This window comes from Sciurus vulgaris, assembly GCF_902686455.1.
Source record: "Sciurus vulgaris genome assembly, chromosome: 1".
Classification (NCBI taxonomy): domain Eukaryota; kingdom Metazoa; phylum Chordata; class Mammalia; order Rodentia; family Sciuridae; genus Sciurus; species Sciurus vulgaris.
In genome coordinates this window covers 193786952-193859040 of record NC_136461.1, presented here as the reverse complement: position 1 = coordinate 193859040, position 72089 = coordinate 193786952, and the positions used below count along the sequence as shown (strand labels likewise).

The window sequence follows — 72089 nt, the reverse complement described above, 5'->3', positions numbered from 1 at the left end:
ACATATGACCAGGGAATAATCTAGTTTCTGTTCATTGATGCTAATATTGTATATTTTTCAAAGCTCTATGTGTTAAAGGGTGGTACTACTGAGAGATGCTGTAGAAATTTAGAAAGTGGGGACTTATGTGCAGTTCTTAGGTCAGACAGGACATGACAAATGGGATGTGGGACCCTGGTCCCTTTCTCTCTCTCTCTCTTGCTTCCTGACCATTAGGTGAGCAGTTTGATCCACCACATGCTCCCTGCTCTTACCATCTGGCATGTCTACCAGAGACCCAAAGCAATGGATACACCTGCTCTTAAACTAGAACTTCCAAAAAAGCAAGAATGAATAACTTCTCTTTATAAATAAATTATCTCAGGTATTTTGTTATAGTAAAGTGAAGTTGACTAACTTAATATAATAGGGACTACTCTAGCATAAGTTTAAATTGTTGTTAGGTTATTTGTTCCCCTATAGGACTATTAAAAATAATCGAAACATAAACACAAAAGACCTAAAATTAGAAAAAAAAAAAAAAAACACAAGTTAAATGAATAGATCATTTAATTAGGAAAAAAATATCTTCTGGTATATTACCTCCAATTAATTTCAGTCTACTATTTATTAATGGCCTATCATTTCTGGCCAAGGCTCATGAGACTATTTATAATGGCACTGAGAGGTATGCATTCTTAATTTTATTTAACAAAATGAGGGAACTGAGACTAAGAAGGGGTTTGCTAGGTTACTTATTTATTCATTGGGTAAATATTTATTGAGTACCTAGCTCATGTGCATCACTGAGAAGATAACTTTGAAAAAGTCAGAGGTAGATGATCTCTGCCTCCACGGAGTTTTTAAATTAACATAGATGGGAAGTGATATTTCAATGGCATACAGCCAACAAGAGGTAGAGGCAGAAATTAGAACTACTCTGGGTTCATTCTACTACTAATGAAAATGTTGAGGTAGGACTAATCAAGATCCTAACAAGACTTTGGCTTTATTGTGGCTTTATTCTCACTTCTTTTTCTCTTTCCCAGAATGTTTTTGTTTTATTGAGGGTGTTTTCCAGAATATTCCCTTCCCATCCCCCCTGGCAAGTTGTTGTCATGAGTCACAGGCAAAACTCAGGAGCATCTGCCAATGGCTGATGGCTCCACCCTAGCTCATCTGATTGACAGATTCCCTCTAGTCCCTGAAGACCAGCAAAGGGGAACAGTGCCTTGGGGGAAACACCCAGAACATTCTGAAAATCTTAGCTTCATGAAGAATCTGGTCAAGCTTCAGAAGGGTGTGGAAACATTGCACAGAGGCCTGACATCCCTCCTGTATCTCTTTGCTTTTGTTGTCCATGGCTGTGGAAAGGAGAGAAAGTCATTTGGCCACTTGAGGAGAAGGTGGGTCCATATGCAGATAATAAACTTTCAGTCCAAAATGACACCTTTCCCATATAGCAATAGATGCACTAATAGCATTTTTCCCATGTAGTGGTTACAATGCCAAAGTTTTTTCCACATCCTTTATGTAATTATTCTTCAAAAGACTCTATAAGGTAAGCAATAAACACTGTTCAAGGAACTCAGCTCAAGGCTAGAAAGGCTTAGCAGTCTTCCAGAGAATGAAGAAATTATAAAAATCCAAATAGAATGATTTCTCAAATTCTGGCCTTCTCACTCTAAGGCCAGTTATCATTTTACTAGTGATTCTCATAGTGTGGTCTCTGGACTCAGCAGTATTACCATCGCTGGGGCATATGTTAGAAATGCAGAGTCTTCAACTCCAGAGAAGACCCAATGAACCAGAGATTCTGAGGGTGTTCCCAGAAATCTTTCTCCAGGTGACCACTGAAAATTGACAACCAGTGTGCTAATGGTAGAACCACTGAGATTTCCTACCCAGTACAGTTTATAAACCTGAAAGGACCAATATAAATGTTGGACTGTCAATTATACCTGACTTGCCTACTATTGGTATCTGAAAAAACCCATCTATTAATCTCTTAATCAAAAAGTTTGATATAAAGTGACCAGCTCTTGATGTAGTCAGAGTCAAGTGGCAGCATTTTCCAACAATGGGAGAGATGACAGATTTGGTCCCAAGATTGATATCTGACCTTTAGTTTGTAGCTGTCTGGAGTGTTTGCTGGGAAGAACTTCTGAGGTCACATGAAGGAGGAGATCTGTGATTAATTAGCGATATCTGCACAGTCAGATGTTGTGGGAGTGGGGCCCACATATTGGTCACACTTTGACTAAGGAAAAAGAATATCAGTAGTGATATTTCATTGTCAGGTCCAACTTGACTTTTCTGGGTGACCATAGTCAAATCAAAAATAATAACAGTTGGCAATGCTTTGTACTTTCAGGTGCATCTTCCAAATTGATCCATCCAAGCCCCTTGTGTGAGGAAAGAACTGAGATTTTACTCTCATTCGATAGATAAGGAACACAGATTGAGAAATTCAACATTTTTTAATATCTGCTAATGAGTTTGCAGGTAAAAATCAGATCCTCGTCTGTGTTTTGAGTTCTTTCTGAGACACTTGATGCTGCCTTTCAATTACTTGTATTTTAATGTCCTTTGATGATAAAATGGGATTTAAAATACTCTTCCTGTAGACTTCATACTAGGTACTCATTTAAGTATCATAAAAAGTTAGAAGTGTCTATGAAATGCATATAAAATTAATACCATTTCACTTAGCTATCTATTTCAGTATTTCCTGCATCAAATGAGGTTTAGAAGCAAAACAAATGCTTGGATTATATTTTAGCAATGGTTCTTCAAAGAGAGGATTTTGCCCCCAGGGAGAAATGTCTGGAGACATGTTGGGCTGTCACATCTTGGGGGAGGTTTTGCCACTGGCATCAACTGGTACAGGCAAGGGCTGCTCCTAAATATCCTACCATGCACAGGACATACCCCACATGACAAGGAATTATCTGGTCCCAAATGCCAATTACACTGAGGTTGAGCAACCTGGATCCAAGTAAATGAGAAACATGCTGTTTAATAGAGTTCCCTGGTTATTAAAGGGAGATGGTCCATGCCTTTTCTATGAGCAAAGATTTGTATGTTTTGGTATTCCAAAAAATATCATTGTCCCTGTTCCTAGTCAATAATGTCCTCTCCAGTGCTCTTTTTACTAAAACCCTGTCAACTTATTGCCTGAAGGGCTTGTGTCTCTGTTGGTCAAATAGGGAATCTACCACACACACTAATGTGCAGGTTAAGTGAGATGCATATAAATCACTTTTAAAAGTCTCTCTTTCTCTCTTTCTCTTTTTATAGTCCTGAGGACTGAACCCAGAGGCCCTTTAATACTGAGCTACATCCCCAACCCTTTTTTTATTTTTTGTTTTGAGAAAGATCCTCACTAAGTTGCTGAGACTGGCCTCAAACTTGAACTCCTCTTGCGGCAGTCCCCCAAATCCTTGGGATTAAAGGTGAGCCCCACCATGTTTGGTTTCAATGTATTTTAACAAGTACTATAAACTTTTTTTTAATAACAAGTTTTGGAATAGAAAACTCTCCCTACACCTTCCTATGCTCATATGGTTTCTCTTCATTAATGTGAATTGACAATTTGAATTTAATTTATTAAAGTCCAAATATTAATTTGGAAAATATAACATAATGGTAGCATAGAATGATTAATCACATTCAATAACTATTAATGTGTGTCCAATTTAACAGAATTAATATCATGTAAAATTTCACCTATTTAGAAATGTCAAAGTACAGGGTATATTTTCACATTCATACCCCTACTTCTCTTTCCTATAAGAAAAGAACTAATAAATTTTCCATGAGGCACTAATAAGGATGAGAGGGAGAGAAGGAATCATCTTTCATGATCATACTTCTTTCCTCTCACCATTGCCTCCATTCCCCAAATGAGGAGGAACTAGAGGAAGCCAAGGTGATTGCCATTGATTGTACTATGAAACCTGTGTCTGTTTTCCCTAATTCTTTCTTTTATCCTGGATTTCCTTGTCATGTGGCTGTGAAAAATGGGTGCACTCACGTCAGGAAGTGGGGACAGGTGCAGCGCTTCTACACTAACTTATGGTGGAAGCAGATGAAAATGTGATTTTTAAATGGTGAACTTGTATGAATTTGCATTTACCACTATCTGATTCGAACATAAAATTCTTTTGTCTTTGATCATTCATTACCTCATTATAATAATCCTTTATCTACCCCATCTACAGTAGAGACAAGAAGATTTGCCTCCATTCTGTTAGCTGTTACAGAATACTTTTGGATAAACATTAGAAAATATCAAACATCAGTAGGGATTGAATGGTATGAGGTAGAGGGGAGGAGACAGGAACCTCAGAGCATCATGCAACATTACAAGTCCTATTTTACACGTGAGCAGACTAAGGCCTAGTAAGATTGAAAGACAAAGGCAGCATCACACAGTGGCAGATCCCAGCCTGATACCCAAGTCTCATACCTTCTAATGTAAAGCTTGTTCTCCTTCCTAGGCTTCCCTGGCTGGCTGATGACTGGTCATTTCTGTTCTTAAGTTCACAATCAATATGATTTAGACTTTCACATTTTCTTTGTTTATTCCCACAGGCAGAGGAATTTGCCACCTTTCACTATTATTGTTTCTGTATACCTGTTTGGAAGTCCAGAGACACTGCTATTTGGGTGAACTTCAGAGACCCAATAGGAAATTCAGACAAAATGGAACTAGAGATAGAAGATACAGGAAGAATTTGAAAATTTTCATACTTTTACACTTATACACTTAAATACCTGTGTAGGTATGTGTGCACATGCACATGACTTGGGATTGCTTTATTGGACTCTGTCATATTTGAAGGGCATGTAGCATGAATTGATTGAGTCTTTTTTTTTTTTTTTTTTTTTTTTTGTCAAAAAGTAGAGATTTATGTTCTGTGTTTCTCACATGTTGATGTCTGATTGTCTGGGTTTTGGAATTTTATAGGTGGGAAATTTTAGTAAGGACTGGAAAAGATAGTGTTTAATCTATTTTTAGAGGAAAAAAAGCCCACCCCCTACTCCCCCTGCCATTCCCCTGTCTTTAAGTTTCTTCAAGTTTTGCTAAGTTCCTTTCCCGATAGCTTTGGGCAGAGATCAAACTGCCAAATTCCCTTGACAAGGATCAGAAGGCCATCACCACCTTCAAGCAGCCCAAACATCTGACTAATTGTATAAAACATGAATACGCTTAACCATTAGACCTCAACAGAAGGCCCTTAGATGAAAACAACACTGATTTCACATGTGGACACTTACTTTCCAGGAAGCTGATGGCTTGGGTTCAAATTAGGTAATAGAACCACCCTGCGTTATGACATCTGCCAAGGAAAGGAGCAGCCAGCAGTGGGTCTGCTCTTCCCTGAACTTTGTTACTGAGGACAACAATGCTTGATTAGTCAAAACTCTGCTTCCCTAGTCATAGCAACGGTCAAAATCAAATACATAGTAAATTTGTCTGGATTATTTAGATAATTAGTTGAAGAGTCTACGTCAGAAGGAAGTAAGAACACACATCTCCACCTGCCCCATCCTCAGCCCATTAAAACTTTCTGATTATGGCCCCATCTAAGAATTTCACAAATTTAACTTGTTAATATAGTTGTACTTTTAAATGATAGCTTTGTCACCCCATCTTAGGAATGAGGGAATCAAGACTGAAGGCAGTCAATTGACTTGGATGTCATGTTGTGACTGATTGTACAACAGGGTTGTTCCACCCAGTATCTTCACGTGAGATCCTCAAAGGATCAGGTCAAATGTAATTAGCTCCAAGATTTTACAAACGATGTTGTGTTCTATAGTGAAACCCTCTTTTCGTTCTTACATTTTATTTGATTCACATAATTTTTGTGTTTTAGCAACTTATCTCTAATTACATAACCTCCCAATAATAACATTCAGTGCAAGCTCATCATAATCCCATCCCTGAGTTTCCTACTCTTCCTTCCAATGTGTCATCAAAATGCCTGTGTTAGTAATACCACCTTTCTAACAGATCCTCACCCTGGAAATGGAAATGCCTTTTCTTTCATCACCCTATTCAACTAATTTCCAGTCCTTGTTTCTGTCCAGGTTTATTCTACCCTGCTTTCTACCACCTGAATCAAGACTTGCATTATCTTGCACTGCGTTTGACAACAGCCCTCCTCTGGCCTGTTGAACACCAATCTCCCTTTCCACTTACCTAGGTTCTTTGGAGGGCATTTTCCTTAACATAAAACATTAAATGATTCCTGAAAGTGTTTTACAGAAAACTGTCATCTATGTTTTGTGCTATGAGCTTCTTCTGAACAAATACCTATAACAGTTCCTTTTCCTATCTAAACCCAAGAAAATTTATTCCAATTTTTAATTGGAATTTTAGTGTACCACAATTCAAACTCTGACAAACTGGTATCCAAGGCTGCACTTTTACCTAGTATAGTATATATGTACATGGCAAGAAGGTTTGAACAGAACAGGAAAAATATAAAGCATAAAGGAAACAAATATGGCATAAGGGAAACAATTATTATGGTTTAGATATGAAGTGTTCTCCAAAATTTCATGTCTGAGGCAATGCAAGAAATTTAGAGGTGAAGTGATTGGGTTATGAGAGCCTTAATCCATGCATTAATCCTCTAATAGGGATTAACTAGAGGGTAACTATAGGAAGGTAGGGTGAGGCTGGAGGACATGGGTTGTTGAGGGCTTTCCTTTGGGGTGTGCATTTTGTCCCTGACAATCAGAACTCCTGTTCTGCTTCCGGATTGTCATGTCCAGAGCTCTTTTCCTCCTGCACACTCCTTTGTCATGATGTTCTGCCTCTTTCCGGCCTGCAGCAATGGAACTGTCCATCTACGGACTGAGACCTCTAAAACTGTGAGCATCAAATAAACTTTTCCTCCTCTAAAATTGTTCTTGTCAGGTCATTCTGTCACAGCAGTGAAAAAAAACTTTCTAAAAACAGTCTTCCTTCCCCCTAGAGTCTCAAACTTCTCAAAGGAAGTTGCTATTGATCATTTCTTATAAGTATTTCCAGAGAAAGTGCCAGTTTCAATTTATAAATAATTTATTATAGTTATTGCTTGAAATGGATCACCTCCCTGCATCTTAGTTTGTCATATAATAATGTATTTTGTAAATATTTTCATTGCATCATTTATTTTAAATGCTGGTGAGTACTTTGTGTGTCTATACTAGAATGTGTTGAACTAGCCTTCCATCAGTGGGTCTTCCAGAATCCTTGTTTTGCTATTATTAATAAAAGTAGAGTGAACACTTTTAATTATAAAGGCAGTCATGTTTTTACTGGTAAGACTGTTTAAAAGAGTGGAGCTATTTGACCAAATACTATGATGCATTTTTGATAGGTACTGCCAAATAATACTCCCCAAAGATGTCACAAACACTCTCAAAATAATCTGAAGAGAAAGTCTATTTTTCATATTCTCATATCCCACCCAGCCCTAGATTTTATCAGATGTAATTTTCCCCTGATGTGCCAGTTTAAAATTCTACTAACCTTTGGAATCTTTCATAATCTCTAATTGATAATCCCATTGATCTCTTGCCTTTCTTTTCTTCCACTGATACCTTTATAACTTTGTGTTTTGGATTCCTGGGATGGTTCCTGATGGAACACTGAATATTGTTCCCTGAAGAGATCTATGTTACAGTCCTTGGGAACCGTGAATATTCCTTTATATGGTGAAAGGAATTTTGTGAATGCAATTAGGTTAAAGATCTTGAGATGGAGAGTTTATTCTGGATGAGCCTGGGTCCTGAATGTAATCACAAATGTCCTTATAAGAGGGCAGCAGAGATTTGACCCCAGAAATCAGAATATAATGATGGAAGCAAGAGGTTGGAGAGACGTGCCTGCCAAGGAATGTGGAGAGCTCTTACAAGTTAGAAAAGGTAAAGAGGCTGATAGATTCTTCTGCAGACCTTCCATGAGGAGTGAGCCCTGCCAACACCTAGATTTCAAAACTGGCAAAACTGATCTTGACTCCTGGTCTCCAGAACTACAACAGGACTACCTATATTGTTTTAAGCCACCAAAATCCTGATGGTTTGTTTCAACAATCATACATCTAGCCATTGTTGAACTAATGAAAGTCCTTAAAGTTCAAATGTCATGTCTTTCTTAAAATTATTCCTAAATGGAGTAGTAGAATCCTAGGAAGTGGAGACCTCAAATAGCTTTACTGAAGTTCAAATTCCATTGTTTTATAGGCGTGGGAATGGCGTCCACTCTTGGATATGACTCAGCACAGTCTAGATTAGAATTTATTTCTCCTAATTCCAGCACAAAGATTTTTCTGCTTCCACAGTCCCTGCTTATTCTTTTCTATTCCATAAAATTCAGTGACGATTATAGTAAAGTCTTCTCAAGCACAGGAGTTAAGTAATGAAATTCTCAATAAAAAGATAATTTATAAATTTCTTAGAATAATAGTAGGACCAATCTGAGGTCAGATACAATCTCCCAAAAAATACTATGAATATTTGTACTTCATTAAAAGAAGATAAAGACAGGATCTAAAAACATAACTCTCCTATGGTGTTCAGTCTTTCTTGACCCTAGATAGGACTTGATTAGTTACTCTCAATTAACTATTTTTATTCTCTGTAACTTTTTATAATTATGTGCTTTCTCCTTTCTCAGTTCCTTAAAATGTCTATAAATTATTTTTTTGTTATTAAAATCAAGATTATAAGACAGATGTGTAATCAGAAAACTAATGTATTGTATATAAGCAGATTTGGTTGGGAAGACAAATCAAAATTCATTTTTAATAAATTTAAAAATTACTTTGTCCAGTATTTTCTATTTGATAGATACTCACCTGGTTACTAAAACCCATAAAAATACCATTCTTACATCCTGATCCTCATTTTAAGGTTACCTAGTGACATGGGAATATCCCATGCAAAAAGAATATGCCAGGACATTAAATGCATAGTTTTAATAACAAAAAGTTCAGTTTAAACTAACATTTATTGATAAATTACTCAATGTTGGATACTGTGCAAATTGCTTAATCCCAGCAATGATTCTATATGGTAAATATTTTGACCAATGCCATTTTTCATATAGGAAAATTGAGTTGTAAATGGGTTAATCATCTGACACATCATTCTGCTAAAGTAATTACTGCTGGATTCATATTTCACTAAGGAAGGTTGGCTCTATTTCCAACACTGCTGATCACTGTGCATGTTATCCCAATATGACTATGACTTAGGGTATATTTGCTATAGGGCTTGGGGAAGTCAAGCCTAAAGGTCAGGGCCTTTTTCCTTTATATAGTGCTGGACAGACATTGTCACAGATTTGTCTTTGATGTGTCTTTTTTCAATATTCCAGTTGACATGAACTGGTTGACACATTTTTTTTAATTATGTTGAAATCAGTTTTAATTAATAGTTATTGTTTCTTATGAATAATCTTTTTTATATGTCTTTTAAACATATGATCTCATTGAATACATTTTTTTTTCCCCCAATGCTGAGCTTTGGAGATATCTTTCTTTTACCCTTTAAAATAACTACTGATTATCCTGTTCTATTCTACAATGATGCACCATGATAGAATAAGTGATCCATTCTGGGAATTCCATAAAAAGTTCATGTACACATTGTTGCCACTTTATTATACAGCCTGGAATGCACTTATTCTGGAAACCATAGTGTTCATGAACTGCTCCTTTTTAAAGAACAGAAAAAATATTGAGGTCATATAATCCTCAATTTTCAAAGATCTAAAGACCATAAAATAGAACAAAAGATTAAACATATTTGACATAACTTAGGAGGACAAAATTAATAAAATAAATCATAATTTTAGTGAGATTATGCTCAGTGCCTAAGAGCCATAGGCATTAAATAAATGTTTGCCAAATGAATCGTGAATAGTGTGAGGGTTAATTTTATGTGCCACCTTGTCTGGATCAAGGTGCTCATAAAGGTGGTAAAGCTGGTACTCTGTGAAAGTGGTTTTGGATGCAATTAACATTTAAATTGGTGGATTTTGAGTAAAGTAGATTGCACTCCATAATGTGAGTTGGCCTCATCTAATCAAATGAAGACCTGAATAGAACCAGAAGCCTGACCTCACCTGAGGAAGAGCAGATGGACTTTGGGTTTTATCCCTGGGTCTCCAGGTTGCTCACCTACCCTGTTGATGTTGGACTTACATTCTTTATATTATATGAGCCAAATTCTTAAAATTCTCGATATACATAGTCCATTGGTTCTGTTTCTCTGGGGAACCCTAACACATATAGGTGTAAATAGCACTATTTCCATATACAATTAATTAATTCCACACATATTTATTAAATACTTGCTAAGTGCTTGTTGGCATTACTGTTCTCTTCACTGTGGGATACATCATTTTATAAGCCAGCACAAGATCACAGTTCTCATGGGGATTACAATCTAACGAGAGGTGACATTATCAATAATCATTGTTAGTTTGTGACAAGATAATGAAAACCATGGAGACATTTAAAATAGAAAAGGAAAGAGAATTGGAAGAACAAGGGTTGTTAGTATAGGTAATAGTTTCTTTTAATTAGACTGTATTTTAGAGTAGTTTTAGCAAAATTGAGCAGAAAGTACAGAGTTCCCATAATGCCTCTCACCCCTACAACCTTCCTACTACCAAAATCTTGCTCTCCAACGGTACATTTGTTAAAATCAATGAAACTACATTAATACATCATTAATATCTAAAATTCATAGTTTACATTAGTTTATTATTGGTGTTATACCTTCTATGTGTTTTAATAAATGTATAATGAAGTAGATCCTTCTGTACATTATCACACATAAGAATTTTCCCTAAACAGACTCTCTGGTTCTCCTATTCATCCCTCCTGGCCCTTTAATCCTTGGCAACCACTGACCTGTTTGCTGTTTCACAGCTTTGCCTTTTCCAGAACAACACGTGGTTGGAATCATACAGAATGCAACCATTTCAGACTGGTATCATTCCCTTTGTATTATGTATTTAAAGATTCTCTCTCTTTTCATGGTGTGGGAGTTCATTCATTCTACTGTTGGGAGGTCCTATAGTTTGGTCATCCGATCGTTTACTGAAGGACATCTTAGTTGTTCTCAAGTTTTGTCAGTTATAAATAAATCAGCAATCAGCATCTATGTGCAGGTATTTTGTGGATATAATTTTTCAACTCCTTTGGGTAAACACTAAGGAGCATGATGGTATGTTTAATTTTGTAAGAAACTGCCAAACTGTCTTCCAGAATGATTGTGAGGTTTTGCAATGAATGACGGTTCTTGTAGCTCCAAATCCTTATCGGCATTTGGTGTTGGTCAGTGTTTTAGAATTTAACCTTTGTAATAGGTGTGCAGGGGTATCTCATTGCTGTTTTAATATTCATTTTTCTTATAATGGATAAGCAAAACTTGTTTTTCATAAGATTTTTTGTCATTTGTAAATCTTTGGTTATATGTCCATTCAGTTCTTTTTTTCTTAATTTTGATAGGATTATTCATTTCCTCCTTGTTGAGTTTTAAGAGGTTATTTTTTGTTTTTGTATAGTTTGAATAATTGTTCCTTATCAGACATGCATTTTTTTTTCCCAGTCTGTGGCTTGTTTTCTCATTCTCTTGACACTGGCTTTTGTGAAGCAGACGTTTTATATTTTAATGAACTCTAACATTATTTCTTTCATGGATCATACCTTTGGTGTTTCTGAAGAGGCGTTGGCAAATCCAAGGTCAGCTATGCATCTATTACCATCTTAGTTTTGTGTTTTATGTTTAATCTGCAAAAACTGTGTGAGGGACAAAGCTGTCAAGGTGGCTGTGGGTAGCTTGGAAGGGGTGCAGAGTATCCCTTCAGAAATAAAGAAGCTCTAAGGCTGAAGGCTGCTGAAATACGCAGTGACTAGAACATACCAACCAAATCTGTAATAGCAACACAGTCACTGGTTAATTAGTTAGAGATAGTCATGTTAATGATATTGATAGAGTCTGGGGACCTTAAGTGATGAGGGCACAACCTTGAAATGGCAGTAACACACCATGAGGTTCAGTTTCTTTTTTTCAGATTTAGGAATAGGCAAAATTAGGCTTTGGAGAAGCAGTGGTGATAATTATTCATTTATTAATTAGGTTTTATATAAGTTTTGACCCTTGAAGTCTATTTTAACTTACACTGGCTATATTAACTATTTAAATTGGGGGGTCTACAGAGTCTCATTTTATTAAGATAATTTGTAAGTGTGCCAAATTTATTTTTCATTGCGTTAGAGTATCTATGTTAAATATGGGATATTTTAGTCAATGGGTATTATGACAAAAATTTATGTAAGGCTATAGTTAAAGCAAAGCATACTTATTTTTCTTCTATTTTATATTGCTTTGAATCATTATAATGAGAAGGGCACTTATTATAATGGGAACACCTGATATAACTATAATTGGACCCTCGGTATTTAGGAAGTCTATGAAGCTTTGTCAATTGACACATTTTAAGAAAAGTCAAAGTTATTTCAGAATCGACTTTGTATAACCAATGTAGACATTCCCTTTTTATCTGTATACAAATTCTTTTGTCTGTATGTAAATTCTTTCGTCTGTATGTAAATTTTTATCTGCATGTAAATTCTTTTAGTATATAAATGCTGCTATGTGTGATATATATATATATAATTTAATAAAAATAAAAATGTTAGAATATAAATTTTGGATTTTCACTGGAGTCAAATTGTTTGTTTTAATTTAATGTTATGTTTATATTAAGATATTAACACATTACTTATAGTATCAGTAATAAATTTGTTTATATATACATATATATAATTTGTTCATGTGCCTTTTCTTTTCTCTCTTTTCCTTTTTCTTTCCACTACTATTCCCCCCTTTTTTTTCTACTTTAGGCTTTTAGCCACATTAAACAGGGATGTTTTAAGCTTCTGTTTCTGGGTGATAACTCACAGGGTAAGCCAACTAGGTCATTACAGGAAAAGTGAAGGAGGCCAATGGCTTGCTTTGCAGGCAACCTTTTTTTGTTTCCAAGTTCTCCAATCTAATCCTTTGCCCTTATTGTTTTTCTTAAACAATTTTTTTGGGGGAATGGCTCGTATGTTTAGCTGCATATAAATATTTTCTTTTTCTTTTTCAAAGCCTCTTGTCTGCCTCCAACCATTTATTTTCCTTTGGTATTTACTTGATAAACTGCTAATGGTCTTGAGTGACCTGCGCTATGGGCAGCAGCCTCCCTCTCGGGGTACCTCTTGAGTCTCAGATGGCTGCAGTCTGCATCCAAGACAGCAATGGGGACACCAGCTTCATCTTTTGAGTTAAGTGTGAGCCCATGTTAGCAGATGGAACTTTTTAAAACCAACTGAATTTGTACAGAGATGGAACCAGTTGTTCCTTTCCTTTACTCCCTTTTATTAAAGATTGAGTCACTATTGTACAAGGATAGGACACCTACATTCCACTGCTTCCTTCGGAGACAAATTGGGACAGTAGCAAGGGGACAACAGCTGAGAAGATTACAACATAAACAACAGTGTTTGTGGGTGTCACCATCTCACGGTGACCGTCACACTGGTCCATGAATAGCCTAGACACTCGAGCTAGTAATCAGGCACAGCAATCTCACTCCTCTGTGGAATGGCAGAAATTTGACTGAGCAAAGATCAGAAGGAGAAGGGAGAATGGCTATCAAGTGGCTCAGCAGAATGCGACATACTGGACACCAGACATGTTCAGTTAAATAATGTAGTTGACCACACTGCCTTTAGTGCTATGATTTGTTGATGGGTCAGTGAGTTAAACTTGCCCCATGGAACTAGGAGGGTAGTCATTCCTCCTGTCTTTGGGGGGGACCTTTTTGAGAAGGTGATATAGTCAGAGTACTTAGGTGTTCTGTTCTGGACTCTTGGATCTCTATCAATGTGAAGAACTAAGCTGAGTTCCCAGGCACTTTTTCCCAGATTCCTTCTACTCTAGCCCTTGCAGCATCCCAGGGAGGACTTCTCAATCTTGGTTTGAGAACTCATGACAGCACCTGATAAAGACAGCACAGTGCAATAGTCATCAACCACCAAGTATGCTAACAACAAGTGAGATTTTCCAGGGAGCAGCCATGGTCTTTGGACACAGCCAGCAAGTAAAGAGTACTCTGAAGACATATTGTCTCCACCTGGTGTCAAACTGCCCTATGACAATTATTTCAAAATGTCCCTGAGGTTTATTTGTATTGAATATGGTTAAAGAAATTCAGACATGAAAATGACCATCATAAAAGAAGTTTTATACAGATTCCTAGAAATGAGGCCAAACACTAGGATTCATAGACACAAAGGGAGAGAAAAGAGGAAAAGTGGACACAAGTCTTCATTGTATTTTTGAGGGGGAGTTAGCTGGGGCAGGATGGGCAGGTTTAGGATTGGCTAGACTGATTAGTGTCAGTAGTTTCAGTGAGAAAAGGGACTGCCCAAGTTGTCCTTTATTGAGTATTTCAAATCACCTTCTGTATACCAGGGCTGGTACCAGATGATTTCCATGCATCTTATACAACAAATCAGAAACCAGAAGTCTCACATAGCAACAAAAAGAAGGGTGAGGAGGTAGATCTCACTTTAACAGGCCAAGGAGAACAGCAGTGTGCATGAGGATATTGGAGTGAAGAGTGCTAGTGTTAAGAAAAGAGGCCCTGCACAAAGACCCTGAGGAAGAAGGCCTTCCTGACATGTTCAAAGCTGTGAGGAAGCCAGGACAACTGGAGCACAACAAACAAGGGAGAGTTCTGAGAGATGAAGTAGCCAAAGTGGCAGGGGCTAACTCCTACACAGCACTGTGGCGACTGTAGGGGCTTTGGCTTTTTCTTTGAATGAGATGGAAAGTGGTTAAAGGGTATTGAGCGATGAGTGGTTGAATGGTTTTGACCCAATGGGCTGGCTGCCATGTTGAGGACAGATCATGGGGGAGCAGGGGAGAGGCAGGGAGAACCATCAGGAGGCCACTGCAGCTATCCAGGCCACAGGGATAGTGGTGCACACCAACATGTTGGTAGTCAGAGGTGAACAGATTTGGGGCATGTTTTAGAGAAAGAACCAACAGAATATTTGAGTCAACCATATTCCAAGAATTTTAGAGAGAGTTACTGGGTAGGTAACCACTGAGAAGGAGCAGATGTAGAGATGGGGAAAAGGTAAAGAGTTCTCTTTGGGGTATGGAAAAACCTATTAGTATTACTGAATTCTCAGTCACTAAAGACCTGAAATATTTCACGCAATGAGAGGGAGAAAGTAAGAGCAAAAGTCAGATAGTCATACAGGTAGACAGGCAGATAAACGAGAGAGAAAGGAAAGTAGTGCTTAGATATTGTTTCTTTAGAATTTCATGAGAAGACTGATGCATATGGTAGAGAAATGAACCAGATCTAAGAAACCATGTGGCTCTAAACCTAAGTTTAAAACTCAGTGATAACTGATATTTCAATCTGTGCATCACTTTAGATTGCCAAAAGATGTCACAAATCCAGTCCCACATCAATAGTTTCATAATTGTAGGATAAGTTGATGACCAAAGAATAAACTAAGGAATAGTAACAGTGCAATTCTTCTCTAAACGAATTTGTATTTATATAAATGTATCTCTATTCACTGATAAAATGTGCTTTATATTTAGGAAATTTCTTCCCATATAATCATAATGTTTGATACCCTCGTAAGTTTATCAACTCCTTCAACATGTCTCCCAACATTTAGGTGTTTTCAATCTACAGACTTTTAATTTGCTTTATGATAAATGAAAGTTTGTAACAAAAAACTTTTAAAATAAAAGGAGTTCTAGAGGAAATTTAATTATAAATTAGCCAAAGCAAACACCTTCTGTACAGCTACATCAACAGATATAAGGCAAGTGTGTGTGGCTAGATAGGTTTTAGAAAACATATTCTGTTCTCCAAAGATAAGTTCTCACTTGATTTGGCCAAAATATTTATTTGCCATTGTGAAATGCAATGTTTAAATGGAAGTCCTACAGATCAAGTCTTGATTAGGATCCTGGGATCTGTCCTTGTGCAATGGGAAAGCAGAAAAAAACTGTAAAGAACATTGTGTCATGGGCTTGTAGGTTAGATAACTATATCCTGATTCCTTTGGTTCTCCAAAAGACTTGTCTGTTCCTCTGAATAAGATGTAGGTCATCCCTCCATGCTCATATTTTCATTTGCCTCCAGGTTGGCATTTACCTTCTTCAGAAAACATTCCTTTTTCAGTTTACCTCTTCCTATTCTTAACATTCAACATTTTCTCAGCATGCTTTTCTAAAGACCGTAATATTGACACAAACTGTACTAGACAAAAGGTATAGAAAATGAATAGGACATCATCCTAACAAGGTTCTCAAAATTAGTGATCAATTTCATTTATTCACTTACTTACTTGCAGTGAACACCTACCATACCTAACAGTACTAGAGACACAGGTACAATGAACACACTCCCATCAAGAAGTTCACAGCCTATCCTGGGACAGATACATACACACAGTCATGCACATGGTTCGTGGACATAGGAAGGAGCAACGGTTTCTTTCTACCTGGAATGCTGAGGTCTGGGAGGGTTTCCTGCAGAATTCCTGGGTTGCATCTCTAAGCAAAGGAGGTCATTGGCAAGGGACTGAAACAAACACTATTCCAAACACTATTATGTCATTAACCAAAGTAGGGAGCTTAGGGGCTCATACAAATTTTCACAAGAAAGATGATAGTTCATGCTAGGTAAGTACTTTTAAAATAAGCATTATAGAGTTTAGTGCCACTGATTGACCAGACACTCTATTCAGCAGTAGCTATCTGCTCCATAACAGCAGGTGTCAGGGAGACAGAAAATAAATGACCAAGAAATACTTACACAGGATCTTGTTCAGAAAACTGCAAGTGAACCATCCATGTAGATGGAGGAGTCTGCGTAAGGCAGACAGGCAAACGTGACATCTTGGCTAGATCACATGCCTATGAGTCAGCCTCACTTTGTCAGGGACCTTTTGACACCAGAGGGGAGAATTCCCAGGAAGAAGACAGAATGAGAGCATAGAGTTTTGGGGAACAGCAACATGTAAACAAATGATCATAATATACTGTGGAAATGCCAGCATTGATAGCCATGCTGATATTGCTACAGCGACTTTGAGCAAAGGTTACCGATGAGTCCTCATTAGTCAGCCAAGGCTTCACCAGAGAGGAAATGAATGCACAGATGAGTCAAAGTCTTCTGGGGACAGAAGAAGTCAAGGGAAACTCAGGATCACACCTCCCATGAGGAAGAGGGGAGGATCTGGCAGGGAGGGACACACAGGTGGTTTGACATGATGAACATGGGTAGTGTGTGAGCAGGTGCCTTGGGAACCTTTCTAGAGATGGATGGACAAGCTTCTGCCACTGAATAGTCTTCGTGTCTAAGTTTTTATGACTCTGTGTTTTTTTTTTTCTCATTTTCTTGCCTCCTTGCTGATCTTCAGGGACCCTGTGGGCAATGATCTTTGCTTTCTGCTTTAGTCCCCATTCCCCTTTCCCTCTAGTCTTACATCAACCACTTGCTCAGTTTGAATTCAGAGACTGATTTGAAAAATAATTTAAACAAATAATATTTCTCAGATCTGAGGATACTCATAGACTTGGCATTCCCCGAACAAATGACCAAAGATGAGTAACTGATTTTTATGGGATTTGGGTGGGATTTCCTAGATAAAGACCTTTTTGTTTGAGTAAGTAGTCAGGCCAATTGTTGACCATAAAGTCTTGGCTTAAATGTTCTTCTAAACTGGAACAAGACAACCAGCATATGTAGAGACAGTTGAAGGCAGTGATAGTTAAGGGTTTAGTTTGACTAGAAAGCTGAGCTAGAATGTGTGTGTGTGTGTGTGTCTGTCTGTCTATCTGTCTGTGTGTCTGTGTGTGTGCGCACATGCATACACCTGTACAAGAGACACACTAGCCTCTCTATGAATCTGACATGTCCAGGGTGATGCAGATGGTGATACTATAGCCAAAGAAATACAGGGCACATTTTTCACATTTAAAGTTTTAATCACTAATACAAAAGAAGGCCAAACAGGATAAGTTTTACCCAATAAAGCATTTATTGTATTTTTGGCATAGAGAGTTCAGAATAGTTTAAAACAAGGATTGTGAAGCTGGAATTGTGAGTCTTACAGAGAAACCCTGATGCTTCCCCAGCAGCAACTTCTGCTTCCCAATACTGTTCTCCCTGCAGACATTTATCAGTCACCAAAGTTTGCCATGCTCTTAGGTGAGGAAAAAGACCCTGGGTGAATTTGTTCCATTTTGTAGTTTTGTGCCAAAGACACTGTGACCCCTCTATCACTCTGTTAAACAAGTAGAACATGTCACAGCTGTTCAATGGCTCAATACCCACACCTTACTGTCAACTCCTGTTTCCCCTTTTCCCACCACAAACATTTACCTTAAATTTGCAACATTCAGGAGATTATCTAGTACCAGGCAACCTTTTACGGATAAAGAAATGGATCTAGACAGACAGATGAAAGGAATTACTCAAGATCGGAATCAGTTGATGGCAGACAGGATAGAACCAGGTAACCTTATCCCAAGGCATTTCTCCATTTTTTTCTTAAATTTTATATTAATTATAAAATTATATTAATTGACACATAGTAACTGTGTGTATTATGGGATACCACATGATGATTTGATATATGTGTATATTGTGCAATGATTAGGTCAGACTAACAAATACATGCCTTCATAGACTTTTCTGTGTGTGGTGAAAAACTTTGAAAACACTGGGCAGCACATATTCTGAAATTGGAGCAATACAGAGGACATTAGTAGGGCCCCTGTGCAGGGATAACATGAAGGGGCTCCCTATTTTTGAGATCCTATCGAGCGTTAAAAACATTCTCATTTAGTAATTTAAAAACATCCTCCACATTAGTTTCTTATTGTAGTCTCCATACTGTACACGACATTACCAAAGCTTATTCTTTCTATTGAATGGAGTCTTTGTCCTCCTTTATCCATGTCCCCTGCCCCTGCCCACCTTCCTGCTTCAACCTCTGGTAACCACCATCCTTCTCTCCTTTATGAGTTTAACTTTTTAAATCCCATGCACTAGTGAGATAATCCAAAGTATTTCTCATTCTGTAGCTTCATTTCTTCTTGGGTGTGAGTATGAATTTAAGGCTCTACGTATCACTATTTGCAAAATAAGAGTAAAGGTATTTTTTCTTGATATCCAATTCTCCTTCATTGTACCATTCTTCCATGCGTTTTTCCTCCATTTAAAACTGCATTACCAATCTCCCTAGGGCTGTGCATTTTTTATGGAACCTAAAACAAGTTCAATTCAAGGTGTGTAAGTATGGTGGAGAATTCAGAAGAGGGAATAAATTTGAATATAGCCCCACCCATAAGTTAGTATTAAAGAAGGAGAATTCTCTTCTGAGACAGAAAATGACCTTAGAATTGAAGGGCAGGGAAGAGGTGTCCAGTTTCCTTTACCTAGGAAGAAGTTTGGTCTTACAAAGTACTAGTAGTTAGCATTATCTGGGTGCTCACAGTATATTTCCCTTTCACTCTGGCATAAGATAAGCCAAAGGTATGTGAACGTACACTGGAAAAGGCATGTCCCTTGTTGGTTCAAACATCTATCTCTGGATTTTCTCTTTGCAACTAGAGGAAGATGCCAAATGTATGCTCTGCATGCCAAGAAGGAACAATTCGCACACAATGTTTCCCCTATGTTAAAATGATCTACTCTGTGCTATAAATAGTGAAGAGAAAATATCCTAGATATTAGTGGCAATCCATGAGAGAATGACCTGTCTCCTGGGATCACTTTTCTTATTATGGGCAAATCGCAAGATCTCTGCAATCAACCAGAAATAGGTGCCTGCAATTCCACCCCTGCAACATTGCAACATTATTGAACTCAGCCATGATTTAGATGAAGATCTCCACAGAACAGGAATGTCTTCTGCTCTGAGCTCCCTTCAGAACCATCCTCCCGTCATTGTTCCTCTGCCATGTTATCTCGCTGAATGTGGCTTATCCCAAGTGGCTCCAATGACTGGAAATTCATGCCTGTGGAGGTAGTTCATGACACTTAATGATGACTTTGACAGTTAAAGTTCCCTTCTAGATTTAGCAAAAATAAACTGTGTCAATTTTACTCATTGTTTTTCATTCTTCTTGGGAAATTTTTCTTCCTGATTGGGACTAAATGTTTAGAAATGGGGACTCCTTTAAAGTTGTTTATCCCAAGCATTTTGTCACAGTAACTGAAAGCTGATTAACACAGATATGGAAATTGGAAATTATGAGATGTGTTTGGGAGAATACAAAGACACTAGCCTGCTAGAAGTGAAGATTTATATGGGGAAGTAGTGGAGACTGAGGCTGGAATCTGCATCCTGGCTGCAGAAGTCACTACTTTCCCTCTGCAAAGGGGAGAACTGCTAGATTTCTATGTAGGGTGGGATGAATTGAAGGACTCAAACTAGGGTCTGAATTGATAGAGGCAAAGCAATGTCCACTGAAGTGTCGTAGACTGTCCTGATTGGGTAGAAGTGAGAATCTGTAAATGAGGAAATAAAGATGTCAAGAAGAATGGGAAGGAAGGTGCTGGTGTGAAAGATTCTTAGAGGAGAAACAACCTACATATTGTGACTAATGAGGAACAACTAATTCTTAAACTTTCCCTTCATAATTTTTCCCTCTTTTAGGGGGGATGAGCCCTGAAATTCCTAGGTTTAAGCAGACTAACCGATCTATATAATTTTCTCGATAACAGGGAAAGAGTTGTTTACATTAGCGGCACAGTATTTTCAGCATAGGCAGGTCTTATGGAGATTTACAGTCTTGTAGTGGTTTTATTTAGGTAGTCAAAATACAGATAAAAATATAAGCTTGTCAAAAGATTGAAGTGAATGTAAGTAACATCAAACCATTGCCTACAAGATGATGCTAAAAATATTCTCATGTAGATGCATTGACATTTTCTTCTTTACTCCCCAAAGAATTGCCCACTATCTTTTAGTTAATTGGGGCTTTGCTATTGTGTGGTACCAGTCATTCCAGGCTTAGAAACAAAAGATTCATGTTTAAAATGTGTGGTTCATGTTTAACCTTGTCAGGTTTTAGATGAAAAGAGGACTTCAGAAAACACTGGTGTGTAAACAACTGAAACTCAGCCTTCAAGGAAAAAAATTTGAGACTGAAAGAGATGTCAAGCTGGGAGAGTCTTAAGAAGAATCTCTGCATAATGACTTATAATGTTATCTTTCCCCAAGGACCCAAGAAATGGAAAATATATTCGTTTTTCTATGAGTAGCTTTTGGCAACAAACCATAAATGCACTTCATTAAAAACATCTTGGTGCCTCAAACCCACAGGCTAGAATATGTAATACATATGTTGAGTGTCTAATGGGGCTCTATGTGGGAGTGATCCCTGGAAGACCTCATGAGAAAGAGACTTATAGAAACAGATTTTCTCTAAAAGGGAGACCAGTAAAGCAGAGGACAGTGATGGGGAGCAGAGGGAACAGGAAAGTACTGGGGAACAAAATCTACCAAGTTATGCTAAGTCCACCTACAAATATACCACCATGAATCATATGTGTATACATAGATAAAATTAAAATGCACTAATTAATAATAATAGAGGGGAGACCAGTAAACATATCAGGAGGAGGGAGGAGGGGAGGGAAAGAAAAGGTTCTAGTGAAGGAGATTGATCAAATTATGTGCATGCATGAATATGGCATAATGAATCCTACAATTTTGTAATGCATCAAGAAAAAAAAAAAAAAAAAAAGGACCAGTTTAAGTACTTAAAAAGAAAGACAGAAACAGACTTTCCTGCTTTTAAAATCCAGCCAGAGTAACTCAAAACACCAGGATCCTGATTTTGATTTCCTATTTTCTGCTCTACCTGCATTCCTCCTCCGCATCAAGCGATGGGAAATATCTCCTATCTCAGCTTGGAATTATGCAGTCTTGGATGCTCTCAGGTTCTATACGCTGGTACAGTCTTTGAGGTGGTGCTCTGGATCTGTGCCACAAAACAGGTATGCTTTGGGCAGGTTGAGAATGATCAATGATGATTTTTAACCTACATAGTCACAGGAATGGTAGCATTAACTTGTCCAAATTCCCCCAGCTAGTAAGGGAAAGAACTGAGATTTGAAGCAAGCAGATTGTCTCACCTATGCCGAAGTTGTTGATGCCCCATTCCCAACTTCTGTGAGCTGACATCCAGTGTCCTGCTTGAGAATTTTCAAGGGCAGCACTTAGGTAAGGAAAGTTCTGGAGACAGCCCATGACAGATGGAAGGAGGGAGAGTATAAATTCTAATTTCTCTACCCTCTGTATTGGGAAGGTCTGAGGCTCACACAGCAATAGCTGAGTTGGTAATGCATACTTTATTGATAATCTTCCTTGGATTTTTTTCCCACCCCACAGTGAGTATTTCTTGACATCAACTCTCATATAAATTGCTTCATAAATTGTACCTTTGCAGAGAAACCCAAACTAGGAAACAGGATAAAGCCAAATGTCTCAAAAGCATGATGGAAAATATCCTATTGGACATGCTTACACCGGGAAAACTTCATCTTTTCTTCTTCCTCCTGGAGCCTCTGTATCTACCCCAAAGTGACCATACCTTCTTCTTCTAGATGCTCCCCCTTTCTCTTTTCTCTCTGGAACTAACAAAATTCTAACTTTCTTTGCTGAGGTACTGAGAGGACTTTAATGCAATTAAAGGAAATGGACCTGAGACATGAGTGACTGAAAGCTTTTCATTTTGTCAAATAAATTTGTGTTTCAAAATAACCTGTCTTTAACCCAAAAGAATCTCTAAGGAAAGCTGGATCAGGGATTTAAGAATCAACAGAACCAAAGATTTCAGTCAGAGTAACAGAGGAAGGAGACAGAACTTCCTGAAGAAGTTGGGTGAGACATTCCCAAGGAAATAACACAGGAGCTGGTCTTTGCAAAATATTGGACTAAATCAGTATGCAAAGAGAGGATAGGGTATTTACAGATAGATGCAGTCTATTTTTTTAAACAAATTTACTTAGAAATAATTTTGGATTTAATTCTTGTTTTTTAGTCAGCCTTTTTGCTGCTGTGACCAAAAGACATGACGAGAAAAATTAGAGGAGGAAAAGTTTATTGTGGGGCCCACAGTTTCAGAAGTCTCAGTCAATGGAATACCAGCTCCATTCCTCCAGGCTCAAGGTGAGGCAGAACATTATCTGAAAAGTATGGTAGAGGAAAGCAACTCAGGATATTACCAGAAAGCAGAGAGAGAAAGATAAAGACAGCTCTGCTCAATAAAGACAAAATATATACCCCAAAGGCCTATCCCTAGGGACCCTCCTCCTCCAGCCACTCCCTATCTGCCTACAGTTACCATTCTATTAATTCCTATAGGGAAATGGATTCATTGATTGAGTAACCCAATTATTTCACCTCTAAACCTTCTTGCATTGTCTCACACTGGGCTTTCATGGGACACATATCTAAACCATAACAGTTTCAAAGATAATATAAAAAGTCCAGTAAACTTTCCATCCAATTTTCCATAATGCTAACGTGTTATATTTCCATGGTGCATATATGAAAACTAGAATAATAATACAGGTCAAGTACTCCTAATCTGAAAATCTGAGACCCTGAATACGCCTAAGTCTGAAACTCTATGAGCATTCCCATGATGCCACAAGTGGAAAATTCTATGCCTGACATCATGTAATAAGTTGCAGTCAAAACACAGGAACACTAAAAACATTGTATAATATTACCTTCAGCCTATGTATGTGAGGTGCATATGAAACAAATGAATTTCACATTCAGACTTAGTTCTTATCCCCAAGATTCCTTATCAAATGTATGCAAATATTCCCAAATCTAAAATAATCCAAAATAAATAAACACTACACATTTGGATAAGGGATACTCAACCTGTAATAATACAATACCTAATGAAACTACAGACTTGTTTCAGATTTCACAACTTTTCCAAGTTATGTCCTTTTCTTCTACTCCAGATCAATCTGAAATACTACATTTATTCTACATTAAGCTATAATGGATTATTTCATCTTTCAGAAGCACCCTTTAAATCTCACAATCCAAGTCATGTGAACACTTTCAAATCACAAAAACCATTTTGTAGATGACAAAACTGAGGTTCAGGAATAAGATGTGAGTATTTAGGGTCACATTTTACTAGTAGTAAAGCCGGAGCCCCCATCTGACTGCTCCACCAGGGTTCATTCCTCCATACCACCCTTGGGTCTTCCTCCTCCTCATTTCTGATCTTTCCTACCCCTCTCTCCCGTCATTTCTTTCCTGATTCCTTCTGCTCACTCTCTGCCTCTCTATTCTTCTTCCTTACTGTATAGGGAAAAGAGCAGCAGAGGAAACACCTTCTTTGGTTTATCACCTGTGTGACCCCAGAAAGTTGGTCTTGTCTAGATTTGAACAGAAGGGGCTACAAGAGACACTGGAAAGAAAGACAGCTGGGAATAGGGGTGACCTCTACTTTCCACCTCAATGAAAGGACGGCATTCTCTCAGGCCTACAGGGCTGCAGGCCAGAAGACTTTCAATCAGGAGGAGTTTTCCTTCACAGATCTCCCCTCTCCCCCTCCATGAGCCCTTGTGCCATTATTAATTTTGGCTCTGCATTTCCCTTTTCAAGGTGGATGAAAGGCAAGGAATGGCTGTTTCCCACCCAAAGGTCTAGACCATAACTGTGTCCTGGGGGAGAGTGGCCCATTTCCAAGATGATCATCAGCAGTCAAAGCATTGGAATCCATGTGGCTGTGGACCATGGGAGGATATAAATCATGCTTCACACCTGGCTCTGTCTGTTTATTAGGAGTTATGTGCAAAGCACTCTGCTTACTCTTGCATTTTGTAGTTAATAGCTCTCTCTTTCCTGCAGCAAATTTCCCCTACAACGGAGATCCTAGAGGGTTACCATGAGCTTTACTTAAGATTGCAGCTCAGAGACAAATCTGATCCCAGGAACTAATGCTGAAAAGGCTATTAGCACAATGCTAAATGAGTTCAGAGACCCCCACCCCCACCCCAAAAGAGTACTTGTCAGAAACTACAGGGGGTCTATGAAACTGGAAAACAGGCAATATCTCAGCATGAGGTATGAATGACATCACTCCCTCTGCCTGGGGCTACTTCTTCCCATTTTTTCCTTCTGAGCTCCGCATCCCGTGATAGACATGAGTTGTGCTTGCTTTGTATACCTCCACACCAGAAGGTAATAAAACAATAGGAGAGGTGATTTCTCAAAGCGAAAGTGTCTGGGAGTCATGTGTGTGCTGGAGAAGAGCAGTGGTGGAAGGAACAGACCCTCTATTGAGAATTAGCACTTAGAAAGAATCCAATTGGATCTTTCACTGAAAGAAGAGGAATCTAAGGTCCTAAGGGGGCACTGACTTGAGCAAAGGCAACCATTAGCCAAGAGCACTCACAACCAGAACTGAGGTCTTTTGTTTGCTGAATTGACTGCTCCCTTCTAGGAATTGTGCTATGACTATCCCCAAAAAGTCAGGTCTACTTCAAACTCAGTGTAGAGAGATAAAATGTTGAGCATTTACCAGAAAAGGAAACCATAAAAGCATGGCAAAAGAGTGGACATTCTCAATAATTATAGTTACAGTTCATTCTTGCCAAGTTAAAATATAGATTTGTATCTGTATGTAGCAAAAAAGCAATATTTTCCTAGATTGTGCCAATAGTTGATAGGATCAGATCTTGTGAATTGAAGCACTGATACTTCAGTTAATAAAATATTATCTTGCTAATGGATCATCACTTTTTTTTTTTTTTTTTGTACTAGGGATTGAATTCAGGGCACTTAACCACTGAGCCACATCCCCTGACCTTTTATATTATTTTATTTAGAGTTGCTTGGGGCCTTGCTAAGATGGTGATGTTGGCTTTGAACTCATGCGCCAGCCTCCTGAGCCTCTGGGATTACATGCATGTGCCACCTCATCTCTGTCTTATTACCTATGAACTCAGTGACGGAGGTCATCCTTGTGGCTTCCTTTGTAGACTAGTGCTTCTATTGCCTGCTCTGTGAGCCTGTTCAATCAGTGGCCAACTCCTTCAGCACACATTAAAGCTCATGTGTTCATGGATCGAATTTCATGTTGTTTTTCATTATATCTCTAATTTAGAGCAGTGTGTCTGCTACATTTTATGCACACAATGTAACTGGGTGAGATGACTGGAATAGGGAGGTTAAAAAAAAAGAATATCACATTTCAAGGCAGAAGGTCTCTATTTTAAATTCATCTTTAATAATAGTTGTAAGTTCTCAGGTAAGCCAATTCCTTTCCACTGTCTAATTTTCTCATTTGTGAAACCATGAGAGCAATAGCCAGTCAACAGATATTTTCCAGCCCCATCTCCTAAGAGCCAGATGCTGTGCTAAGAGGAGAGATAGTGCTTCACACACAGAATCTGCTCCTACCCCAGGGAATTTAATTTTGCCTTCCTGATCATTTCACATCATGGTTGTAAAAATCAGACAAGAACAATTCATTCATTCACTCAATAAATACTTATTGAGAATTTATAATATTCTAAACACTATGCATTGAATTTATTATAAGGAACACAATCAGGTCTCCACATGCATGGGGGTTGCATTTTAAGAAGAAAAGCAGGCAGGGAGGCAGAAGATGAACAGGTAGGTAGGCAAGTAGGTAAAAAGACAAACTAAAAAATGTAGTGTATTAAATATGGTGTCTCTTCATTACAACTACTCCTTTTAAGAGGTACACTCCTATCCCCACCTCTTGCACTGGATTAATAATGTGTAACAGAAGGGTTATTGCAGTTTGGGTCCCTGAGCTTCAAGGAGCCCTGTTGCTTCCTTCCTATTGCCCGAGAAGAATTCCCTGAGTCAGTCAGAGAAGGCAGCCTGGAACCTTCCATAGGAGGTCCACTAAGGGATCCACCTTACCTGGCTGGTTCAGCTGCAAACACGAGGCCTGTGAGCGAGGCCACCTTCTGTGGCTTCTTGGCAAATGAAAATAGGAGTCCGTCAGGGTCTGCTGACCAAGAAGATTATAAGAAGCAAATCACCATTTTACGTTTGTAGGTTTTTGGGTGGGGGGGTGTTATATGGCAGTAATTGACTGTTTAGTAATTGATATGATGTCCTGAAAAATAATAATAGAAATAAAAGAGCATAGGAGGTCGCTGGGGGTGATGGAGATTTGGTGTCTTACAGAGATGGTTTGAAAAGTTCCATGAGAAGAACTTTTCCAGCAGAGATGACCACAAAGGCCAAGGCCCTGAGGCAGGGGCATGCTTGTGGGTAGTGAGATAGACACAGGAGGTTCCTGTTTCTGCAGTGAATGAGAGTCAAGAGGAAATATCAGAGAACAGGGTCCAGGAACATAGGAGCCTATAGACCAAGGTTTTTATTCTTCTCAGTTAACTGGAAGTCATGGGAGAGTTTTAACAAGTATCCGTCTAAGCATTCAGCAGGACATTCATGGTACAAATAAATTTGACATATGGTCCCTGCTTGGTATTCATGGGGAGAGAAGAGAAAAAGGTAAAATTACCCCAATCCTTTATGGAAAGTATGAGAAAATATGGATGAAAGTGTGAAAAGGCTGACAGGTCAGAGCAACTAAACTTTCCTGAGCTTGTCAGAGCAGCTTCTCAATGAGGAGACTTAGGAGCTGGTAGATAATGAGAGACAAGAGGAGTTTGATGGATCAGAAAGGATGAAGAGCACTGCAGGCAGGAAATGCTATGAAATGAAGCAGGGAGGGGTCAAGTCCAAGGGAAGAGGGCACTTCATAGAAGCACACCCTACTGCACATGCTCAAGGAGCCTTGTGATGGAGTGAACAAGCTTGGCTCTGAGAATCCTGTGGTTAAACCTGTGCTCCTGTGCACCTGCCCATACCAAGGGCTCCGCACACATAAGTCACTCAATAAATGCTCAACAAAACAAATTGTTTAACTATGGTAATTGATTTTCCCAAGACAGGTTACAAAATTCATGCTTTCCCACCACAGTGTCCCTCAGCATGTCTGCATTCCTTAATACACATTTGGTTGAAGAAACTTTGAAGAATACTGTGGAAGCAGACTCCAGGGAAAATAATAGGTGGGTGTCCAGAGGGAGAGCTGAGCTGTCTTAGGCAGGAAAGGCAAGGGTTTTTAGCTTTATTTGATATGTAGATGAGAGTCATTAAAACCAGCCAAATCACATGCTAAAATTTGTTTTCTTTCTTCCTCTCTTTTCCTTTTTTCTTTCTCTTTCTCTTTTCCTCCCTCCCTCCTTGTTTCTTCATCCCTCCCTCACTTCCTTCCCTCCTTCCTTTATTTTCTTTCCTTCTCTTTCTTTTCTAGCACTAGAGATTGAACATAGGTGTACTCTACAACTGAGCTACATCCTCAAACTTATTTTTTTAAATTGATCTTGAGATAGGATCACTAAGTTACCTAGGCTGGCCTCAAACTTCAAATCCTCCTGTCTCAGCCTCCAGAATAGCTGGGATTGCAGGAGCATGCTGACTGAAATTCGTTTTCTATAAAGAAAATAAACTTTGCGATGCATAATGGCTGGAAAAAAAATATATCAGAAACTCGGACACTAGTTAGAAGTTACCAGTGTATTACAAGGGTGTTGGGATTGAGAATGATTTTAAGTTTCATTCATATATACATATATGTATCATATAAAAGTATTAAATATTATTTTATATCACATAAAAGTATTAGACACTTAAAATGTGATATTTATGTTTTAGTGGAATGCTTACTTTGATTGCTAATGTCAGAACCAGATGTATTTACTGCCCTAAAAATTTTTAGATGTATCCACAAAATATGTTAATTCCCACTTTCAGCAAAGTGTTTGATCTTGGGCAACTCACATAATTTTTTTTTTTTTAACCTCATAAGCCTCCATGATAAAGTAGTATCATTAAAAGCCAGATTACAAGTATTTAAGGCAGAAGTAACAAGGCAATAACTGAGAGGCTAAATTGGGCTTCAGAAAATTTTATTTATGTGAAGATGGTGTGTATGTGTATGTGTGTTGGTGTCTAATTCAGTTATCTGCTAGCATCTGATTTAAAAATTTTTCATGTGATTTGTAATTAAATAGAATCATGTTTGTCAGTATGATTTTTAATGCAAAATGCCACCTGTACCAATGAATGCAGAACTAAGTTTATTTTAAAATTCTTTCTAAATATTTTTAACAGGCAAGTAAAAATTATATATATATATATATATATTTACACACATATATATAGATAGATACAGACATAGATGCAACTTGACACTTTTATATAGTTATATATGTGTACATTGTGCAACACCTAAATCAAGCTGTTTAGCATATGCATTGTTGCATATACTTTCCTATTTTGGGGGTGAAAGCAGTTAAAATGTAATCTCAGCCATTTTCAAGTATATGATGAATGATTATTAACTGTAACCATCATGATGTAAATAGATCTCTTGGGTTTCATCCTTCTAACTGAAATTTTGTTCTCATTGACCAATATCTCCGCAATTCTTTCCTTCTCTGTCCACTGGTAGCCATTTTACTCCATTTCTATGAGTGTGACTTTTTCATACTCTACTTATAACCAAGATCACATGGTGTTTATTTTCTGAGCCTGGCTTATTTCACTTAGCTTAATGTCCTCTGGGTTCATTCACACTATCACAAATGACAAGGTTTTCTTCTATTTTAAGGGTGAATGGTATCCCATTATGTACATGCCCCAAGTTTGCCTTATCTACTCATCCACTGATTGACAATCGGGTGGATTCCATATCCAGGCCACTGTGAATAAATCTGCATGAACATGGGAGTGCAGGTGTCTCTTCAATGTCCTTACTTCCTGTCATTTGGATATGTGCACCGAGTGGGCTTGCTGGATCATGGGGTCTATTGTTAATTTCTTGAGGAACCTGACACAAGGTGCAGGAACTAGAAAATTAGGAACCATGATTAGTCTCTGGAAAGCTTTGCTTTGAATATCTGCTTCCATAGTGTTTTCCATAACGGCTGTACTAATTTACATTTCCACCATGAGTGTGCAATGGTTCTCTTTTCTCCACATCCTTATCAACACTTGTTCACCTTTTGTCTTTCTGATTATAGTTTGCTAGCATTTTTAAAAATAATTTCATATAAAATTTGATATTTAGTTTCTCTTAAAATATCAGATGCATCATTATTGGTCCAACATTACCACAAGGAAACATTCCCATCCCCAAATATTTCTTGTTTAGGCCCAGCCTGAAGGGACCAAGGTAGCTTCTGTAGGTACCTCACCAAAATTATGGGCTGCAAGTAAACTCTGCTCAAAAATGCCCTCCCCTTAACATTGGAAGCTCTCATGCTCAATTCTGTCTTAAGAATCACAGGCTGTCTGAAATTTCTGAGTAAAAAGGGTTTATTATTACTGATATGTCTTGTTTATTTACTTATTTTTAGTTTGTTTTTGTGTTTTAAATAGGAATAGCTAGGGAAATTACTAATCTGACCTTTTATTAAAATATATAAAATTTATGTGCAGAAATACATTTTTGTTTTAAAACCACAATTTTGCTAGTAGACACAGGAAGGGTTTATGGAGTACAGAAATAGCACATGACTTGAAAGTCTAGGTTAGTGTGTGACTTAGTATTTTTTCTATATGTGCTAACCTAGGGTACCATCACCTTTTAAAATGCAGTTTTAGGAACTACAACTGAAAAGATCCAGTTTTCTATGTTATAGTCCAGTCGTTCTCTTAGGAATAGTTTGGTAACAACTCAACTCACTCAATCTAACCAGTAAACAATGGGGATTTATTGAAAAACTTTAGGGATATTTCACAGAACACAGAACACAGAGGCAAGGAATATAGCGAGACCGCATGAGACACAAAGTGTAGGGACTAGAAAATTGGGAATCATAATTAGTCTCTGGAAAGTTTTGCTTTGAGCATCTACCTCAGGATGCATCCTCTCCATTGCTGTATTTTCTTCCTGCACAGTGGTGAAAAAAAAAAAAAAGAAAAAAATAACCTCATGAGAATTCTGCACTCTGTTTTCAGATTCCCAGGGAAGCTGGCTGGTCCATCTCGATTTCAGGTATACCAGGAGAAGGGTGAAGTTGCACAACCATCTCACCTAGAACTGTGAGGACAGACCACTGGGTGCATAAGTCAAAGCAGGTTCATGAAGACAGGGAATTGATGTAAGAAGGAAAGAAGTGACATCTTTTGTTGCATAAGGAATTTTAATACTTATAAAAAGTGCTTGTGATGTGATGTTTTGAGTTGAGGTTTATTGCAAATAAAAACAAATTAGAAAGAGGTCAAGGATATTCTTCTTGAGTCATTGTGGTCCCAGCCTTCAGGGAGTTGATAAAATGTTTTGGAACATTTGAGAATGCAAGACTTTTTGTCTCCTTATTTTTAGATATAGGTGAGAAAGGAGAGAAGAGAGAGTTTGTACATGTGTGTTTTGGTTTTGTCTGGACAGTATCATTTGGTCTCGCCTGGATAATGGGAACAGATTCCCAGCAGTGGGGTGGTTTTTGTGTGTGTAATAGTCTTCTGAGATTTCTGTCTTTTGTTCAGGGGGTTCTGACTTTTATCTGACTTCTTTGTGTATCTCAGTCTCAGACCTATAGAAAAACCACATGAGATAAGAAAGAGCCAGACCAGAATTTAAAAAAAAAAAAAATCCCTGCCATATCTGTAGTGATAGTGTAGGGGAGATAGTCCATTTGGCTTGATATCATTCTTGTTTTTTAAAGTAAATAAATACATAAATAAAACCATATAATTGAAGAATATTTGACTCCTAAGTCTGTCTTTAATCTGTATTGAGATAATCAAAGAAGGACTTCTTATTAGTCAGTTACAACCAAGAAGATTTTGGACTTCTGTCTTATTTGTATAATAGGAAGTAGTAACTTTTATTTAAGCAAATAATCTTAAACTTGTGCATCTGACTTTTGAGTGGGCTCTCAGTTTGGCAAGACACACTGTCCTATCCACAAAGGTCAGTGTGAAATTTAACAAACCATATAAATATATGAAACACCCATCAGGAAACCCGATAGTAGGATTCTATCCTTGGGAATTCTAGGCAAAACACATGGAATTATACAAACATCCTAGGAATGAGTAAAAGAGACTCCATTTCTACCAGTGGTGACAATGTCCAACTTAAACCAAATTTGTTTCAAAATATTCTAAAAAAACTATGAACAAATATGCCAAAATCCATTTTGAATATATTTTTCTATTGCTCAGTACTCTAGTCTTTTAAGGAGGGCATTTGACCAATTTTTAGCCAAATTGAACAAGACAGATGAAGAAAGATGTTAAGAAATTCATAATATGTATTTCCTAATAAGAGATAAGCAATCCATTTTCTCATTCCAATTTAATAGGATTGATGTTCACCTCATTTAATGTGATGTTAAACATTTCTAGTGATAAAATTTGTTTGTTCATCCTTTTAAGTTGACAGACAGCTTCCTTGAATGGGTCACCAGATCCTAACAGAGCTGAGCTTCATGTCTTCAAAGTGGAGACCTAACTATGGGATTGTAAAGCCTGTAAACATATCCCCTCCCCTGTCATCCCTGCCAAGAGAGTGCTCTGCCCACTGACCAAATCAAGGCTAAGTGGGAGACGAATATGCGCCTTTCTTTGTTTAAAGTATACATGATTTCTGAAATTATACTGAAATCAGTTAGATTTTCAGTAGCTACAACTAAATTCTATTCAACTTGATTTGGTTCTTCTTTCAAAACATTTCTGGCTTGATCACTTTTATTATATTTAAGAATCCACCCATTGTGTAGAATTCAGGAGTGAAAACCAACTGCTGCCAGCCTTTAACATATTTTTCTCAGAATATGTAATGAGAAGAAGGCTATAAATTCCCTGGACTCCAGTACATCAGTAAAGGAGAAATGTTTCCTCTATGCCTATAATCTTTCTACTCTAAATATTTATATTAGCAAAATTAAAAGTCAAAATAATTTTATTTAAGTGTTACATTCAGCATAAGAATATCATTGAAGGCTGATCTTTTATTAATTATTCATATGAATTAACCCAAAGTAATCTCAAACAATATGTCAATTAATAATGTCGATTAACACAAACTAGGTGCTATAAATAAAAGGAGGAAAAAAAAAATAGAGTCCCTGACCCTGTGGAATCATACTCAGATATGCCAGGGCAGAACTAAGAAGACAGTGAAATCGTCAGCATAGCCTAAGAAGACGGGCAATAAGGGAAAGAACTGTGAGCAGGCATCAATTGTTAAATACCATCCTGAGCTGGAAAGTGGAAGAAAACGTGTCTAGGTTTATCCCAGTTGAAACCACTAACATCTGTTCAATGGTGAAGAGTCTGAGCTAGAAATCAGATACCTGGGACTGTGGTTGTTCTACTGGAAACTGGTTCTTGGTCTTTGAGCAACATTACTTTTTTTTTCCCCCAAAATCTGTGGTCTTCCATGGAGTCAAGTGAGAAACCAAGGACTCTTCCCATTTCTGTCTTTACTCAGTCTCATTTTTTTTATTTCACTGTGAAAGTGATTCTTGTGCTGCTTCCTTCAGCTGCATCAGAGATGCAGCCATACCAAACCTCTGCTTCCTCCCCTGGATTCCTGGTCTTGCATTTAGCATCATGAATGTTCCCCCTTAGGTCTGTCTTCACCCTTGACCCTGACTGCTTGTTTAAGTGACTTCCTCTCTGCCAGACAGTGAGTCCAGTCAGGGAACAGCATCGTGTCTCTTTTTATCCTTAGTGCCTGACATACAGCAAATGCCTCAAGAGTATTTTGGAGACTGGCTCCAAAAGGGAACATGCAACAGAAGATATTCAAAGATGATCACTCTCAGATACTAGTTCTGTTTCCTGGAGGGAACTGGCTAGGCTGTGGCAGGACAGTGGCCCTCATTCCTTCTGAGGCACTTTAAGTGACAGATTGGGGCTGAGGAGAAGCTGAAGGCCCAGGAGAGAAAGGAACAATTGATCATTTTTGCGCCTGGATCTACATGCATCATTGTGTGTAACCCTTATAACAACAACTTACGAGCTAGGACTCAGCTCAGTTTTATGACTGGAAGACTGAGGGTAGCAGAAGTTAAATAATTTCATCATGTCACATTAAGAGTCATTAATTTCCTACACTTTGTAAGATGTTAATGGCCGTTAATTAAAAGGTAACCAATACTTAGAGGCAACATTATTTCTTATCTTCTGTCACAGGAGAATCCTAATGCCATGGTTATAGTGAGGCAGATGTGGCTGACTGCCTTCCTAAAACCATTCTGTTTTTTTCCTCTTCTACTCTGTCCTTTCTTAGACAATACTGTTTAGAGTGGGGAGAGTTAATTAACAGTACATCAAAGGCTGTGAGAATTCCTGCAGAAAAAAAGTCTATTTAATTTTGCTTAACTCATGATTTCTAAACTGCCCATAGCACTTTTTTATCAATGCAAACATACTAATATTTCGAAAGATACCAATTTCTCCTAAAAACATGTTTTCAGGTGTTGGCCAAAATACCATGCTTAACGATAATGATATTGTCTTTGATTTAGATATCAAAACTTGAATTGTTTGCTCATGGAATAACACACAGACTATTTGTTCATAACAATTTTGACCCCAACCAACACTACACTTGGTGTATAAGGTGTTTAGTTTCATTTTTTTCCCAACTCTATCTGGAGAATAAAAATGGAGAAAATAAAGCCATCAAAGAAAGGACAAGCAATCTTTCACAGGACCCTGGTCTCCGTGCTGTGGAAAGATGGCTTCCCTGCCCCCCCTTCAGCCCAGCTTCTCCCAACCCCTTCCACACTGTTAGGACTGGTGGTATGCAAGCAGCTTTGTGAATCATGAGCAGATGAACCTGTCAGGGATCTATTAATCCATTTTATGTTACTATGAAAGACTACCTGTGGTTGAGGGAGAATGAAGGCCTAAGAGATACAGAGATTTGTAAAGAAAAGGAGCAATTTATTTAGCTACAGTTCTGGAGGCTCATAGTCCAAACAACATGGCACCAGCTCTGGTGAGGGCCTCCCCAGTCTGCGTCACATTATGGCAGATGGTTGCATCACCATTATCCCGTTGAGGTGGGAGCACTTGAGAGCAGAGACCACATGTTGAGATAGAAAGCCAGAGAGCAACTCAGGTGTCAGGCTTGCTCTTTAACAACCCTCTTGCTTGAACCAGGGTCTCCTGGGATCTATATCAATTCCTTCCAAGGTCAGTGTCCTCGGTGATCTGATTCCTTCCTGGGAGGCCCCCCTTCTTAAAAAATTCCACATCACCTCTCATTACCACCACACCGAGGACCAAGATCCAACACATGGACCCATGGGGGTACACTCAAACCATATTCAAACCATATCCAAACAGTAGACATGAGAAGGTTCTCAAGCTGTTCCCTGAGGGCAGCTTACTGAAAATTTTGTCTACCCAGTGAGGTGAGTCATTTCAAATGAACCAGTAGTCAGAAGCTTACATTGTTACTCCCAGTTTAGAACCTGTCCATCCTCTCCGTGTTCTGGACTCTTACTAAATGTGAGATGACATTATTTTTCTCTGGGTACTAGTATGGTCTAATTTATGTTACTTTCTGCATTACAATTTTTCTCACATAACATTCCTAAGAAATACTTCCAGAGCATTCATTGGTGAAATGGAAGAGGACTCATTACAAAGTTGAATGGGAAGGGAAAAGTCAAGTGGGAGTTGGAAAGACCCCTGTGAGCTGAAGGTTAGTCCCTAGATTCCACAGCCACAGGAATCTCTAAGCTATAAACAGAGAACAGTTGTTATTTTATTTATTGAAAGTGCAGACTGAGTGGGTCACTGCAGAGTATAAACAGATCTCTAAGAGTTAAAAGAAAAATCTTCCCAGTATTTCATCCAAGGGCTTGTTTCCCAGCCTGTTCTCTCCCCACACCCATAAAGAAAAAAAAAAGTCTGAATTTTATGATCTATGAGTCCCATGTAATTCAAGCCCTGATTAAAGCCATCCATCTGGGTTGCAGTCATAATCTTATTGTAAGTCAGTTCACTGCTTAAATGGGTGAGGTGGCTTGTTTCGATAATTCCAATGAATGTCAGTTTGTAGTCAGGTAAGCTCATCTACATATATTGATATAATTTAACCAAAGCCATTCATTCACAAGAAAGAATATTTAATGTTCTAGTTGTTCTTGTTTGAGATGCTCCTTTTGCTAGTGAGGTGGGGTACTCTGAGAAAAAATATCCCCAAGCAAAAATGGCATGTCTATTTATGAGTGAGAAATTGGTGAACATATTTTCACTGTTGCTCTTTGCTTTTCTACAGAGCAATAGTGGCAATAGAGGGAAAGTTATATTTTCTTTTTCATTTTTTGGAGTTATGTGATGAATCAGTCCATTAGGAAGGTTTCATAGAAGTTTTGGATGGAATGCAGGGAAATTCTGATAGGATATGATTTTTTCACTTGCCAGTAGTGTTATTTTACTTTTCTGGCAAACCTAGCCTCATTTATATAGAGACCTGCCAAATGCTACTATTTTATGGGACTTAAGACAGTTACATCAATGCTTCAATGACTCTAACACCCTTGCACCTGTTTCACTACATTTTTTATTTCTTCCAGTTGTATTCAAACTGCTAACAGAGATTGCTTATTTTTTGGGTGCTGTTCTGCAGAAAGCCAAAATTACAGTCCTTTCAATATCTTTATTATATTTTTTTCAACGTTGAGCGATGATTATTGCTGGGGTGTTGTACCCAACTTTTATGACCGATAACGCCTCAAGTTCATGAGTTTATCACACCTTATTTGTGATAATTTCTTTATGGAAAAGATTTTGCTGAGTTGAGAATATCTAAAGCAAAGTAAAAAAATAAATAAATAAATAAACCTATCAAATACCCTGTGACTGAAAAGATGCTTACAGATGTTTCTCATATCCAGATAACTCTGGGGAAGCTAACAGGAGGGCTTTCCATGTTTCCCAGATGCTGTGTGCGATCTCTAGGTTCCCAGGATTCATCCAAATGAAGATTCACTGGGATTTGCAAATAGGAATTTCCCAGCTGAGCAACTGAGGGTAAGAATGGGATAATCAAGGAAAAGGATTTGCATCTGGATTCCAAGACATTGCTGGGATGTTCTGTGTTTGAATTTAGGTCACCCTTTCTACATTTTCATAAGGTCCAGTAAGGGAGCCAGGAAAGTTCCATCAGCTGCTATTAATTATCTCTTTTTCTTTAAAACTTTTCTAAATATTTTAGAAAAAAAATAGGAAAGGGAGAAAATGACTGAGAGAAAGAAGGGTGAGATCCAAAGTTAAGGAGCTGAATTACTCAGGATTCCTTAGTCTTTCTCAATAATATTTCATCTCCACCCATTTCCAATAAACATTACATCTTTATGCAAGTAGATTAAAAACATAAATAAAAAAGTGGTGGTCCCTCCATGCATTACTGCACTCATTTCACTGACTAATTCCCCCACAAGTGCATGTCTCCAATATTTAAGAAGAGATAATGGTATTGAGTCATACTATGTAATCCATTGTGTTAAGGGCTTTACATGGATAAGTCATTTAATCTTCATAAGAGCTCCTTGAGGCAGATACTATTATTATTTTTTCATTATGCAAATGAAGCAATTAGACCACAGAGAAGTTAAGCTACGTATCCATTCACGTGGCTAATGAGTGGAAGCATTAAGTTTTGTAACCTAGCCCTCTAGCTTTTAAGAGGCCAAGATCTGAAGGTCTCTGGTGTACTGCCTGATTCTGGATTTGTAATGTAGCTTCACAGAAGACCATGTGTTCAGTAAGATTGAGTCTAAAAAGAAATATATGGCTTGCAAGTACAAGAACAGTGTTGGCAACACCCACTTTCTCTTTTCAGTCCCACCACCAGTGAGTTTAGTCATCTTAGCAAAATAATAATATTTCTCTGAATCTTGGGGAATGAGGTAAAACTGGGGGATGAGGTGGGACTAGAAAAATCTCTCTAAGTCTCTTTCCAGTTCCCCAATTCTAGGATTCTTGAGTCAGGTGCTATGAAACATCTAGATTATTCTAACTGCTGATGATTTTTATAAACACCTTTTAATTACCTTGTGGAGACCACAGCTGGAACATAGCAATTCCTGGTTCAGGCTCTTGTATCATCATCTACACAAAATAAAGAAATAGAAAATTAGCATGGAAAGCCATTACATCATCAGTTAAGGAAATTTGTACCACTGATGTAATGTTAAAGGAACTTTGTCCAAGCACAGGGTTGTCATAGAGATCACATCCTCCAAACAACCACTTCCCAGCTACTGCTGTCAAGAGCTGTGTGTTTAAATTTATCTCATTTGAGGGTCTTGGTTGGAATCCAAAGAACCACCGAGACAGATGATTCTCTTTTCAAAGTACTTAGAATTGCCTTCCTTTGGAACATTTTAGATTCAGGTCTGTAAAATCTGCTTCTCTGTTAATTATAGTACAGTTGATGGATCTTATTTTTTCTATTCACTCCCCCACACCCTGCCAATCAGATAAAGTGGTGTTTTAGTCAGCTTTTTTGCTGTTGTAACTAAGAGACCCAACAAGAGCAATTATAGAGCAGGAAAAGTTTATTTGAGGGCTTATGGTTTCAGAGATCTCAGTCCATAGAAGGCCGCCTCCATTCCTCGGGGTTCAAGGTGAGGCAGAACATCATGGCGGAAGAGTGTGGCAGAGGGAAGCAGCTCACATGGTGGTCAGGAAGCTGAAAAAGAAACTCCACTCTCCAGATACAAAATATATACCTCACAGGCACAGCCCCAATGCCCTACCTCCTCTAGTCACACTTTACCAGCCTTCATTACCACTTAGTTAATCCCTGTCAGGGGGTTAATTCATAGTTTGGGTTAAGGCTCTTGCAAACCAATCATTTCTCCTCTGAACTTTCTTGCATTGTCTCACACGTGACTCCTGGGGGCACCCCGCATCCAAACCATAACAAGTGACTACAAGAAAAGCACAATAGCAAATGAAGTTATGTGTATGGCTGCACTGATCCAGGATTTAAATAATTCACAAAACCCAAATGTGCACAAAGGACATATTTTTACCCCTCCCCTTATCTTTTATAAATGCCCCAATTTCTTCTTAACAAAATGATCAGTAGTCCTTTTTTGGAATTCCTTAATTTCATCCAGTGACTTTTCTTATAAAATTAGAATTGCTATCTCCGGTTCAATTCAGTTCAAGGATTCATCCCAGACTTTCCTTTCTTTCCACTTGACCCCAATCCTCAGTTCTCCAGGATGGAACAGGGGAGAAGGGAAGGAAAGTTTCTTGCAGTCAGTAAGCAATTGTACCATGATGATGGTTTAAGTCCCCTCTCTTTTGCTTTGTGTGATGAGCACTGATGCAGGGTGGCTGCTCCTCCTACCTGTATCGAGAGGGTATTTTGGGTTCTACCCAGCACTCTCAGCCTTGTTGATCCTCCTCAGACTTTTTCAGCTGGGGAACCAGCCAAGACTGCTCTCATACCTGCTTTTGTAGACCTCACCTCTTCTGATCATGTGGCCTCCAGGGCCTATATGACCCCAGCCTGTTTGTCAACTATCATACATGTGTGTCTCTTCTGCAAACTGACCCTTCTGAATCCCTTCCTGGCCACTTATGGGCTGTAAGAACTGGAGACATCCCTACATATACCAGTTCACCTTCTTTCCTCTGAAGTTGTCAGACTGCACTAACCAAACCCACCATGTGAGAAGGACTCTTCCACACTCCTGGTTTCCCTCCCTGTGATGGAAGCTCTCCTTATGTAACATATCTGGTTTTTCCTTTCCTATGTGCTCCTCCATAGGGCAGGGAGAGAGACTTTCTCTTTTCAATTTAGAACTAACATAGGTGTACTGTACTTACCTCTCCTCATCTAATTCTTCTCTCCTTCTTCCTCCTGAACAGCAGCCTTCCTACAAAAAACATGGGCTTGTATTTGTTCTCTTCCTGCTCCCAGAAGGGAGGCTATGGTTTTCCAGAATAGTTGGTTAAGGATGCTTTCCTAAATTATGGGCTTAGTATTAGTAATTCCTTTTTTTTTTTTTTCCACCAATGATATTAGCCACTTCCTTCTGTATCAACGTTTGCCCTCCCATCTGCACTATTCTTATCTGTTACCTCATACAGACCTTGGACAGAGAAGAGAGTTATCATTGGTTCTAATTTTAACACACACACACACACACACACACACACACATATATATATTTGTTTTATTTTATTTTGTTTTGTTTCATCCTTTCATATCATTAATGTCCTCCCAAGTTCTGGGCTTCCTCTCTGAAGTCTGATGAGGAGGATGACGACTTCAGGTCAAATTCTGGCTGTGGAAATGATAATCCCTGACTACTCACTTAGTCTCTGGGTTTTAGTTTCATCATCTGTAAAGAGGGAATGTGAAGGATTCCTTCACAAGATTACCAGATTATGGAACTGATTCATTAGGACTCTGCGTGTGAATGGGTCTCACTTGTTGCTCCTCCCCTTTTAATTTTTTGCTATGCTAAGGTATCAGAGAACTGTTGCATTTCCTGTAAAATGCTATTGAATTATTTTTTGAACTATTTTTTCCCAAAATACCAGTTTTAGTAATGAGCAATATCTATATATAAGTACACTCTGTTTGCTGATTCTAAACGCTATTTATAAACTTCATGGATTTCAAAAGACATCCAATTCGGGGGCTTTGTTTCTTTACTTAGGTATTTCCTCATTTTTAAAAGACTTGGATGTGGATTTATAATGTTCCAACATTACATGTCTCAGCCAGAAACCAGGAAAGAAAAAAAAAAAATGAGTAAGTTGTCTGAGGACTCTATCCAAATTCTTGCTGGGTTTTGGAAACCTGAATATACTTCCTTCTTTTCAGTCTGAGGTGGAGGCAGTGAAGGAAGAGGCTTTATAAGAAAAATATGGCTAGAGAATTTGGATTACTGTGGACTAAATTGTAATATATATATATATTTTTTTTTGTTTGTTTTTGTTTTGTTTTATTTTATTTTGTTTTGTTTCATCCTTTCATATCATTAATGTCCAGTGTGTGTGTGTGTGTGTGTGTGTGTGTATATATATATATATATATATATATATATATACACTGAGAAATGCCATACTCTGATTTATGCTGAGGGTTTCATAATGTCTTTCCTAACAGACAAGCACAAGGCAATCACAAAGACAAGGGGAAAAAGTGACAAAGAAAAAAAGAAGCTTGGAAGTTACAAGGAAAGTGTGCTGTCAAGAGCTTCTCTGTAAGAATGACTTTAGATAAGCCGTGAAATACTGTGTTAGCTACCTAACTTCCTTAAGACAAATTGCTCTAATGGCCTCAAGAGTTCCTTAGCAGCCATGCTAAGCTGGGCTATAAATGACATCTCAGCAACAGATGAGTTGTGCTGTAAGGACACATATTCAACTGGATTAGCTTATACTAGTTTTATAGATTTATTTTTGTACAAGGAATTTAAACAGAAAATTAGAAAATAGAAAATAAAAGCAATCATCATCTTCATCATTATTATGGTGGTGTATCAGTTTTTCATTGTTGTCACCCAAAATATCTTCCATAAACAACTTACAGGAGGAAAGGTCTATTTTGGCTCATGGTTTCAGAAGTTTCAGTCCATGATTGGCTAGCTCCATTGTTTTGGGTCTGAAGCATCATGGCAGAAGGGTGTGGCTGAGGAAATCTGCTCAGGTCATGGCAGCTGAGAAGCAGAGAGAGAAAGAGGGAGGGGAAGGGACCAGGACACACCCTCAATGACTACTTCTTCCAAGCATGCCCATTTACTCAGAGTTCCACCTCCTCCTAGTAGTACATTCCACCATCAATAGATCAGCTCCTTAATGAGCTCCTTAATGAGGTCAAAACTCTCACTATCCAATCACTTCTCAAAGCCCCATGTCTGAACATTGCTCCACGGGGGACCAAGCCTTCAACACATGAGCCTTTGGGGGACATTCTAGATCCAAACCAGAAAAATCTTCATCATTATCCAACTAGCCTCATGGTTGTGAAGTTTAAACTTGGTTAATTTTGCTACTGACTTTTCTCTCACATGTGCATATGCACATGCACATCCACATAAATAAATAAATACACACACATAAAATTGCTTTCATAGTTACTAGAGTGGAGTAAAAAATACACTGTCCTGTAACCTGCTTTTTCACTTAGTACTTTAATAATATTTCATTCAAATTGCATAGCTATTTTAATGGCTCCATTATTTCCTTTTCTGAATGTAGCATGATTTATTTACCGATTTCTAATTTCTATATAATTTCAACTAGAAGAATACTGAATGTACACTGTTGTGTGTTTTATACACATCTTCACATGAATACTTGCTCAATTTATTATTTGAGTTAAATTCTTAGGAGGAAAATTAATGGGTGGAAGGAAATGCACATTCTAATAGCTTTATACTTGTTGCCAAATTGCCCTCCAGAGAGACTGTGCTAATTAATACTTGTAGCAGCAGTATTTGAGGGATGCCTATTGCCCCACATCTTTGTCCAAACTGGATTTCTCCTTATTTTCAATGCTTTACAATTTGATACATCCCTTATTTCAATATACTTTAAACAAAATCCACTACAATACAAACTTTTTTATCACAGGGAACTAGCAAAATGGTCCATAAAAATAGTTTGAAACTATTAAAAAAAGAAATAATATGCAAATTATTTCCAAATCTTTGAATTAGTTATATTTCCTAAAACATATTCTCCTGAGAAAACTCCTCAACAGGAAATTCTGGTTTAGGTCCCAGGGGTAATCTGAATTTTGGTCACTGACAAAAATGTTAGTTCTGCATAATAAAGGAAAGCAAAACAAATCTAATCAATCTGAGGATTACCCATCCCCAATTGTGTTTTCCACTAATAGGCTTATATCTATATTTGAACACCACTCATAAAATTTGCGATTGGAATTAAATTATCCTTGAATTCATTATCTGGGTATTATAGAAATTCAGACTCTGTAACATAATGAAATTGCTTTTGATATTCAAGCCATTTCAATAGACTTTCAGAGCTATTAAGAAACAATCCTTGTTAATCCTATGCCAAGATACTGGCAATAAAGTTTTGATAATTATCTTGCAATGTATGTACCTGATTCATAGTTAAAGGATAAAATATTTGAAACATTTTTTCTTGGGAATGAATAGGGAAAAACAAAAGTATACAGACACCTGCAGGCACTTCAGTGTAGAGAAGTGCATTAATTTAGGAAAATGAGCAATATGAAAGTGAACATGTCCAGTGCCAGCAACTGCACATTCTATGCCATAATATTTTAACATCATTAGCCTTTTACACATTTCAACCAATTACTGAATCACTTCATGGAAGTAGTATGGTTTTGCCTTGGAATTTGCTACAGCATAGGATAGAAACCTGTGAGAATAAACTACCATGCTTACATTTTCTTATTCTTGTGAAAGTTTTTGATAATGTAAACAACCCAAATCATCGTAGCAGAAGTATCCCGGAAGAGCCCAGAGACAAGCACACGTGTGCTGAGCTCCCTGAGCCCGCAGCCCGCTGATTTGGAAAGCAGCGACCCAGTCCCTGCTTGGGAGGCCACATGTGAGAACATAAATCATTAGTTTCCATTTGCAAACAGCATAAGAAACCTCCTCTCTGGTGCTCATGGTTTCAAGGCAAGCATACAATGGTGACGCAGTGACCTGTCAGGGAAAGCACATTTTTTCATTTATCATGTTATTAGTCATAGCTGTGGAGAGAGCTTGGACCTTTCAGCCACTTAGATCATCCAGTTTCCCCTCCCTGCTCCTCCTGACTTGCACAAAGGCACCACCTCCCTCCTCTAAGGGATTACCCTGTTCCCTGAATACATATTGTGACGCCTCTGGCTATGCCTATTTCAACCCCCGCCTTGTTCATTTGATCTGTGATGACTTTGCCAAACATAATGTTAGAGGACTTCCTGTGTTCAGAGCTGTTGCTTGGGTATAGATAGAATGATGAGACATAGATGCACTAAAAAACCAAATCACCTGGATGCTCTCCTGACTTTGTCTCTGGGCACTATTTCATTGTGACTGTGAAGTGAAATGTTTCATTTCTACCCCTTCTCTCTGGCAAATTGATTACAGAAACAGCCTGAGTTGGTCATATCACCTTCGTCCACAAACTATGGAAGCCTCCCTTTAAGTTATTGAATTAGTTTTCCAGGCTTTGGACTTGGCCCAGGTAGTGACTTTCTCTGACCCACAAACTGTAAACAAGAAAAGGTGTGCCAGTTATAAGCCTGGGTCTCAAGCAGCGTTGACAGCTTTGCTTGCTCTTTTGGAATCCTGTCATATCAATGTGGTTCAAGTCAGCCTGCTGCAACATAGGATACAGACAGAATAAAAATGAATTTTCTCAGATGCAGATATCCTAGACTTGCCTTCTACCTGCTGATTTAACACTAAAAGCAGGTGTCTGAATGATGCTGAGTGAGATCAGCAGCCCCCTCCCTAAGCCAAACTTCAAAATCTTGGACACTGTTTTAAGCCATACCACAGCAAAAACTAACTGGTACATTTGCCCATGCTTAAAGCTACTTTTAATTTTCCATTAATAAGGAATGGAAGTCAAAGGGTCATCAGCAGAAGTTGTAATGCATATGTCTCTAGGAGCCAGGGAAGTGATGAAATTGAGTAAATAGCCAAGTATAAGAAAATTCACCAGTCTTCTTAATTTTCATTTTGCCAATTCTGATCAAGACAGATGAAAACTACTTCCATATTTTTTCTAAAATTTTTATTGGCATGTATGTATATATCTATTTAGTTTGCATATACTTAAGGTACAACATGATTTTATATGCATATAGGTGGTAAAATTATACATTTAGAGTCAATTTGCATATACAGTCATGTGAATTGACATATCCATCACAACAGTTATTTGTGTGTGTGTGTGTGTGTGGGAAGATTACCTAAAAACCTTCTCTTAATAAGTTTTCAGGATATTGTACAATATTTTTAACAAAACTTTAAAATCCTTGTGCTGTGTGGAAGATCTCCAGATGTGTTCATTGAAGTAAGTGCAAGTTTGTACTATTCAAATGACATCTCCTCATTTCTACCCCTTCCCTTGCCATGGTAACTCTGTGTTTCCATGTATTCATTATTTCTTCGGTGACACCATGCAACATTTGTCTTTCTTCATCTGTCTTATTTCATTTGGCATAATGATCTCCAGGTCCATGTACACTGTTGTTAATTGTAGTATCTCTTCTTCTGTGGTTGTATTGCATTATATTTATATAATAAATAAATTATATGTATATCACAATTTCTGAATGTGTTTTTTTTTTTATTATGGATAGGTTGTTTTCATAGCTTGACTAACATGATAAATAATGCAGTAAACAGAACTGCAGATGAGTCTACAAGTTGTCAGTTTCATTTCCTTCCGGTATATATGCAGCAGAGAGCTGCTGGATGATAGAGTAGCTCTATTTTTAATTTATTGAGGAGACTCCATACTCTTTTCCATAATGGATGTACAGATTGCATTCCTGTGGATGATACACAAGATTTCTCTTTTTCCACACACCAGCCAATGCTTATCTTTTACAATTTTAGTCTTTGATGATAGCCATCCTAAAATGTACTAGGTGACATCTCATTGTGGTATCATTTGCCTTTTCCTGATGATAAGTGATCCAAGTGCCTTTTCATCTATACCTGTTAACCATTTTTATGTCTGTTTTGGGAAAAATATTTAATCAGATCTCTGATCATTTTTTAATCAGTTTTTTCCTGTTGAGTTGTGTGAATTCCTTACACATTTTGGATACTAATTTCTTATCAATATGATTTGCACATGTTTTCTCCCAATCTGTAGGGTAACTTTTTATTTTCTTGGTTATTTTCATTCCTCTACAAGGTTTTTAGTTTGACCTAGTACCCCTGGTTTACTTCTTCTTTTTTTTTTTTAACCTGAGATTTCAGTGTTATATCAAAAAACAAAAAAATAAAGTCAATCATTGATAAGTCTAATTGTAGAGACATGTTTAAGTAGCACTAAGATGGCGGTTGGCGTTGGGCTAAGAGGAGATTCATAATTAGTGTTAACACGGCGTGATCTACTTTTGCCTGATTAGTTAATGTCTCCTCTGCACTAGTGGTCAACGGATGTTCCTCATTCTTAATTGGTACTGTGGTGCATGCTACAACCGTGCTACTTAATCCTAAGCTGATTGGCTGCCTTAGTATATATAATACATTCTCTTCACCTGGGAAGAGATCACAGAACGTGGGACTAAGCACACACCTGTAGGTCACAGGTTGCAGGTTGCAGGTCGCAGGTTGCAGATCACAGAACGAGGGACTAAAAACGCACCTCTAGCACACACCTTTAGGACGCAGGATGCAGGATGCACCTCTAAGAAGAAGCAGCAGAACTCTAAGAAATAGCTTCTCTGAAAGCGTAGCACCTCTAAAACTAAACAAGTCTCTTTTCCTCTAAGCAAAGTCTCTCTTCCTCTAAAATTAAGCAATGTCTCTCTTCCTCTAAACAAAGCCTCTCTTCCTCTCAAAGCATCTTTTCCTCTAAGCAAAGCCTCTCTTCCTCTATAAACTAGCGAGCAAATAAGCAAGGAAGTAGTCCAGAAAAAGATAATAGAAGTAGTTCATTTCCAGTCCACTTCCGATAAATTTCCATGGAATTGTTGCTGTGGGAGGCACATCTAATGTCAAGGATATTTCTCCTATGTTTTCTCTTAGGAATTTTATAGCTTCTGGTCCTACACTTAGGTCTTTGGTCCATTTTGTGTTTGAAGAAATTAATACTGGTCTCTATGAGTGAGGGAGTCCTCGTGAGAGCATATCTTTATGACTTTTTATCATAAAGATAGAAAGTTTGACTCACTAATTGTTTTGTTTTCTTGTCTCAATGTGTGACTTTGTTCTCCTGCATTTTCTCCCACTATTGCTATGACATCTTCCCTGAGTAGCTAATCAGAGTTCAGACAGATGAGGAGGCCTGATCTTGGACTTCCAGCCTCCAAAATTGTGAGTGAAATAAACTTCTTTTCTTTATAAATGCTCCACTTTAGTTATTTGAACAACAAAAAATGGAATAAGATAGGGTATATTCATATGTTTTGTGTCTTCCTCAATTTTTTTAACATTTACATTTTCTGTGTACAGATATTGCAATACATTGGTTATATCTATATCTAAGTGTTTTATCCCTCTTGATGCTATACTCAATGAGATTATTTCATTGAATTCTTTTTGGTAGATAATTCTTTTTGGTACAAAGAAATGCAACTAATTTTTGTAAGTTAATTCTGCATCTTGATAGTTTGGTGCATGTACTTATTAGCTCTAACAATTGTGTGTGTAAGTGTGTGTGTGTGTGTGTGTGTGTGTGTTTGTGTGTGTGTGTGATTTGGGGTTTTATACACATGGGACCATGTCATCTGTGAAAAGGGCTAATTTTAAATCTTCCTTTTTGATTTACATGTCTTAATTTCTATGTTCTAAGAAAATCAACAGGAAATGTTGTGATAAAACCCAACAGACACTTTGACTGTTATGGAGGGAATAGCAAATGGTGTGAACTGGGTGTACAGAATAATCCTTACTCCATCTAAGGTTGAGGTGGTAGCTACACAGCTGCTGGTTTTTTTTTTTTTTTTTGTTTTTTTTTTTTTGGTGCTAGGTAGGACTGTGGGCTTGATAATGTCAGAATGTTCACTTCTTTAACAGAAAGAAAAAGTCAGTATAATGTCCTGACTTTTAATAGTTGGATTACTTTGTAAAAAAAAAAAAAATGTGTTCGCTTAAATATGACATATGTACTGCCCAATCATAATATCTAAGGTACAGTAATGTGAGGCTCATGGAAAGTGCCTCTGAATGACAGGGAGAAGAACCAGTAGAAGGCAAAGGCAAATTTTAGAAAAGAATATGTATACCTATTACAGAATCAAATCTCTCCAAAGATTAATAACCATTGAGACAGAAGAATGAGAAAGAAAGGAGAAGCAGAAAGAGTCAAGTGAAGAGAGAGGGTGGTAGGCAAAAGTACACATCTAGGAACTATAGGGAATGAGGGAAAAGCAGACTTTATTAGGTTCCTAGTATCATCCTTTTATATTTTGCTAGTAATACTCTGGATGATGAGTTTTCATTACTTTCATTCAAGTTGATCACTGCATGTAATAAAATGGAAAACCTTTGAACTAAACTTTGGAGTATAATATGAGCAGATTTCTGCTAGAAAATCTGGTAATGATAGGACAGGAAAACAAATACAAGCAGGAAGAACTCACTGACCCAGTTTGACATCTAGCTGGATGGGAGGGAAGGGTCTTCCAATCCCAGAATAGTGGACACATCCCATTAGCAGAAGTTGTGGCTTATATTCCTTCATGCTTCGCAAAACATCACCTAATCATGCCAATCCCCATTACAAATCCTTCAGTGGTTTCCTGAAAAATTCTAAATAAAGTGCCAGCATCTTAGCTTAGCCTCACCCTTTTACCTTGCTCAACCTTCACGAAGTAGAATATAACAAAACCATGTGGAGGGGCTTGTAGCCCATGTAAGCCACTACTCTGTGCAACACAGTCTTATTTCTGATCATAAAAACGACTCGCCCATGCAAGATGTCATTATGTAGCAGTTCTGTGGGGGAGACCTACTTACATAAAGCCCAGGCAAGGAAAGAACCGGCCATCTGTGGGACTGGTCCTCCTTCAGAAAGGAAAAGTACCATCAGTCTGTGACTGGCCCAAAACAATTACCAGTGAAGGTTCCATGGACTTTTGAAGACTTTGAGCATTAATTAGAGCAGAGACATGAAGGAAGCCCTGAATTCCTACAAAAAAAGAAAAAGAAAAACAAACAAAAAACCCACAACTTTGCTTTCTTCATGAAGAGATTAGCCTCCCAGATGAGTCTCATCTGTGAAATGAAGGGTTTGCGCAAAGCTGTTTTTATGAGCATCTTAGTGACAAAACTCTATGAAACCCTCAACCTTCAAGTTGTATACATTAACTATGTACAGATTTTTGCAACTCAATCATCCATCAATGAAGTCTTTTTAAAAAAAAAATATCTGAACTCTATTAGGAGATCATTCTTTCTTTGTTATCAACTAAAAATTACAAAGCAGGTTTTGAATTCATTCTATGTGCTAATAATAATAGCTGGACCTTAGTAATATTAAAATATTTACAACTTTAGAGACGTAATGTTTTTAACTATTTCAATTCTGACATGGAAGATTCTAGAAAATGTGCTTTTTCCTCAGTGTTCTAATAATTTCATGTGTTGGCTTTGTCTAAACATGTCCTCCTTCCAAGAAGTTGCAAGAAATTGCAAAAACAAGCTTGAGCTTGTAATACAGATAGAGAAACAAGACAGGTTATAGAGTTCTCCCACTCTGTGTGAGAAATAAAAATGACAGTTGTCTCCATCTCAGAATTTCCTTTCATTGGGAATAAATTAAGTATCATATGTAAATATTTACACATAGAATCAAGCATGTAATAAATACACCAGAGCTGTGAACTGTTTCCTCAATAGAATTAGTAAAGCATAAGAGATTGAATTCAAAGCCAATGAAATATAATTCAGAATATGAAATCGGTGTGATGAAAACCAATGGTAAATTAATATAGAGGATGAGACACTTCTTTCTTAGTAGAGAAATGTGAAGAAACAATTGTTCTTACATTTGCCAAGTTTTAGATAATATTTGGGTATTTAAATAGACATTGCCCACAAACATTAAGAATGTGATATTAGAACAAGGAGTGAACTCAGAACTGTCAATCCAGCTGCCTTCTGCTGGAGAACTGAAGCCATAGTAGTGGCTATGTATCAGTAAAATAGCAAATGCAGAGAAAAGAGATTGAGAATAATAAAAGGAAAAAAAAGCCTAGTGCTTTGTGTTCATATCTCTATAGTGTGGGCAAAAGCCAAGAAAACAGAGAAGGAAACACAGCTAAGGAGTCATGTTGGGATCAAGCTAGTGTCTTACACAGCGTCTTCCCCACAGGATATTCATTAAAATATACTAATGACTTAATTACCTTGGTTAGGTGGCTAATATAGCAATAAGAAAATATAATGAAATAGGGTTGGTCAGAGGTTGGAGGTCATCTTTCACATTTCCTCTTAGCATCAGAGGTTGACAATGACCTCTGATTCTTTTCTTAATTATTTATTCATTTTAGCTATGTAGAACACCAGGGTGTACCCTGACATTATTACAAAGGGATGCAACTCAGTGAGCTCCAATTCCCTCCGATTTTTTTAAAATTAGAGTCCTGTGGACATCCCCTACGCCAGGGCCCATGACCCACAGTACCACAGCCATGTGTGCACATACATACGAAGATTCACTCAGCTTCTTTCCACTGTTCTCCCCTTTTCCTGCCCCTTCTTTCTCTTCCTCAAGCCCCTTCATCTACTCTACTGATCTTTTCTCTATTTTGATGAGATTGCCTCTCCTTTATTTTTCCTCTTTAGTCTCTTTCTCTCTTATTTTTTTTTTTAATGTCTCCCCCTTATTTTGGATTAGCTTCTGCATATCAGAGAAAACATCAACTTTTGACTTTTTGGGACTGGTTTATTTCACATGACATGATAGTCTCCAGTTTCATCCATTTACTGGCAAATGCCATAATGTTATTCTTCTTTATGGCTGAGTAATACTCCATTGTGTATGTATACCACATTTTCTTTATCCATTCATCTGTCAAAGGGCACTTAGGTTGATTCCACAGCTAATGACCTCTGCTTTTAACAGAAAATAGGTAAGTGTCGAAAAAAGTCAACAAGAGTAGAATATTTCAACATATTTGTCAGTGAAAGGGAGAACAAAATAATAAATGAACAGTAGTTTGGAGAACTATAAAAGTATGAGAAAATTGAAAAAAATATTTTCAAAATAAAGGTTTTCTGAACCTAATCATAGATACAAGGAAAATCCTTTCTGGAGATAGAAAAACAGTGATGTTTTAGGAGATAGAAACAGGATTGGATCAAGAAACAGGATTGGAATGAAAAAATGGACAGAAGCAAAGGATATGCATGTCAAAAGTGGGAAGGAAACTTCTTAAAAAGAATCTAAATGGAATGAGATAATTGAAGATAAAAAGAAAATATGATACAAAGAGAAAAGATTAATTTAAAAAGCAGTTCTTACCTTGTCACTCCTGCTTACAATTTTTCTACAGTTCCCTATCATTGATGGGTTTGGCTATATGTAGAGTGATAACAGAAGCATATGGAGTAGAAAATCGGAAGGGACCTGAAATTTAGATTAAACTAAAACTGAATATGTGTTTTCTTCTTAAAGAGCAAAAATTTTTCTGTGCAGTAATTGTGTGACACGACTTTTCAAAATAAAGTTTTTCTGAACCTAATTATAGATACAAGGAAAATCCTTTTGGAGATAGAGAAACAGTGATGTACAGAATATAAAACTTACAGGCTGATTGACTCCATGTCATCCTGGTCATTGGTGACAGAACAGTGATTTACATTTGGCATCTTAATTCCTAGACCCTCTTTATTTTCATAACACCAGAGCAGTGTTGTAGCTTTGATGAGCGGCTCAGCTCTTGTTGGAATATCACTGAGTCCTTAAGATAGAGCACACGGTGGCTCTCTCAGTGCATGGACAGTAACCACCCACAATCCCAAGCAAGGCTCCTCTCCACCTTCATTTGCTGAGGCTGTTCTTCTACAGTGGAAAGAGACTAGGATGAGGATTCAAGACAGAAAAACAAGAGCAAAGAAAAACACTGGAATTTGAATCCGGAATGTCCCTGTTCAATTGACCTTCACAAAAAAAAAAAAAAAAAAAATCGTATTCGTAAAATAAGGATGACTGCGTTGTCATATACTCTATTTTTAATGTTTTTATTAGTACATTATAGGTCTGCATAAGTGGGGTTCATTTTGATATAGTAACACATATTTGGAATATAATCTGCTGCATTTTGTCATCAGTACTTCCTCTCCCCCACCTCCCATTGTGTCCCTTCCTCTACTGGCCTTCCTTCTATTTGTTATATATGTTACAATACATATATATGACATATTCCTGTACATATATATGACATATTCCTGTATGTCATATATGAATATACCTGTATGGTATATTCATATATGACATAGCATAATTCGGTCAATTCCATTCTGCAGTTCCTCTCTGTTTAAAACTTTTTAAAAAATTACATGTCACATGTACTATTTTAAGCTCTTTTGTTGGTGCATAATCATTATCCAGAATAATGGGTTTCATTATACCGCTCGATGTCATATAAGGGCACAAATAAAATTTCGTACATGAAATCACATTTTGGTAAGAAAACACTATGTATAAAATGATTAGCTTCCTACCTACTGTTTCCCTTTGCCTACCATATCCTTTGGATTCTTTGAGGCTCTCCTGAGCTTTGTGTGTCTCTGAGCCCCTCACTAACCAACCCCAGGTAGAGCTATTCACTTTTTCTTTTGTGACTTTGCTGTACTCTATACCTGTTTTAGTCATACACACACAAAAAAATTTAGATTTCAGTTGTATGTGGGAAAAGGGATACACCCAGTTCATCCCTGTATCTCCAGCATGTAATGCAAAGCTTGGGAGCTATCAGATAGTTAAAAAATACTGTGGAATAAATTTATGATGCACACAGTGGAGAGTACACCATGGTTGTTTTGTACTGCGCTGTTGAAGCTTCCAAGAACAGAGCAGTTATGAGTCCCTGGAAATCTGAAATAAATTAAAAAAAAACACTTCACTACATAAATTGGACATTCCTCAAACACACAGAAATTATATTTCATGTAGTATTTAAGTTGCAATGTAATTATTTCAAATTTCAGCAAGCAAACTTCATTATTTGGGTGTCCGTGAAGGAATTTTTTCAGTGCTGATGAAGCCGAGAGACTTATCCAAAAATAATAAAGCTACTCAAAAAGAGTACTTATTAATCAAGCACAGAAGCCAAGCATAATCACTCTGTAAAATAGTTTAAATTTTGGCTTATGATATTTCCAAATCTTAGCCGACTTTTTTTTAAAAAAACATATTTAAAGATTGAGATTAGAGGCTATAGAAGCAAAAGTCTCTGTTATTTGAAGCAGAAAAACAACAATCTTGATAAAATAGGTAAGTGTGAACGGCCCCTTTTCTTAAGCACAATCAAGAAATTGAGTACCGAGAATCCAGTGGTTCAGGACATCAATTGTAGCAAATTCCTTAGGTGTTACAATTGATCAAAATAAGAAAGAGCAAAGGAATTATCTGTCACTCAAGGGTAAAATTTGTCAACTTTCTGAGTGGTTGTTGGAAAACAGTCCAGGGCAAGAGCCCTGGCCACTCTTAACCTACAGTGGGATGCAGGCTCAAAATATCACACAGTGATTAACAAACATGACCGCCCAGCTCTGGAACACACTCCCAAGATCCATCTGGCATGAGCTTTATCTGAGGTTCCATTGAGGGTCATCTCCATCTCCCTTGGAAATCCATGAGACAGGAGAGCAGAGACAGCCTACTGTAATGAGTGAGCTACTTCACCTCTCCAGGGAGAGAATGAGAGATCTCTCAGGTGCCTCCAGTCTTCTGGTTGCTGGATGGAAAGGGTCAGGAAGGGCCAGAATAACCAGTTCTGATTGTGATTCCTTCCAGAAAGGAAGATGGCTTGCCTAGATTTTAAGCACACCGGACTGTGGTGTAAGCTTCATTTATGTTCAAATCTCAGCTCTGCTCTCCTGACTGGGCCAGTTTTGCTTAACCATTGTCAAGAGTTGGTATCCCCGTGCACAGAATAAGGAACATGGGATACGGTGAGAATGAAGTCCCCACTTCTTTGCAAAGCTTGGAGCACAGCCTCCAGCATGTGGAAGGTATGCAGGGGCAAAATGGAAGAACTGAGAACAGCAGCCAGGCCCTGTGTCTTGTGCTGGGGACATCCCCCTGGGGTGCTCAGTAATCCAAACCAGTTTGTTAAATGACCTCGTTGAGAATGCTTTAACTTGGATAAGTGGGTTTGTTTCCCTCAAGGAGAACATCACAGGGGAGGTAGCGAAAGGATCATCTGAGAGGAGAAAACCTGGGAGGAGAAATCCAGAAATTGGGATTCCACTCTAATTCCTGATGCAAAATTTGGGAACCTGGAGAAGAATCTTTATTTCTGGGCCTACGTTTCCTTTTTTGCCAAATGAAGAGTTTAGAGCAGCTGACTGGTCTTCAGATTGTATTTCTCGGGGACCTAGGATTATAGGACTTATGGGATCAACTCTGGAAAAGAGAACAAGAAAAGGGAGCTGGTGGAGATGTCTTCCCCTTCTTACAGGGACAAAAAGGGGTTTCACGTTGACCTCTCTGAAGTATTTGTGACTCCCCTAGCACTTCTCTCTCTCTCTTTTTTCCTTTTTTTGTGGTACTGGGGATTGAATCATGGTATTTCTTTTTTATTTTGGGAGGCTACTGAGGATTGAACTCAAGGACGCTTGACCACGGAGCCACATCCCCAGTCCTATTTTGTATTTTATTTAGAGACAGGATCTCACTGAGTTGCTTAGCACTTCATTTTTGCTGAGATTGGCTTTGAACTTGAGATCCTCCTGTCACAGCCTCCAGAGCCACTGGGATTACAGGTGTGTGCCACTGCATCCAGCCATGGTGTTTCTTAAACAATGTTTGACTACTGCTGGACCAATAATTGCTGTAAGAGTCTTTCTATGAAAAAACAGTATAAAGTATAAAGTAATAGTATAAAGTATAAAGTAAAAGTATATACACAATGGAATACCCTTCAGTCATAAAGAAGAATAAAATTATGGCATTTGCAGGTAAATAGATGGAATTAGAGAATATCATGCTAAGTGAAATAAGTCAACCCCAAAAAACCAAAGGCCAAATGACTTCTCTGATAAATGGATGATGACCCATAACAGGGGGTTGGAGGGAGGCAAGAATGGAGAAGGATGGATTGTATAGAGGAAAATAAGGGATGGGGAGGGGTGGGGAGAAGGAAAAAATAGAATGAGACAGACATCATTACCCTACGTACATGTATGATTACGCAAATGGTGTGACTCTACCTCATGTACAACCAGAGAAACGAAAGTTGTACCCCATTTGTGTACAAAGAATCAAAATTTTAAAAATAAAGATTTTTCAAACATGATTTGTGGGGCCCAGTACTGAAGGAAATGTGAAATCCCAAGTTCAAAAAGTATCCAAAGGCTTTCCCATTTCTTTCACAGCCTCCTCATCTGCTCTTTCCTCTGTCTCAGTGGGTTTCATGTTCTGGTGCTGTGTACCCTCACCCTCAGGGAGACCCTGAGGTCTCCGCCCCACAGCTCAGCAGGTAAGGCACGCCCAGCTGATTCCACCACCCTGCACCACACCCAGGCCCCTCTCTGACAGGGTGACGGACTGCAGGGCCTGCTGGGTGAAGGCCCAGGAGCAGGTGGCTGAGCTCACCTCCGCGGGAGGCAGCAGGCAGTTCCGCCGGGAGCTGAGGCTGTGCATATTCCCTCTCCTGCTCCATCGTCCTGTGAGACTTCACTACCAAAACTTACTCAAAAATAAAGATTTTAGGGCTTTTAAGACAGTAACGGCAGATCTTAAACCACAGTGCTCTGAGGGAGGGACCCTGTGCCACCATGTTGGTTGAATGCCATGAAACTGGCTCTGGATTTAACACAATAGCCGAATGTGATTATGATCTCCTCCTGGTTGGGCTTCTTGATGATAGACACCAGTGTAAGCAGAGTTTTTGAGGATTAGTTGAGCCTTATCAGTTCCAAAGAGGGCAAAATAAATTCAACCAAAAAAGAGGAAAAAGAAGGAAAGTGAGAGAGATAAGGGTACCCCACAAACAACTCTTGACATCAAGAATAACTACTGAAGTGCTGTTGGGGAAACCACTTAATGTATTAAGGTTATTATGGCCTGAACACCCACCTTCTGAATTCTGTACTTCTTGATTCTCCCTACAAATTTCTTCTCTTTCACTTCTTTCTTCAACATTTCTCAGTCAACAACCCTCAGTGCGTTGTCCTGTTTCTCTAGTTTTTTCCTAGCCAGCTCCCATTCTCTTTCCTTGCTCTTCCCTCTCGGACTAAACAATTTGAAACCTGGTTTCTCTCCCTGGGCCCTGACCCATTCTTCCCCAGGAACACACAGCAGTATAACTTGCCTTTGATCTATTGTTAAGTTACCCCTCATTAATCTCCTGGTTGATGGGCCAACCATTACAGAGTTACATTCGCCAATGTATACATTTACCTTGAGCGCTCAAGGAAGAAGGAAACCCGTGTGCCTGAAATACAAATACAGATACAATTGCAGAGGAGGTGATTTTTCAAAACATGTCTTGGTTCAGCCGATACACATGCAACAGCTCACATGTGAGCACTAGCTATCTGCAAATAGGCTTATCAACCCTGTCCAAATGGGAACAGACATTTAAAGCTATTCAAAACCAAGAGACTTATTGGCTCTGACTTCAGATACATAGGATAAACAAATCCTGCTCAAACCAGGTCCAACTCACTCCCAGACGCAAGATTAAAGACTGAGCTGCTCACATATTCCTGACTGAATCACTAACAACTTCTGTCAAAGTGTATACATATTTAAGTTGTGGGGTGGGGGCAGGGGAATGGATGACTGAGCTACTTTATGTACTTTCAAAGTCCTCTTTACTTTCAAAGCGTGCCGTATGTACTTTCACATTAGACTAGCGTCATTTGGTCCAACTGTAAACAGATCAGTCTGTTGGTAAATAGGCTGGTTTCTACAAATGGGCTTTAATATTATAGACATGAAATATTAACAATTAAAAGAAGCAAGTCTTCATGTATTTTTGCTTTTTTATACATGAATTTTATTTAAAGATTTTAAGTAAGACAATGTAGACATTAGTAGAACTTCATTTTATTTGCACAATTAAAAAAGAACCTTAACCCCTAATTCAATCAAGCATGATTTTTTCTTTTCTTAATTCTTGTTTTATTTTTGATTAACATATATTGATTAATATTTTAATATATTCTGCATGAGATGCTTATATCCAATTGCCCTTTATCTACCTTGCCTCCCCTTCCCAACTGCTAGGAATCACTATTCTACATTCAGGTCAACTGTTATTTTAACTTCACATAAGAGAAAACATGTAATACTCATATTTCTGTGTCTGACTTATTTCACTTAATATAATATCCTCCATTTCCATTCATTTTGCTGCAAATTACAGGATATCATTCTTTTCATCGTTGTATAATATTCCACATTCCATAGTTGTCTTGTTATGAAAAATTTCACATTTTTTCTATCCATTCATCCATTGATGAGAATCTCGTTGATTCCATATCATCGCGATTGTGAATAGTGCTGTAGTAAACATGGACCTGCAGGTATCTCTTTGGTATGCTGATTTCATTTCCTTTGAAATTACACCCAGAAATAGGATAGCTGAATCAAACAGTAATCTGTTTTCAGTTTTTTGAAGCCCTATACTCCTCTCTATAATGAATGTACTAGTTTACATTCCCACCAACAGTGAAAAAGAATTTCTTTTTCTCCTCATTCTCCCCAGAATTTGTAATTTATTTTATGTTCTTTAAAAGCAGTAGACCAAGCGATATGCAGAAAGAATGGCCATCCTTTGTCAGGATTTGTTTTGCATTATTTTCAGCTTGGATATCATGATGTTTTCAGGAATATGTCCCATTCATAAAAACTCATAATCTGGATTTTTTAAAAAAAATTTGGCCTATGTAGTTTTTGATTTATTTTGTTTCTCTAAAATAGCTTCTGCTTACTATTGAAAAGCTAAATAAATATTTCCCATAGTGCCTACTAACTTCTGCACTGCTTAGGGAAAGACAAATGACTGAGGTATGTGCAGCCAGATGTCCAAAGAGATTTGTAATGCCACAATAGTTGTCAGCATATATTTTAATGATTCAAGTTTGTGTTTGGTTTCTAAAACTTGACAATTGGCAACACCTAAACACTTGCCTCGTTATGAAAAATTTCAGGTGAAATCACGGAACTCTGCACTGGTGAAAAGCTTCAGTATTCAATGCATTGGAAAAAGGTGTGTGGAAGGCCAGAGACGCTCAGAAACTCGGGCACTGTCTCAAGGACAGCAAGCGGCGAGAAGAGCATGTAAGAGGATGCTGTCTTAGTAGGGAGACAGATGTCATTTCACTCCTTACTTTGGCTATTACCTGTGAATGGATGACTGAATATGTCATCGTTTATAAACTGCTGCATCTCACACACAGTTAAACAAGGAAATTGACTTCTGCTGTATTTAAAAAAAAGATTTGTGGTTGCTTAACCATGATTCATTGGAAGCATCTCCAGACTGTCTTCACCTCTGTTTATTCTGTTTTGGGATGAGCTGGAACTCTATATAGTATGAATTATCTTAGATTTAAAGTTAAAAAACTGAAAAAAAATTCTTTTTTATGTTAACTTTTAAAAAAATTTAACTGGCATAGTAATCGTATGTATTTATGGGGCACAATGTGGGGTTTTGAGATATATTTATATAGAGAATGTACAATGATTAAATTATGGTAATTAACACAACTATTTCTCACCTTCATTATTTATGGCGAGACATTTGAAATTTACTCTTGGAAGTTTTGAAATGCTTATTATTACTACCTATGGTGTTGAGCAATGGAACCCCAAAACAGACACTTTGTACCCTTTGGCCTAGGAGACAGTGTGCAGGAGCAGTTAAGTGCATGGGGTTTGTAATCCACTAGGCTTTGTGGTCAGCCCTGACCTTTCCACTTACGATTGTGGAACAATGCTTCTCTATGCTTGAGTTTCCTCAGCAAGAAAACGGGTATCATAAGACTGAGCTCCTAGGGAGGTTGTTGGTGTTAAGTGCTCAGGGCTTGGTAAATAGTAAATCTACAGGAAATAGTGACTTTGGTCATTAAGGTTATTTGTTCTTTTTCTTTTTTCAATCTGATCTTGAATTGCTGTATACATGGCATCTCTCAAAAGGCATAGGAGAGTCACTACAGCTGCCTGTCAATCATTCTTATACTAGTTCTTGATCTCTCAGAACCAACTGTAGGTTTAAATTAGATGCATTCCCTGCCTTTTCCTCTAATAAATTCCCCCAACTGATAGATTATCCTAATTCTCAGCCTGTGCCAAGAAGAAAAGAATAAATATTTTACAAAGGATAGGAATGTTCATGCTTCAGAACAGTGTTTCTAATTGAAAGTGCAGAAGTGTGAATCCTAACTTTTGTGTGGAATTCATGAACATTTGGGAATATATTTTTAAAAGAATAAATATATGAGTTTAGGGGAAAAAAAGCCATTACATTTCCTGAGTCTACATTCACTGTTTCATTTCTCTTTCTGTTGTCTTAATTTTTTTCTGGCTACCATAGAGGTCAGAAAAATATACTTAAAAAGTGTTCAAATCTAGATAATTGGTTATCAAAATCATGTTTATCTTTAAGACCATGAGTTTTGAACTAAAAATAATAATAATAAGTTGCCAGCAATTGATGACAAAAGAGTTCACTTTTTAATGGGCAGGATTCAGTTTTGAAAAAAGGAAGAAGTTTCACTAGTTTAAACAGAAAAGAATTCAATGATGTTAGCAACTTAAGATATCCTGAGTAGTGCCTATGGATGAGGCTCTGCTCCAAGTGGTTTATATATATGTACAGAATTTGTCCTCACAAGCAGTCCTTGGGATAAGTAGTTTTCCATGTTTTATACATGAAAAATCTGAGTTCAAAGACTTGCCCACAGTAGCATAGCTACTGACGAGTTAGCTGAGCCACAATTTCAACCTGCATATTTTGACCTTAGATATGCATGCCTAACTGCTGCTCTCTACTGCCTTTAATGCACAGAATAAGGTGTTTACCAAATTCCTGAAAAGACCAGAAAAGCTATGCCTCCATTATTGACTTCTAGGACAAAACTGTAGAACTGACTTTCCATGCATGGGGATTAGAGAGCTGGGTAATAACAGCCGATTGAGAAAATAATGTTGTTTGTCAAAAGACAAGGAAACACTTCTAGATTTGCAAAATGGGTGTCTTGCATCCTCTCCACACTGAACTTTTATTTGGAATTCAATTCCCATGCCAATTACTGCACCCAATTAGCAGGAAGAAGTTAAATCACAATTGGAACCCAGCTTTGCAGCCTCTAAGCTCAGAAGACACAGCCAAGAGAGGATGAAAACAATGTCAAGCAAGCCAATATAAAGTCATACAAGCACTTGAATGGAAGCTTTTCTCCTCTGCTTCAGGATTTTCTCACTATTCCTCACAAATAGTATTTCAAGTAAAATAGTGTGGATGCTTGTGCAATAACACAAGCAGGTGAGTTAAATAAGATGTTTTATTTTCTTTCCTTGTAAGTTTCAGCAGCAGGTAACAAATGAAAACTCCTCAGTCTTGCAGAAGAAGAACCAAGAGGCTGTGATGATTCCAGAGTAACAACTGAGATTGCTCCACCTTTTCAGAGCTGTCTTGACAGGTTGATAACTTATAGGTGGAGAAGATTCCGTAAAGAAGATAAGGCAGAGGAAGGTGAGAGAAAGCTGTGTGCTTTAAACAGCAAACATTATCAAAACTCTTCAATAGCATACCTGTCATATGCAAATCAATCAGTTCCTGCTCTAAATCTACAGTGCTCAGAACGCAGTGTGCATTATCCTAATCAAGGAAACTTATTAAAAAAAAAAAGGAGATCCTTGGGATCCACTATAGATTTAATAAACTGGAAGGGCCAAGAATCTGTGTTTCTAAAGGACTTCATATCATTAATAGAAAACTTTGGATAACAACTGTTTTAATCAGCCTTTGCGCTGCTGTGACCAAAGGATCTGACAAGATCAATTAGAGGAGGAAACATTTATTTTGGCCCTTACGGTTTCAGAGGTCTCAGTCCATAGATGGATGACTCCATTCCTCTGGGCTCAAGATGAGGCAGAACATCATGGCGGAAAAGTGTGGTGGAAGAAAGTATCTGGGAACAGGGCAACAGGAAGCAGTAAGAGAGCTCTGCTCAATAAGGACAAAATATAAACCCCAAAGGCATGCCCCCAGGGACCCACTCCAGCCACACCCTACCTACCTACAGTTACCACCAAGTTAATCCCTACTAGGGGATTAATAAAGCTAATCAAGGTTCTCATAACCCAATCATTTCCCTTTGAACCTCTGGCATTGCCTCACACATGAGCTTTTGGGGGGTCACCTAATCTATATCATAACAACAATTCAGATAATCCTCTGAAGTAATCACCTTATTTTCAAAGAAGGAAATAGCTTGTGCCTGTAGTGAAGGACTATCACAAAAATACACCTAGTTTTACTTTATTTTCCTCTACAGGGGTGTGAGAATAAATATGGCAAATACAGGTAGAATGTAAACTGGTGAAAAGTGGGATTCTCAATGGTATCTTTCAAATTTGTTTTCTTCCACATAACAGAAGGTCATTTCCTAACCAGGGAGGGACAAGCTACCTTTTCTAGACATCTTTTTTTGTTCATGGACTTTTCAAGGTGCCATTTATATTTGGCCACATTCCCACCGTCAGGGAATCTATGTTTATTTCTGGGTTCTGAATGACAGAAAACTCCTTTCTAATCAGAGACCGCCCTTCCAGCGCAAACTGAGACATTCTTCCTGTTTCTCTTCGCAAACCTTCTCCCCTAGATGCTCCAGAGACCTGCAGTCACAAGAACAGACAGCTGAGGCTGTGAAGCAATAAAATAGCAAGAGATATGATGCACAGATATGGACATGGTTGCTCTAGAAAATGCCAAAAGCAATTCACTCTCTTCTGAGACTCAGCATCAGTCTCCTTACTGAGCCTGGAGGTAGGGTTCCTGAAATCCAGTTCCCTCTCTCATCTACATACCTCCCATAGGTACCACACTGCCCCCTGGAGATACCTTCACTTTGGCTCAGGGTCTTCTCTGCATCCTTATGAATATCCCCCCTTCAAAGTCCCGGGGCACTCATGCCACCTAATATGTCCAAAACTTCATTAATGGGTTTTAAATACTCCTGCACGTATTCCTTATCCTGTATCCCCATATCTAGAATGGGTCCACCTTAAATCTAGTTGCAAAAACCAAAAGCCTGTGAATCACCATTGATACCTCCCTGTCATTTCGCCAATACCCAAGGTCAGTCCACACCAAGTCCACTGGATTTTATATTGAATGTCTTCTCTGTATCTGCATTTCCCCCTTCTATCTTAAACAACAGAACACTATTTTAAACCATGATTATCTTTCACAAAATCTTCAGTAACAGAAGCCTAACAGCATCCTCTACGTGCCTCTCTCCAAAAATTAATCTTTACCCATCAGCAGGAGAGAATGTATCCTCTTCCACCTGCCTGGAAGTCTTCCCTCCCATCTGATTCACCTACCTTCTGCCTTCCTCTGCTGTCCATCCCATCTCCTCAGAGAAGCCATTGCTAAGTCAAACTCTTTCAACGTGCACATGGAACACTGCAGATCTCTCCATTAAAGAACTTACCACAGCTGCACTGTTGTATTTGTTTATGTGATTATTTGATTAATATCTGTTTATTCACTAGATGATTCTCTTCTCAAGGGCAAACACTATGTTTTTCCCAGTGCTAGCACAGTCTTGGGGAGATAGCACAAATCCAGCAAATTGTTTTGAGTGAGTGAATGTTAAAATGTCCGGAAATGGGAGAGTTTTATATTTCTCATCTCTCTCCAACTGTGCCATGGGACAGCTAGTGCTGGTCTAAAACTGCTCCAGAACACAAAGTAGATTCAAGTGCTTTTTGTCATCTTTATCCCCCTGGTCTAAGAGAATTTGAGAAGATGTGGAATGACCCAACACAAAGCATATGTTATGACAGAAACAAATGCTCCAACTGTTCCTCCGTTGTGTCCACAATGCCAAATAGCTGCATAAAATCACTAAAAGTTAACTGTCTGTATAGTAATGTATTTATCGAGTGTTTGGCATTATGGAAAGGGTAACTTTTGTCTGTGTAAATTAAATGAATTGCATATTCTCTAATTTTCTTGAAAGTGTCTTTTGTTAAACATGGCTAATGATCCTATAGTTATTGAATTTTTGTTTGTCCAGTGATTCAATAGACATACTACAATTTTTACCAGCCAAATATTTACATGAAATCTAATTCTCACAATAGCCCCAACTATTTTACAAATGAAGAAATTGAGGTTTAAGATCATACAGCTAGCAAGACCCATGACTAGGATTGCATTTAAATGTATTTTATTCCAAGGCGAATGTCAACTTCATCTCTTAATACCACTTACTACCTTTGCTTACATTTTAAGGAAAAGAAAGTTGGAAAAACCATTCAATAAAGTGATATTCTCTCTCTTCTTTCTCTCTCCACACCTTTTCCCCTCCACAGCTCTCCACTGAATTGCATTTTCTAGCTCAGAGGTTTTGTGAAATCTGTAAATTTTTATTCAATATCTATTTACATACCAGGTCATGCACTTCACAAGGGCAGAGAATTATTACTATCTTGAACAAAAAAGAGCCCCCATCAACACCAAAAACATCAGGGTATTTGCTGTGGAGTGAGTTCTGGATATATCTCACAGTCCTCTCTTTTGTACTTAGACTTTGCATTATTTGTATACAAGAGTAAATCCAAGAGGCCATTGGAAGTTTAGTGGATTCGAGCTCTTTTCTGACATTGATTAAATGGAGACCACATCATGTCCCAAAGAAGGCATGAGACGGCTATGTCAGGAAAACCTGGTCTACTTGCAGTGTTGTCGAGCACTTTTGTTGAGAGATAGCTCAGATATTATCTAATCTAACTCCAACAAATGCAGGTGAGGAAATTGAGAATCAGCCGAGCATTCCCAAACTCATGCAGTAAGTCCTGCCGTTACCACCATTTATGTTCTGGTTAACACTAAAATACTTCCTTTCGGAAGTGATCAGCGAGAACCACATCCCTGGCCTTCCACCTCCTCCAGAAGCTGACTGCCATAGACCTCAGGATGCAACTCCTTTATTTTCAGTTCCAAAGTTTTTCTTTCACAGAGGACTGAGTTTATAATGGAGGGTGAGCTAATACTAGACTTTCAGGCCATAATTTAATAAAAAATGTTCAACAGGATGTGTCTTTGTAAAGGAGTCAATTCAACAAGAGCTAAGTTGACCCATTGGCAATTTTTATGACAAAATGTCTCATTTTTCACCTTCCTCCAGACTCCAGAAAATATGTTTAAATAACATCTGCAAGTTTCACAGCACCAGGGGCCAAGAGAAGCTGCAACTTTGACTCCTTGGGCAGAGAGCTCCCACTGAAATCCAGAGACCTACTTCCAACTCCCTGGAGGGCTTTCTTTTCCCTGACTTTAATGTACTGGCCTCGTGTGTACAACAGCTTGAAAACATTAGAGAGGCACCCAGCCAGGAAGGTGTTGCAAAGTCATGCTCCAGTTTTATAAGACAGTGACAAAAGACCCTGAGGGCCCCATGGAAATGATCACCTGCAAAACTCTACTTCTTAAGTGAGAGCCAAAGTTCAGGCTCTGCAGTATTATACTAGCAGGTCAAGTTGCAAAATTACATCTTCACAAGCTCCAACATGGAGGTTGGTACAGCATTAACCATTCAGGGTGATACAGTGCTGGGAACTCCATTGTAATGATTCTCAGTAGGACTGATATTACCTTCTTAGTGACATTGGCAATGGCCAGAGATATTTTTTATGATCACCACTGGAGTGATCATAAAAAAATGAGGGTGCTACTGGCATCTAGTGGGTAGAGAACAGAGATGCTGCCAGATATTTTCCAATGTGTAGGACAGCCCCCTACAGCAAAGAACCACCTGCTTGCAAATGTGAATGCTAATAGTGGTGAGGAAATTTGATATAGAACTAAGCAGACAGGCAAGAATAGGTTGAATAGATAATTCTACGGATAGTCCCAGAGGACTATGTTAATATTCATGTTTTGATATATAAATGTGGGCAAGTTTAGTTTTAACCTCTCTTACTCAATTTCTCCACTAACCTAGAAATAGCAGTACCCGTACATCCCTAGCACATGGAAAGCTCTCTATAAACGTTAGCAATTATAATTGGTTAAGTACAAAATATTTTATATAAACTCATTGTCTCTTCGACAATGAAAACAATTTATCACTTGATACCTTGTTATCTACTAAATTTAAGATGCATTAGGTCTTCATCTCACAGTAGTTCTCTGAATTAGGTCTTAATATCTCCATTATTTAGAAAAGAAAACAGACATGCAAAAATAGTGACTTACCCACATTTGCAGAGTAAGTGGAATAGCCAGAGTTTGAACATAAGCAAATACTTTAGGATGTACTTTAAAGTTCATTCTTTCATCTACTCTCAGATCTAGGTAGTCAATGAGCCTGCACATTTCTTGGGATCTCTTCTACAAAAATACTTGTTCATGCGTTTGTGTATCTGTCTCTCTCACTAATCTGGGAGACGCTTAGGGTTTGGACAATATCTTCACCACATGTTTGTTCTTAGGTTCTTTGTATCACACCTTGAAGTTTTTGTACCATCCTGGGATGTGGTAGTCACACCTAGTAGGTGATGAAGGGTCTGGGGATTCCGAATCTCAAATCTTTTTTTCTCTAAAAGACACAAAAGGACTTACATGATCAGATTTACATATTCGAAAGGGGAGTCTAGTTGCAATAAATGATTAATTGTATTAAAGGCAGAAAACCAGACTGGAATAGTTACAATTCATTCCAAGATCATCATGTGGTATCCATGCCATTAAGGAAAGGGCAGCCAAGCCTTGGGACCATCATATGTGGATTAATATGACATGAAAATGCTTTGGAAGCACAACTGTCATTTTGTTTCATTTGTAAACAACTGACTTCACTTTACTCCAGGGTCCTGTTTTCTTAAGGATTAGTACTAAACCTTCTCTCCCACGGATAAAGAGAAAAAAAATAAAAGCCTCAGGCTGAAAGAACATATTTGTAAATGACATATTTGCAAAAGGACTTACATCCTATGTTTAAAAAGCTCTCAAAACTTTAAGAACAAACAAAACAATAAAAATTGGGAAGATATTTCAATGTGAACTTTACTAAAGACACATCAGTGGCAACCGGCACCTGTAAAGATGCTCAACATCATTAGTTAACAGAGAACCACACATTTAAAATGCAGTTTGACACTACTACACACCTACCAGAGTAACTAACATGAAGGATTGCCCACATTATCTTTTGATGAGGATGTGAAGAACTCTCATACACTATTTAAGGAAATACAAAAATGGTGAAATCACTATGGACAACAGTTTGACAGTTTCTTAGAAACTCAAACATAGACCTCTAATCTAATCAAGCTGTTTCACTTCTAGATACTTACCAAAAAGAAATGAGCGTATAGATCCATACAGCACCTTTGTACATGAATGTGCACGTTATTTGGTAACAGCTAAGTCGTGGAAACAATCCAAATGTCGATCAGCCAGTGAATAGATAAATCATTGTGTTTCTACATAATGGAATCATACTACTTAACAATAACTCTTTAAGTCTGTAACAGTATGCTAGGAAAGTACCCACACTGAAGACAGTACATGCTGTATGACTGCATTAGTTTAAAATTCTATAAAGAGCAAACTAATTCATAGTGACAAGAAGGAAAGCAGTGCTTTGGGGGAGGGAGAGGATGCAGAGACTATGAGGGGTCAGAAGGAAATTTTTGGAGTGATAGGTTCATGATCTTGATTGTGGTGATAGGCTCCCGGGTATGTGAATATGTCACAATTTATCAAACTATACGCTTCAGAAATGTCACTTTAATGTAGATCACTTATGCTTCAGCAAAGCAGTTAAAATGAAATCTTCTGTACTTTTTACCTGTCAAATTATGACCACTTAATACACATTTATGCATTTAATGCAATTTGCATGAACATATGGATTGCATTTTTCTGATGTGTGGAAATATCACTTTTCGCGATTGTTTTTGGATTCAATTCCTTTAAAGAAGAAACTTTTCTGAGTCAAATTTTTTATTTGTGGAACTTTCCTATGTCTTGCAAGACTATTAGTAAAGTTTTGTTTTTTTTTTCTTTTGATACACATTTGTTGGATTTGACTTGACATCCTGTTGAAATGTGAGGTGTAATTCAAGACTCAGACATTCTTTTAAATCAGATATAAAAACCTGGAGGACATATCATGACAGGACTTCATGATTTGTCAGTGGAGGTAGAAGCCGGCAGCCTCAGTCCCTGTGCACCCTCGGCCAGTGGTTGGGTGCCCCTTGGAATGTCCCCATAGAATCACAGGGACACAAAAGTAAGAGACAGGCTCAATCATTATGAGAAACACTATCACACATTCTTATTTAACATGGTGTCCTGACATCAATACCTGGTAGATGGTATAAAAATTCCGAATTTGCAAAACTTTGAAAATACAATGAAGAAAAAGTTACACACAGATTTCTCCAATACTGATGCCAATAGTATACACATTTACTAATATTTACTAATGATATAGTACTACTAATAATATATCGCTATGTATAGATTACTACTCATACTAATACATAACATCAATATGTTACTAATAATAACTAATACATATTGCTAATACTGATATTATATTATTGACATATAACAACTATGTATATCACATATCACTTATGAGTATTACAGTAGTTATTTTATATATCATTCATTATTTATTATTTAATAATAACAGTAATAAATCTACCATTCTGCCATTACTATTTATACAGTGATATTATTCCTTTAGCTTGCTAAGTAGGAAACTATGGTCTCAAAAAGTTTACATAGCTTTCCTAAAAGCAGCCATCATGGAGCGAATTTGGAATACAAGCAAGAATTCTGACTCTAGAGACCAAACTCTTAGTTTCGAGATTCATCTAATGTGTCTCTCTGGTCATCAAATCTGAATCTCTGGACATTGACATATGCTAAATACAATGTCAAATTTGATTCAGTATCCCTAATGGCAAGTATAATATTCTGACCTTGTCAGAAGGAAACAGTGAGTTTTATATTAGTCATGAGAGGTAACATTAGCTCCTGAATGCATAATCTCCATACTTTTATAAAATAAATATTTAATTTTTACTCACTTTACAGAGCAAAGCATGCTGGAGCTAGAGCAGCTGCTCCAGGCAGTCATTTAGATGAGGGCCCCTTCTGCTCAGCATTTGTCTTCATCTGTGTTCTAGATTGTCTGCTGCATGCTCAGCATCTGGCTGACAATGTAGATGGAAGAAAGTATGGCGGGTGGCTGGAGCCCCCTGAACCTGGTCTGGACTTGATATTTATCACTCCTGCACAGAAATCAGTCCTAGGGCTCTGCTGAACTCCAGGCTGGAAGAAAACATGGTTTGTGTTCCTTGAAAGAAAATATTAAACATAATTTGGAGACCTGTGGCACCTGCCACCAGTTCCTACTGTATTTTCACACAGAGTTGGGTGGAGGACAAGCAGCTGACATCCAGGAGGAGAGCAGTGAGCTCAAAGTGTGTTCCAAGGACCACTGACTCAACCACTTTGGTGAGGGATAGTAGTGTATGCCTTGAAATTAGCATCCTTGTGATTCTATAGGCACACTGAAAATTAAGAACTACTCTTCCAGAAGTTATCAAGACCCTAATCAACAATTCTATAGCTAAGAAATGAAGATGTTGATGACGATCCTGAATGTTGAGGTCACTGTAATTTATACCACCCCAAGTGTCTGTCAGTAAGGACAAAGGAAGTTCATCTGCCTCTGCTTCAGAATTCTCCCTGAGGACTCACAGTAGATGAAGTGAATGAGGCAGCCACAGCTGAAAATTTAAGGAGGGGCTCTCACAGAGGTGCAGAGCGGGCACATGATATATTAAAAGGACCTTGCAGGTACTGAGAATGAGGTCTTCCTTAAATTATGTACCCTACAAAGCACTTGCTTGTCTTCATATCCAGTCCAGTCCATCTGACTGATCTTTGTCTTCAGTTCATGGATTTTCATGCATTCATCCATGAATAATGAATTCATTCAACAATTTCTCTCATCTCTAACCAGGAAATCAATAGCTAATGTGATCTATTATTAGGACATAGTTTAAAGTTGTACCATGGTGTCTCTTAGATTTCCACGGCTATTAATTTTGTCATTTGAAAATATGGAATGAATATTTGTTGAGGGTCTTTTAGTTGCCATTAACCCTCTATATCATTCTGAAGGACTCAGATGAAAACACAGATGAATATATAGACTAATGAAATAATTGCAGTGCTGCATGCCAAGTGATTAATGCTGAGATAAAATAATAAGTGACAGGGATGGACTTTATAAAGGTAGAGAGGTCATAAAAGGGTTCTCTGAAGATGCAGAGAAAGGAAAAGGTGAAGAATACCTAAAAGCATGGGCAATGATGCTTTTTTCCAGAAAGCAAGTCAGGTAAATTCCAGAGCACTGTGTTGGGCCACCCAGCCATGCTTGCAGGACTGAAGGTGCTCCAATGTGCCCAGAACTTGGTGAGTGAAGCCAAGAGTGGCAGCAATGTGGTTCCAGACTTTGGGGAGGAGGATATTGTTCAGGATTGTGCACGCCACAGCACAGTGGGTTTCATACCACGTGTAAAGGATAGTCATGGATAGGCTATTAGCCAGAAAATGGTACATCACAACTTATTTTTAGAGGATCAATTCTCTTGCTCATTGATAAGTGAAAGACTCAGCTTCCTTAAACTTGTTCCTCAGAGTTTTCTACCAACTTAGGTTCCCACACAACTTCCTGGTCACCTTGATTAGAGGATCTTCTTTAGCAGGGTCTTGAAAGAGTCAGTCTTGAGAGTCAGACAGGTTTGTATGAGGGAGTCAAGGTCCCCAGGAATCTGTGGGTTGACTGCCTGAGGAGAGGAAGCCTGAAAGGATGTCCCAGGGTCAACAATTCAGAGTACTCTGTGGGTGTCATGTCAGGTCTGAAAGACATCAGGCTTCCTGATCCCTGTTCAACCTCATGAGCTAGTTTGGGACCTGAGAAATGAGGGTTTGATGAGGAACTTGAATGGACTTTTAGAAGAGGCACATTGTACAACAAGGAAGCACAGCCAATCAAGTCTACTGAAGGACTGAGTGACAACATGTGCTTAGGGTAGACATGGAAGCAGATAGAGTTTTTGTGGGGTAGGAAATGTATACAAGTGAGGTATGCCACTTCAAAAAATACAAAGTAAAAAAAAGATGAATATTTAAAATGAAAAGAGAAGTCACAGTTTGTAAACATTACCAAAAAAATCTAGAAAACTAGAAAACATGATATTCTTATTAAATGTCTGACATATCTGTAATTCCCTTTTCTTCTCTACATTTCTTGGTTGCATACTTTTTGATCACCTATTCATAATTTAGCATTTTTTGTGTGATATTTTTACTAATAAAGACAATAAGAAAAGAAATCAGCCTTTGCTGTCATATCTGATCAAAATTTGCTTTTATTATGCATAGCATACATAAAACCTGCAACTTCACTTACAATATGTACTAGCTCTTTGCAGTATTTCTCAGGATTGTGTCTTTACACAAAATTATGGTAAAACTCTCTTGGTATAATTTACATAGAAAAGACAAAAAAAATGGTACATTTATAATTATTTATGCTACATCATTAAATACTTTTTTTTTTGCCAAAAAATGGCTTTTATTTTCTCAAGGTCTTGATAAAAACCAAAATGAAAACCAAATCTTATATTCGTAATTTTACATTTTTAAATGACAGTAGTTCCAAAGTTCATATCTAGGCTCATACTTTTAAAACTTGTTGCCTCCTCTGCTCTATCCATGCAATTCCAGATCTGGAGCACAGGAATCATTAATTAAGTCAGTTAGCCTTAAACTTCATGTCACACAAATCTGTGTCAGTCAGCACATGGGGTGTTTCTAGAAGCCATTCCTAAGCTGGGTGGCTAGCAATTCCTTAATTACAACACAGTAGTAACCACAAAACCACATGCATTTATTGTCCTGAGTCTAAAAATGCCCACCAGTTCAACTTCTCCCAAGTGCACTCAGTCATTCCAACACCACCATATAAATGGGATCTACTGCAAAAGAGGAGTCATAGAGGAAGGACCCAGTAGACTTGACTGGTTGTTGTTTAAATACATATTGCCAATAAGATATAGGACCACATGAACTTACTGTTAGGGCTCTCACAGTATTCTAGAGCACAGCAGCTTCTGGGTGGGGGACAGGATCATGTTCTCACTTTCTTCATAAAAGAGGACTTTCCCAGTCCCAGGAAGACTTAAAGGACAAACACATCATTTTGGAATCTCCATGGTGACACGCTGATATTTGAGAGGGTTGGACAACAGTATTCTTGATACAGTTACTAGCATTGCCCCAAAGTCATCAGCACCACAGTGTGACCTACAACCCTAAAATGCTAATTTTACTGGCAGGGAACTCTGTGGAGGATGATGCCATGCTTGTTGGCATGAAGGAGCATCTATCATGAAAACATTGTAAGCAGAGATGAGAACAACCCTCCTCTTCTGCAGGACTTTCCCAGAAATAATTGAGAATAGGGTCTTTGTCCTGAAATATGAAATATGCTAATTCTATTAACATCACTAAAAGTACCTACATTGGAAATTTGAGTAATACCTACTTTTTTTTCCCCAAATCCCAGGCCAATTTGCACTAAGGGCCACATGGTTTTAGATAGTGGTGAGGGTAGGATATTTTATTTACATTATCATATTAAATAGATGCTATGCTCTGGATTCAGTAACCTCTACAAAGAAACTAGGCACCTGTCAAAAGTTGACCTTGGACCTTGGTCTAACATCAAACTACACCCAAATAAAACCTATGCAGTTAAACTTTACATATGGACA

The 72089-nt window shown here is 38.0% G+C and overlaps 1 long non-coding RNA gene across 1 annotated transcript; it reads left to right on the top strand.

The window, feature by feature from the left end:
• Positions 1-36125: 36125 nt before the first annotated feature.
• On the top strand, positions 36126-63176 carry LOC306660880. The gene is made up of 4 exons (XR_013763777.1): positions 36126-36217; positions 37096-37187; positions 60571-60741; positions 61874-63176. It is a non-coding gene; the product is annotated as an uncharacterized lncRNA (long non-coding RNA).
• Positions 63177-72089: the final 8913 nt, after the last annotated feature.